This window comes from Pistacia vera, unplaced genomic scaffold (genome assembly GCF_008641045.1).
Source record: "Pistacia vera cultivar Batoury unplaced genomic scaffold, PisVer_v2 Contig80, whole genome shotgun sequence".
In the NCBI taxonomy this organism is placed as follows: domain Eukaryota; kingdom Viridiplantae; phylum Streptophyta; class Magnoliopsida; order Sapindales; family Anacardiaceae; genus Pistacia; species Pistacia vera.
In genome coordinates, this window is record NW_022196668.1 from 210,969 (window position 1) to 276,097 (window position 65,129).

General features: G+C 37.5%; 1 non-coding gene and 1 pseudogene across 1 annotated transcript; both read left to right on the forward strand.

The window, feature by feature from the left end:
- Nucleotides 1–39,068: 39,068 nt before the first annotated feature.
- LOC116117127 lies at nt 39,069–42,405 on the forward strand (annotated as a pseudogene).
- Nucleotides 42,406–55,044: 12,639 nt separating this feature from the next.
- Nucleotides 55,045–55,150, forward strand: LOC116117177. Its single transcript, XR_004125923.1, has one exon. It is a non-coding gene; the product is annotated as a small nucleolar RNA R71 (small nucleolar RNA).
- Nucleotides 55,151–65,129: the final 9,979 nt, after the last annotated feature.

The following is a 65,129-nucleotide window of genomic DNA, read 5'->3' on the forward strand; positions in this document are numbered from 1 at the left end:
ATGAAAATGGGAACAGTCTCAATCTGATGGCGTCATCTGACACTCCGTTTGACTTGAAAGTATCACAAATCTCCAAAAAAATTGGCTATGTGTAGATTTGGATTTTCTTTCAAATCCCCTTTAAACTGTATCGACTGCTAGATCATCTAGATGATTGTCGGTTTTATCTCAAAGTTGTTGGCTTGTACCGCTGGTCTAGTAATGCTCAACCCACTGCCTTTAACTGTGGGAACTGAGAATTCCCTTAGTGTTCTATTTTCTGCCATCTCAACAACTATGGCCTCTCTTTCTCTTCTTTCTCTGTTAAGTCTTCTAGTGGTTCTTTCAATTTCAGGATCAACAGGAACCACTGGCCGACATCTTGCTCTTCGCATAAACTACACAGAAAGAGAAAAAAAGTGAGATTACAAGCCAACCAAAAAGAACAACAACAAAAAAAATTAAACTAAAAACAATTAAACAAAGAAAAATAAAGCTACAATCTAGCTAACGCAAGAAAAATTTAATGTTAACACACAACTCAATCCCCGGCAACGGTGCCGAAAACTTGATGATTTGTAACTACATGCAATGATAACAAGTGCACTAGTCGCACAAAGTAATAAATTGATGAGTGAGTATCGTTCCCACGAGGATTGATTGTTAAGCACTAATTTTCCTAATTGTTTTTCAAGTTGGAGAAACCGAAATTGTTTGGATTAATGGGAGATTAGAAAATAAACTAAAAACAAAACTTACTAAGTATTAAAAACTAATTAATGAGAGCAAGAATTTAAAGCAAGATTAATATCAATTTAACAAAAGGTTAGGGTTTTGACTTTATTCGGACTCTATGGATGAATTTTACGGATTATGCTATTTTCACACTTACATGCACAGATTGTAAATCGAATTCTCTAAGTTGTCAAACATACCTTCTCAGGCTATGAATTCCTACTCTTCCCTATTAAACTTCTGCACCCAACAATTTGAAGAATAATGGATCCAAGTTCATTAAGCTAATGGAATCCTAGATTGATTTCATTGATTCTCAAATCTATCTCTAGCATTCAATACTATAATGGTGAATACCCAAGAAGCTCAACATGATTCATTTCTCAATCTCATCATATTCATCAGATAAAATCAATAAAAACATAATAACCACACAATCTGTGCAATAGAATATGAAAATAAGAATAATCAATTGATTAACCGATAGAAATCTGAGTTACATCAAAACCCTAACCCAAAATGGGTTAGTTCATAACTAAATCAACACAAATAGCAAGAAAAACATTAAACATAGCAGTCAACATATTAAAATAAGAGAAAAGAAAAGATATCTCCCCTAGTTGAAGAATCCACAAGGTGGAATCTCAAATCTTCTCACTTTCTTAACAAAAATGTCAAATCTATTCTAAGGAAAATGAAAACCAGGCGAAACTAGACGACCCCTCTCAAAATGGCAAGGTTTTTCTTATATAGCTCGCCCAAAAGACCTACAACTTTCCTAAAAATAAATTTGTGCGTTTTGGAGAAAACTAAAATTTGTAGACTTCGCCGCGGCGAAGAAAGAATTTCGCCGTGGTGATGAGGTAAAATGGACTCTAGTGCTTAACTTCTTTCGCCGCAGCGAACCTTCATGAAGAATTCTAAAATTACAGAAATGGCCTCCACTTGCTTCTTTGCTTGAATCTTTGATCTTGATGCTCTCCCCTGGGAACAAGCTTCATAGTGTTTCATTATACTTCAGAACTCTCCCAAATTCTGAGATCCGCTTACTTCTGGGTCCAAAAACTCCAATTCGCTCATTATTTGCTCAAAATGTCCATTTTGGCCTGCACCACAAAATGTATAGAATTTAGTAGCAATTCAGGCATAAATGAACTAAGAAGTATCTAAAATCCAGCCAAAAAGCCTAATTAAAATAGTATAATTCTTGGATTATCACTCTCCAAGCTAAGTACTCCTTAGCTCAAAGAGTGAGGGGCTAACTGTATGGGCCAAAAATCATCTTCGGGCCTTATCAAGCCCAAGCAGGTAATTTCTACTATGTAAACCCAAGGCCATGGCCCAATTTTGGTTGGGCCTACGTCAGAATTCATGTCATGGGCCACATACACGGCCTAAACCCAATCTCTCTCTAGTTTAGGCATCACTATTAGCCCACCTAGGGCCAGGCCCATTGGTCCATGACAATTAGGACTCTTCCTATTTGGGTTTATTCTAATTCGCCCGAGATTCTGTATCTTATATGAATTAAGACTCTTAATCCTACTGAGGCAAGTAAATTAGGATCTTTCCTATTCACTAAACCTCTACCATTATTGACTCAAAGTCCTACTAGGATATGAAGACCCATCAACTACTATATAAGTAGAGGCCTGCACTCTCATTATTGATTCAATCTCAATACCACCTACTTGCACCCAAACTCTTACTCCTAAGAGTTATACACCTACGCCGTAGTTCTAGTCTTCGACTAAACTTTCGGTAACCCTTCCTTCCCTTAGCCCTAACTAAATTGCCTCATTCAGTCTTACTGACTTGAGCGTTAGAGTGCATACGGCAGATACCACACCGTTGTTTACATAAGCTTCATGCTTATTTACTTTGTATGCAGGTACAACGGATTGTCAGTGGCCTCAACCTCGTAGGATCAAACCTTCTTTCCGTAACTGTAGATTTTAGCGTCTACAATTAATAAGTTTGCTCAAACTGAGAGATTTGTCTGTATTAGATGTACTCAAACTGTGAGACACTAGTGGACCTTGTAATCACCGAAAGAAAATTTGCTATTGTCAAACGGTGCTAATGGGATTTGTCTGCGAGACCATTTTAATGCTCAAATCAGATATTAAGGCCCAAAAACTAATAATAATGTGGGCTAAATTTTCCTCTCAACATTAATTATTGTCATTTCCAAGTCAATGCTAAACAAAATTTCCAACAAACAAGACTCTTGTAGTGAAAATGATGGTAAAGAAACGCTATGGTACCAACTTCACGAGACAGCATGATAGTTTATATTTCTTGAAAATGAAAGGAAAGACTACGATGCAAGACCTTGAAAACATCCTGACTTCCTATGTTTCTTTTTATGAAGTAATTAATTATTATAGCGTGAAGTAGACTTGAAGTTGGCAATTGAACAGGAAATTACAAAGGTTTTCCAGCTGTTACGCAGTTAGCATTTCATCAGTACAGGGGAGTACCAAGAAAAAATTATATGGGACAGTCTCATCACCTTATTTAACTAACTTGGTGACCATTTAATGATATAATGCCATGTATCATCACATACTATGATTTATGAATAACTATTCATCATCATTCATCAGTCACCACCACAAAAACCTAAATTCAATATTAGGTTTTATCAATCGTGTATTGTGAAGCCACTAGACTGGAAAAGCCTTATCTTTACTCGGTAAAAAGCTACTCAGTAGAATAGGAAAGTGAAACCCCGCCTGCTAACTGGTGAGAATAGTGGGCAAAGGAAATTAGAAGTCAATAGCCGAAAATTATTGGATGGAAACATAAAAAAGGCAAGAAACATCATGAACGAAGTGTTTCAGATCTGAAACCTTTGCAAAGCCACAATTTATTATAGAAAGTTATCCGGTGCTACATGCACGATTATCATATATTCAATAACTCAAAAGAATTGTTTAGAATTTCTAGGAAAAAGTAGTACTTCATGAAGTGCTCTAAGTACTTCTTTAATTTCATAAATGCTTTTTGTCATATCTCGCATCACTTGTGAATGAGAACTTACCGTCAGTTTATATATATGTTTCAAATCTATTAATTTAGTAAATGGGTTTTTACTTGGAGGACTATACAATGTGCGAAGTCTAAAAGTAAATATGTGTACGTTAGATTAATAGAAGGATATCTCCTCAGACCCAATTAGAATTATGATAGATATCACAAAAACTCGCGATTAAATGGTGAGATATAATGAATTCATGATAGCTTCACGCAACTACGTGCAACTTGTTTACTTGGTTAGAATTTGTATTTATCTCATGTCACCAAGTTGTTGCATGATAAGAGTGTAATTTATATATTTTTATTCCTTCTATATTATGTTTTTGTTATGTTTTATGCCTAGTTAAGTTGATTAGAGCTTATTTTGTAAGTTTGGCATATTTGGATAGACTTTGAGAAATAATTGAGAAAAGATTAGGAAATTCCAGATTTTCCAGATTTTTCGTTATTCTGACCAGTGCTATGTTTTTCAGGTTTTTCAGGGAGCTAGATTCCTCAATTACAAAAGTGTTCTTTAGAGAAATTAAAGTAGATGAATCAAGCTTTTCAGGAAGGTATTATGGGCAAGAATCTGAGTTTGTTTGGGTTCTCAGTAGTTGTTGCAAAACCGGACCTGGAATCCTAGTTGCAGAAGGATTCCTTAGCTGAGTATTGAATCTTCGAACGGGCCTAACTGGAGCATCAGACATCGAAAACAGGTGATTCAAAAGCCCAGATTCATCTACACATCTGGTACTACAATTTTTATGAAGTGACTGAGCCCAGAAAAGATCTTTTACATGGCAAGAATCCTGGTGCAACCTGGAGACGAATTCTATTTTCCATATCTGATAAGATTTTGACAAATCTGGAAGTCTATCTTCTAGGAAACGTCTAGGAAATAAATTCCGTGATTCCTGGGAAGAATTAAGGAAAACACATGTTATTTAATTAGAAGTTTTTAGGTTAAACGGGGGAGAGGACAGTAGAGTTTTATTTTTTAGAGTTTTTGCTTTCTAGATCAAGATGTGCGGCTAATTTCCTTCTTCAGTTCAAGGAGATTTTGAAGCCTAATTTCGTATCATTGTGTAACTTAACTTCAGTAACGTTGTTCTCAATCTCGTTTTTATTAGAATTGTTTATGTTGTTCTGATTTAATTGTCTGTGATTCTTGTTTGAGTGATTTAGTTTTGGCCTGCTAAATTGTTTAATCAGAATTTACCTGTTAGAATTAGGAATTGTGATACGTAATCGTCCTTTTTCTATTCAACGAGTGACGCATGATGATAGCTGATTATGGGCAAGTTTTCGATCTATTGTCTTGAATAAGATAACCTAAGTTAAATAATCCGAGCTTGTGTGATTGTTGCTTAGATTGATCTATTTTCCTAATTCTTAAGGCTGCCATTGAATTAAATTTAGAGAGCTTGTTCTAGGTTGTTCAAGGGTTAGTATCTACTCGAAGAGCTTGTTTCAGTAGTGACAAACTAAGGGAGAATTCAGGTAACAGAGCTTGTTGTTTCTTCCATAATGACGAGATAGAACAGTGTTACGGTTACTTTATGTCCAATGCATGTTTAGGTGGATATTGAACCGAGAACTGATTGTTTTTAATTGAATATTTTCTACCATTAGCGATTGATTTGTTTTACTTTAGATTGCATTGAGTACACCCCACTTTCATTATTGTTGTCAAGTTTGCTGTTTAGGTTTTATTTTATTCATCTGTTGTTTTTATTGTTTTAGAATATAGAAATTAATCGAGTCATTCCCTGTGGGATCAACCCTTGCTTACCCTATATACCATTTAGTAGTTAGGTTAGGAAGGTTTTTAATTTGGAGCATTCGGTACACTACCATTGTACCATTATATATTCAATAATACTATACTTACAAAGAAATCTTACAAAGATTTTCATATAAAGTGAGGTGGCAAAAAATGAATGGAAGAGTAAAACAAAAAGTCAAACTCATTAAATTTATTTTTTCATTCATTTTTTGTCACCTTACTTTATATGAAAATTTTTGTAAAATTTCTTTGTATGTGTAGTATTACTCTAATATATTAGTATAGGTTTAAATGTAGTTTAGACAATGTAACCAGCTTTTCAGCCTAATATTTCATGTTTTTGAAATTGAAAGGAAAGACAACGAAGTAAGGACCTTGGAAGAGATCTCGACTTCCTATGTATCTTTCAGGTCGCATGACCCGAAATGCGGAAGTAATTAATTAGATAGCGTGAAGTAGACAATTGAACAGAAAATTAAAAAGGTTTGGCCAATTGCTATGCAACACTGCATGATTAATGGGGAATCCTGCTGCCCCAACAACTGATTGGACCCCTTCCCCTCGTCACTAAACAATTGCTGTCTTGGATTCTACTACTGAGCAAAGGGTTCCGGAATTCCTGGAGAGTAATTTGACTTCGAATCATGAATTATAGAAAAAAATTAGAATATTATCAAATATCACATCATCCATATTACAATAATGAATTTTTACAATTTCATAAATTTTATTTTTCTCTCACTAATCTTTATATTGAATTAATGTTTATTGATAGTTACTAAATAGGATAACTATGTATTACTCATACACTAACTAAATGTGGTACCATATAAACATATAACCGTAATACCAGGGACATAGTTAGGATTTTTAGTGAGTGAGTTCAAAATATCTAAGCTGATAAATTTACAATAAAATATATATTAAAGTACTAAATCTTATAAATTAGGCTTTTCAATATCTAGGAATTTAATTTTCCAATCTCAATATAAACAAAATGAAATCAAAACCCACATCAAAATTTAGGAATTTAATCTTCCAATTTCAAACCCATTTATTAAACTCAACAAAAACCCATAGCTCATGATCTTTCATCAATTAAGAAAGCTAAAAAAAAAAAAAAAAAAAAAAAAAAAAAAAAAAAATGATTTTTAAGCAAAATGAAGAAAAATGAGCATATCTTATCTTGTAACTTCAAGGATAGTCTTTCTGAGAAATCCAATGAAGAGAGAAGAAAGTATGAGAGAGAATGAGAGGAAATGAAAAAGAGAGAAAAGCTAAAAAATGTTAATTAATTCAATTTTTGTGGGGTCAAAATTGTAAATTCCATAATATATAAGGACTATTTTGATTTTTCCAAAAGTTGAGGGGTTCAATTGAACCCATAATGTGTACGAGGCTACGTGCCTACGTTATTGTAGGCTAATTTCTCTAAATTACAATGTCAATATTCGTGCTTCTTCAATGTAATTTCGTGCATAAACCTGTGGCCTGTGGGGTACTTGCCTGAATTTGGGTTGATTTAACACTTCTTAATGTCTTTTTGAGGAGTCTTCGATGTCAAATCACAACAAAGTCGTCATTGTATTAATAATAAAAGATATATATATATGTTCCTTCTACATCAAGTCAAGTGAACTCATGGAAATAGAACGTTTAATCACTCTAACCATATTTAATTATTAGATTTGTTAAAGGAGAACAATTGGCATCATATATACACATAACCATAATACTGTAGGCTTTTTCTAAATTATAATGTTAATGTCTATGCCTTCTTCAATGTAATTTCTAGCACCAACTACGGGGTACTTGCCCTGAATTTGGGTTGATTTCCCACTTTCTTTTATGTCTTTTCTTGAGAGCCGTCGATGTCAAATCAGTAACAAAATCAGTCATCACATTATTAACAAAAGATATATATTTGTTTCCTCTTGCATCAATACAAGTGAACTCATCGAAACAAAATGTTATAATCACTCTAACCAAGATTTGATTATTGTGGAGGTCAAAAATCACTTGGGCCCCTATTAGGCCTAGGCCAACATCTTCTATCGCCAAGGCCCAAGGACATGGTCCAACTCTAGTTGGGCCAGCATCGAACTCTGTGACATGGGCCCAGATCTAGCATCCTTCTAGAATGGACTTCATCAACAGCCCACCAAAGGCCAGGCCTCCGAAACAAGGTAAGTAGGATTCTTCTTACTCGGTTTTATCTTGATCCATCCAAGATTCCGTATCTTGGAATTAAGACTATTTCTGCTAATGAGGCAAGTGAATCAAGGTTTTCCTTATTCACTAGATCTCTTCCTATGTAGATTCCAAATCCTATTGGGATACGAACATCCCATAACTACTATATAAACAGGGGTCATCCCACTGTTTAGGCATTCAACATTACACCTTCTAACCCCATAGTTCTCATCCCCAAGAGCTACACTTCTTTTCCATGGTCCTAGTTCCCTACTAAGCTACTGGTAACATTTCTTTCCCTTAACCCTCACTAAAAGGCCTTCATTATCCTCGCTGACTTGAGTGTCAGAGTGCCAACGGCAAACACAACCTCAATGTTTATCGTTTGCTTCACATTGGTTCCTTTGTGTGTGTGTATGTATGCAGGTGCAATAGATTGCTAATGGCCTTAACCTCACAGGATTCGTCCTTCCTTTCGTAACCATAGATTTTGACATCTACAGTTTGGCGTCCACCGTGAGGCCTCTAGCAATCAACATTCCTTCAACATTCTGCTCCATAGGGGAATCAATCATGATTGAAATAATAAACAATGCTCCTACAGATCTCTCAGCAAAAATTGAGGCTTTAATGGCCATGATGTAGCAAAATTCGGATAAGGTGGCAGCACTAGAGGCCTTGAACGCAAACATCCGTGTTGAAAATTAAACTTTGCTAAAGCAGGTAAACTAGTTCTATTCAATTGACTTCACTCATGACCAGGTGCGTGGGAATTGCTTTCACGTCCCAGTAATCTCTATGCAAAACCTGTCAACCCTTGACCTCAGAAGCTCAAATAGAGATCCATAATCATCCCACATTCAATCCTTCTTAACGGATGGCTCAACATTAAACACAACTGATCCATCCTTACAAACACCTTTTCCAACTGATCCACAACTCATACTCAACCCCATTACTCAGACAATTCCAAACCAGCAATTGTAGACATCAACCACCATAAGTAATCCTACCCAATCTACCATGACCGATAACTTGTATCAGCGAACCCCATTAGGCTTGGCTCTGCCTCATGGGTTGAGCAGACAATACCATGCTCAACAGACCCACCCTGGTATAACTTATCCCCATAGCTCGAGTCATCCTCCAAGTACACCCCTGATCATCCATGCCAGCCAAAACAACCATTGGGTCGCACTAGGACGGACTTAACCTGAAGGGGCGATTGAGTACCCAAGTCAAACTAGCATAGAACACATCTCCAATCCACACACTATGACATGACTCGTTCGAAAGGACCGACTGGATCCCAAGCACATAAATAGAGTGTTGACGCTCAACTATTGGCCACAGGCACCCCTCTCGAGCAGATATTGGCGAAGAAACTGGCTGATATGGAGGCCATGATGAGGCGCATACCAAGAGTGCCCACCTGTTAGTAAATGTTAGTGTATGCCCTAGAAACTATTCGTGTTGTCGGTTTCAAAGCATTTTATCTTGTATCAATATATCATAAATAATAGAAGCAAGAGTTTTTCAATTCATATATATAAATTGCTTCCTTTATTTAGTCATGCAATTAAAATAAAGTATGTATATGAATTGTCCAAATGATTCATTTAATCGGTAAATGAATTTATCAAAAGGTTCCCTACAGAAGCAATATAATTTGGGCAACTATATTGCATAGTAGGCATACTAGATGCTTCTGAAAGATATCATGAGTTGATATAAGTACGGATGACGATGATAGTAATATCACTGGGGCATTAGTATGGATTAGTGGTTGGTGACTGTTTTTCGAATGTGATCGAATAACAAAAAATCACTTGGAAAAGCATGTAGTCAAGGATTTATTGTTTGGTTATATCAGTGCATGATGTAGTCCTTTGACCTGAGACATTGCGGTCAGATCCGATATGGATACGTATAGTTTATATGATGTATAAGTACAAGACCAGTCATGTTTCGTATGATAAAGCCTATTTGGTCATGCGTTGTTCATGTGTGAAAACAAACGATGGTCAAGACGGGATCCACTAACTAGGAAATATAGGATCAGGAGTACTGTTGACTCTATCCGGATCCAGGTTCTTGGACAAGCCGATAAATGTCAGAAATCAAAATCTTTAGCCAGAGTCTATTATTAGTCATACGAAAGTAAGTTTGTGATGACAAGTTCTAGACATATTGATCGGCGATTTGGTAGAAGATTGAGTTTAGGATTTTGACGTTCCATGAATTTGTACTCGATCAGGATATATCAATGGAGGGACTTTACTTGATATGATTTGAAAAGGGTTCAATGAAGTATTTCTTCATCGTGGTTTAGGGACTATGACATATTGCTAGATGTTTACCATAGTCGTTGGGCCTTTGGATAAGTTTTTGAATTCATCCAAAACCGGCTCACGGCTAATCCAGAGTGGACCTATATAGTCATACTAATAGCCTTAAGAAGTTAGAGAAGGATAACAGAGAGAAATGATTATTGATAATCCTAGGATTATACTGTTTTATCTAGGCTTTTTGGCCAGATTTTGGATACTTCTTATTTCGTTTGTGCCTGAATTCCAACTTAATTGCATATATTTTATGTTTTAGGCCAAACCGTGCAGTTAGAGCAAATAATGAGCAGAATTGAGTTTCTAGACCTAAAAGCAAACGAATCTCAAGATTTAGGGGAGTTCTGAAGCAGATTTGAAGCACTATGAAGCTTGTTCCTATTGGAGAACACCAAAGATTGAAGATTCAAGCTAGGAATCAAGCGAATGGCAGTTTCATAATTTCATAATTATGCAGAAAAGTTCGTCGCGGCGAAGTTCTTTCTTTGCCACAGCGATAAACTCTCAGGAAAGACTAAGAATTTTAAGCCAACTCGTTGCCACAGCGAAGAATATTCCTCGCCGTGGCGAAGTCTGTAAGTTTTAGTTTTTCAAAACTGTGCGTTTTAATTTAGCCGAAAGTTTTAGGTTTCTTTTAGACCAACTATATAAGTGAGACTTAGCCATTTTATTAGGAAGTTCAACATTTTAGGGAGAAAGAAGAGAAGATTGGAGATTGAACTCTTTGGATTCATCAAATAGGGAAGATTTGTTCTCTTTTCTTAATTCCAACATGTTGAATGCATTAATATTGTTTACTATTTTTATTTCTATTTGTGTTAATTTTAGTATGAACTAACTCGTTTTGGGTTAGGGTTTTGATGTAATTGGGGTTTTTATGTTTAATCAATAAATTGATGTTGCTTTTACATTCTATTGCATGGGTTGTGCGATTATTCTTGTTCTTATTGAATTTACTTGTTGAGCATGATGAGATTGAGAAGTGAATCATGTTTTAGCTTCTTAGGGTAATTGCCATTGTTGTATTGAACACTAGAGATAGTTTTGAGAACCAATGAAATCAATTTAGGATTCCATTTAGCTTAACGAACTTGGAACTATTAACCTTCAATTTGTTGGGTGCGGAAGCTTAATAGGGAAAAGTAGGAAAACATAGCCTGAGAAGGTATGTTTTACACATTAGGAAATCCGATTTATGATCCGTGCATGTGAGTGTAGAAGTAGAATAATTCGTAGATTAATTCATAAAATCCTAGTGAAGTCAAAACCCTCACTGTTTGTTTTAATTGATATTTCTCTTGAATTAACCTTGCTGTCATTGATTAGTTTTTAAAGTATGTAGTAAATTTTGTTTTTACTTTAGCTTAATTTTCTCCCGCAAATCCAAACATCTTTCGGTTTCTCCAACTTGATAAACAACTAGGAAAATCAGTGCTTAACAAACAATCCTCGTGGGAACGATATTTTACTTATCACTTTATTACTTTTTACGACTAGTGCACTTGCTACACATTGCATGTTGTAAAATCAATGCATCAATTATTCGAAGAGGCCAGCACCTTCCGAGGGTAATGACGAAATTTCTATGGTAATTGTTACATAGAAAATTATTCGTGACATTTTAAAGGTTAAAATGGTCAAGCAATAATTGATTGTATTTAATTATTATATCTTAAAGCGTTGATATAAATGAGATGAACTAAAATAACCTTTTAATAGTTAAAGGGCAAAAGGGTAAACTTATGGGTTGTAAATGTAAACTAGTGTAGTTTACATGGGCCCTTGAATAATATTGATTATTCAAAGGCCAAATTAATAAATGCTTGGGCTGTTTTCAGAATAAGATTTAATTACGGCATACAAGTGAAAAGAAGGAATTACAAAATGACCTATGTATATATAAATGTAAATGGTTGCATTTTAGGTCAAGTTGTTCATTGTTCACTCAAAAAGAAAAATACAAGCTCCCTCTTAGGTTCAACCACCCTCTCTTTCCCTCAAGGTGGTGTTAAAGTGTGAAGGGTTCATAGCTTTGAATTTTGGCTTCATCAAACCTAAGCTTTAAGGAGAAGGCATAATGTTAATTTATGCTTTATTTAAAGTTTTGAATCCTATAATCCATATCTTAGCTTTCATGTCTTGTTTACATGCTTTCCATCATTTTTCCGTTACCTCTTCATAGTTTTTCACCACCCCTACCAAAAAGAGCCTGCCCTATAGCTACGCAGATTCACCCTTTGTGGATTCAATAGCCCTAGCCAAGATGCCACCCAAATTCACCATTCCCCACATTAAATCGTATGATGGGACGACCGACCCAGATGATCACATAGCCTCGTATTAGCAGTGGATGTTCACCACCTCCATACCAAGGGATCTCAGGGAAGCCTGCATGTGCAAGAGCTTTGGTTCCAGCCTCTTGGGACCGGCCTTACAGTGGTATACTAACCTCCCCAACAACATCACAAGTTCTTTTGCCCAACTAGTCGACACCTTTGTCGAACAATTTGCCAATAGCAAGAAGCTAGAGAAGCTGTCTGCTGATTTGTATGGGGTGTACCAAAAGAGGGGTATGCCATTGTAAGAATATGTTAGCCGCTTCAATAAGGAGAAGATCTCAATCCCTTCTTGCAATCCTGAGACTACAGTAGTCGCATTTAGGAAAAGGCTCCTCCCTGACGAAGAACTATACAAGGACCTCATTAAGCTAGGCTATAACACTATGGAAGATGCACTAGCCTAGGCAGTGATCCATATTAGATGGGAAGAAGATGAAGCCAACCGGATGCAGCACAATCGCTATGATGATCGCCACAAGAAGTGCGACGACAAGCTCTTAAAAGCTCGCTCTTATGAGCTGCGCTATCCCACTCAGTCATGCAGTTCCAACTCTTACAACAAGAAACCACATGACAGGCAGCCCCGCCTGCCAGAATGAGCACCCATCCAGTTCCACCCTATTCAAAGTCCCAGAGTACAACCTTAGTGTTGAGCCCACCCAACTGGTAGTAATCCTGAAAGGTATTAGGCTGACTATCAAGTGGCTAGCGAAGTTAGACCTGGACGCCAAGAAAGACACCTCTAAGTGGTGTGAGTTCCACAATCATCATGGACAAAGTATAGCTGATTGTATCGCTCTAAGACTAGAAGTCGCAGCATTGCTGAAGAAAGGGCACCTGAGAGATCTACAAACTAACAAAGGGAAGCAAACCATGAATCAAAGAAACAACAAAGAGCGGTCTCCCTCTCCCAAATATCTAGAACCCAAGGGCTTTTGTAACATCATATCTGGGGGTTCAGTAATTAGAGGGTTAGTTATTCATCAGGAAAGAGACGTGCCCGAGCCAGTCACCACAAAGAAGTTTGTTCGACTTGTCCACCCATCCAAACGTCATCAAAACAAATGATCCAGTTTAAAGATGATGACCCTGTCACCCTGACCACCATGCATCATGATGCCCTAGTGATTATCTTGTAGATCGCCAATATCCTTATCAGGAGAATTTTTATAGATGGAAGATCCTTAGCTAACATACTCTTTCTTGAAGAGGTAAAGGTGATGGGATTAGACGAAGCTGACATAAACAGGTGCCTAACCGTCCTGGTTGGGTTCAGTTTAGAGCAAAAGTACAATATTGGAGAGATTGTTCTACTAGTTTATGCATGCGGTGTGAATCGCCAGATAGTCTTCCTAGTCCTTGATTGTTTTCTCCCCCTACAATGTCATCATGGGCAAAACTTAGATCCATGATATGAGAGTTGTTTCGTCAACATTCCACCAGACAATTAGGTTCCCCACCAAATGGGGAGTGAGTGAAATCAGAGGCAATGCCAAGGCTTCCAAAGATTGCTACAAGAATGGCTTCAAAGGTAAGTCTCAAACTTTATAGCAATTACAGTTAGGTCCAACTTCCCGAGCCGAGCCTAACGAACCATCAATGAAGGAGTTGCACGAGGTACAGATACATCTAGACTATCATGAGAGGAAGACTCAAATTGGGTCTTGACTGAGTCCTGCCATTAAAGAACGACTGATTGAATTCCTACGACAGAACAACGACTGTTTTGTATATTCTCATTCAGATATGATGGGGATCAGTCCTGATGCAATCGTCTAACAATTCTAGGTGGACCCCAATCATCCCCTGGTAAAATAGAAGAGAAGGAAGTTTGCCCCAAAGAGGAACTGAGTCATCAATGAGGAGATTGAGAACCTGTTGGCCAATGGGCTGGTACGAGAGGTCTATTATCCAGAGTGGCTGGCAAATGTAATGGTGGTCAAGAAGAAGAATGGAAAATGGAGGGTCTATATAGACTTCACTGACTTGAATAAAGCATGCCTTAAGGATTCATTCCCATTTTCCCATATAAACATGCTAGTGGATGCTATGGCGGGACATAAACTGCTCAGCTTCATGGATGCCTTCTCGGGCTACAACTAGATCTTGATGCATCCGAATGACCAAAAGAAGATAGCCTTCATCACCAAAAGAGGCACTTACTACTACAAAGTGATGCCTTTCGGACTCAAGAACGTAGGGGCAACTTATCAGTAGCTGGTAAATAAGATGTTCATTGAGCAATTGGGAGACACGGTGGAGGTGTACATAGATGACATGCTCGTCAAACCCTTGATGGCCGAGCAACACCTAAATCACCTGAGCCAAGCATTCTTGATACTCAAGAAGTATAACATGAAGCTAACCTTGCTAAGTTTCATTCGGGGCTCATTCATGAAGTTCTTAGGCTACATGGTAACTCAACGTGGGATAGAAGCGAACCTCGATCAAATCCAAGCCGTGCTAAACATACCTTCTCCCATTAGCATCAAAGACATTCAGCGCCTTACTAGGTGAGTGGCCGCCTTAAGTAGATTCATCTCTCAGTTAGCTGACAAATGTCGCCTATTCCTCGCCACATTAAAGAAGTCCAAGGACTTTGAATGGACCCTAGCCTGCAAAGAAGCCCTGCAACAGCTAAAAAGGTACTTAACTTCACCTCATCTTCTCTCCAAACCCCTCATAAGGGAGACATTTTACACATACTTGGTCATCTCTTAAACAACAATCTTAGCTGTCCTAGTCAGAGAGGACAATGGGAAGCAATTACCTGTGTATTATGTGAGTAAGTCACTCATTGATGTTGAGACCTCGTACAGCTAGTTAGAGAAGTTGGCCTTGCCACTCATCCACACCTCTAGAAAGCTTCACCCATACTTCCAATGTCATTCCACGGTTATCCTTAGCACTTTCCCATTAAAGAAGATCCTTCACAAACCAGAGTTGTTAAGACGACTCACCTAGTGGACGGTTGAGCTAAGCAAATTTGATGTGTCCTACCAACCTCGAACAACTATCAAGTCTGAAACATTGGCTAATTTCATAGTCGACTTCACACCTAACACATCCGTCCAGGTAAAGAAAAAGTTGTTGTGCATGACAGATGTTGGATCCCGTAAATGGACTCTCTTGTCGATGGATCTAGCAATTCGAATGGAAGCGGTCTAGGCAACGTGCTAAGTACACCAGAGGGAGACATCATCCAAAGGGCCATCAGATACGTCTTCAAGTGCACCAACAATGAGGCTGAGTAAGAGGCACTGATAGCTAATAATCCGTGGATTATACAGTTTTCATTAGACTTTTTAATCGGATTTCAGGTACTTTCTAGTGCATTTTGACCTGAATTGTTGCTTAATTCTGTACATTTCTTGTTTCAGGTTAAAATGGACATTTTTAGTAAATAAGGACAAAATTGGAAATTTTTGACTCAGAAGTTAGCGGATCTCAGAAGTTAGGAGAGTTCTGAAGCAGAATAAAGCTTGATGAGGCTTGTTCCAAAGGGAGAGCACCGAGAATCGAAGAATCAAGCTAAGATGCAAGCAGAGTGGCAGTTCTGTAATTTTAGAACCTCTCAAGAAGCTTCGCCGCGGCGAAGTACGCCAGTCACGAGCAAGATCTGTTTCTCTCTTCACTGCGGCGAGATTTCTTCTTCGCCGCGGCGACAGTCGTAAATTTTAGTTTTGTAAAACGCAAAGTTTTACTTTGTGTGTGTTTTTCTGGAGAATTTGGGGCTAGGTATAAAAGAAAACACTTAGCCTTTTTGAAGGGAGGTCGAATAGGGTTTAGAGCAGCTTTTACATTTCTTTGAATTTTATCTTTGAACAATTTTGAGCTGTAGAAGGGTGAAGATTCGATTTCAAACCAGAGGATTCATCATTTGGGGAGATTTCTTATCTTTTCTGTTATTTTCATTATGTTGAATTTTAATATTTCGTTTCTTTCATTTGTGTTGTTGATTTAGCCATGAACTAACCCATTTTGGGTTAGGGTTTTGATTGTAATTCGAATTTTTAATGGGTTAAGTTATTGATTGTGTTATGTTCATATGACTATGCTCTGATTGTGTGTTTGCTCTGAGTTTTAATGATTTATGTGATGAACATGATGAGATTGAGAAATAAATCATGTTATGCTTCTTGGGTAATCACCATTATAGTATTGGATGCTAGAGATAGATTCAAGAATTAATGAAATCATTGTAGGATTCTTATGCTTAATGAGTTTGGAATTGTTAACTTTCAAATTGTTGGGTGCGGAAAGTTAATAAGGAAGAATAGGAAAACATAGCCTGAAAAAGTATATATAACACCTTAGTGAGTTCGATTTACAACTATTGCATACGAATGTGAATGTAGTTTAATTTTTAGGTTTAACCCATAAAATCCGAATGAAGTCAAAACCCTACCCGTTTTACTTGAATTGATTTTTATCCGTGTTTTACATCTCGCATTCTTAGTTAATTCATAGTTTAGAAATTTTGTTTTAGTAATAGGTGAAATTGCTCCCATTTATCCAAAAGATTTCGGTTGCTCCAACTTGAGAATAGTAGAAAACTTAGTGCTTAGCTAACAATCCTCGTGGGAACGATACTCACTCATCATTATATTACTTGAGCAATTAGTATACTTGCTACATATTGCATGTTGTATGAAACACGCATCAATAGCTAGGATCACCCTGGCCAAAGACATAGGAGTGAGTAAACTAGAGGTCAAGTCTGACTTTCAACTAGTGGTTAATCAGCTCCAAGGATCATACCAAGGCCAAGATTCGAAGATGAACACATACCTCAGCATAGTGAAAGAACTCCAATCTTCATTCGAAGAATTTCTAATCACACAAGTACCAAGAACAGAGAATGCCTATGCAGATGCCCTAGCCAACCTCGGATCAGCTCTTCAAAGGTTATCCTCAGTAACTGTCCCACTTCTGTTTCTATAGTGGCCAGCAGACTGGAAAGATCCCCAGCCAGAAGACACTTACATCCCTAGAGAGATGTCAGAAGTGTTAGACATCAGCTCGGTTGACTCATGGATGACACTGATCATCCAATACTTAGTAAATGATAAACCTCCTCTTGACAAGAACGAAGCCCACTGACTCAGAGCCAAGGCTTCCAGATTCATAATCTATGAAGGTCAATTGCTGAAGAAGTCATTTTTTATCCCCTATCTCAAGTGCATCACTCCAGAATAGGCCAAATATGTCCTTGCCGAGATACACGAAGGCAAGTACGAAAACCATGCTAAGGGACGTAGTCTCACCCACCAAGTGATCATAGCCAGTTATTATTGGCCTGCCATGAGAGTTGATTCAGTAGCCTACGTCAAGGGGTGTGATAGTTGCCAAAGGTTTGCCATTGTCTCGCACCTCCCTCCTGAAAAAATTAATTCCATCCCCACTCCCTGGCCATTTATGAAGTGGGGTATGGACATAGTCAGTAAACTCCCAACCACACCAAGACAACGAGTATACATGCTAACATTCATCGACTTCTTCACCAAGTTGATAAAAGCTGAGGCATTCACCCAAGTGCGAGAAAGAGAAGTGTAAGGATTCATCTAGAAGAATGTGATATGTAAGTTCGGCATACCAAAGGAGTTAGTAACTGATAATGGGTCCTAGATCATTAGTTTCGGGTTCAAGGATTTCTGTGATACGTGGGGTATCAAGCTTAACTTCTCAACACCCTATAATCCTCAATCAAATGGACAGGTAGAGTCTTCCAACAAAACAGTGATTCAGACTCTCAAGAAACACCTCTAGAAAGCCAAGAGAGTCTGGACAGATAAACTATCTAGAGTATTATGGTCCTACCGAACCACAACCCACTTATCCACCGAAGAGACACCCTTTTGACTAATATACGGCTCCAAGGCAGTCATCCTAGCCGAGTTGTCCATCCCTTCAAGTAGACTCCAATGGAAAGATTAGCAAACCAACAATGAGAATCTTTGTCACAACCTAGATACCATTGATGAATTGAGGAGCAGGCTTACATCAGGAACGCCATCTATCAGCAACAAGTCACTTGGCACTACAACCAAAATGTCTGAGTGAGAACTTTCAAAGAAGGAGATTGGGTGCTTCGAAAATTTTTTCAAAACACCAAAAAAGTCAACACTGGGAAGCTCAACCCCAACTGGAAAAACCCATACAAGATAACCAAAGCAATGGGCAAAGATGCCTACAGGCTCCAAACTCTAGAGGGTAAAGAAATCAACAACAGTTGGAATGCCATCCATCTCAAACGGTATTACTTTTCTCAATCTACTTTTATATTCCCTTTTTGTTTTATTTGTTAAAAAAAAAAAAAAGGTGAGAGGGCCTTTCCACCTCTTCTCCAGTCAACCAACCTTTAGCCTAGTATCAATAAAAGTACTATTTAGCAAACAAATCTTTTCAACTACAATTAATTGATTTACATCGACTTGATTGCGAGGCCTGAATTACATCGACAATCGATCACACCGACAAGGTCTCAGTATGCAGCATCTACAAAGTTTTTCAAACTTCAACGAATTTAGATCGACAGTCGATCATACCAATAGGGCCTCGGTACTCACCATCTACAAAGTTTTTCAAACTTCAATAGATTTACATCGACTTGGTCGCGAGGCATAAATTACATCAATAGTCGGTTACATCGACAAGGCCTCATTACTTAGCATCTACAAAGTTTTTCAAACTTTAACTAACGTACATCGACTTGGTCATGACGCCCGAATTACATCGACAGTCGGTCACACTGATAGGGCCTCGGTACTCAGCATCTACAAAGTTTTTCAAACTTCAATTGATTTACATCGATTGGGTTGCGAGGCCCGAATTACATCAATAGTCGATCACACCAATAGGGCCTAAGTACTTAGCATCTACAAAGTTTTTCAAAATTCAATTGATTTACATCGACTCGGTTGTGAGACCCGAATTACATCGACAGTTGGTCACACCGACAGGGCCTCGGTGCTTAATATCTAGAACATTTTTCAACTTCAATGGATTTACATTGAGTCGGTCGCGAGGCCTGAATTACATCAACAGTTGATCACACCGACAGGGCCTCAATGCTTAACATCTATAAAATTTTCAACTTCAACGGATTTACTTCGACTCGGTTGCGAGGCCCGAATTACGTTGGTAGTTGGTCACACCGATAGAGTCTCGATACTTAAAATCTTCAAATTATTCAACACTCAATCAACACACAGTCGACCATGCTGACCGAGACTCGCAACCTTAATTCATATCTAAATTACACCTACGGATTTGCAAATGGTTCTCATCGATAGTCAGCCATGTCGACCAAGCCGTAAAACATCTAAATTACATGCGTTCTACAAAGACAGTCAGCCAAATCGACCCAATCCTTGGGAACACACATTAGGGGATTCAATCACCCTAACCAAACGCCTGAGTTCCTAAAGAATGAAAACATTCCAAGTGTGCGAATCGCAAAGAAGATAAAGAAACAAAATAAAGATTTATTAGAAGTTTAAGCCTAAATCAGCAAATAGTCACGAATACAAAACTTAACAAGGCATCACATGCCTGAGAAATCTAAGGCAGAATTGGAAAGAAGATAAAAACTAAGGGTCGATAAGACCCGACTGATTCTCTTGGGTCAACTGATCTCCAGTCAGCTCGACTTCTTTTTCTTGGATGGCCGACCCACTAGCAATGACCACATCTTTTGTAGACTCAATCGAACCCACTAGAGCCTTCTCTTGATCAAAATCCGTCTAATCTTTCGGATCCGGCTCAACTCGCCCACCCTCCATTCAGTCATCGGCACCAGCTGCTTTAGCTTCTATTTCCTCCCAAAGCTCAATGTCGCCATCAGGATCCCAATGCGAAGCCTTCCCAGCCATGTATTCTTTTATCAGCTCAGTACGGGCCTTGATCATAGCATCCCCCGTAATGGATTTACAACACTCTCAAAGTGCGACCGACTTTTCCTCTTTCTTAGCTAGTTCTTTCCTTGCATTGGAAAGCGCTTTCTTAGCTTCGGCTAGCATACTTTTCAAGTCGGCTGACTCTGACTTTTCATGCCACTTCTTGGCTAAACTCTCCTATGCATTCTTCAAAGCTTGAGCCTCCTGAGTTCTCAGACTGATGTTAGACTTGGTTAACTCATGGATCCAGGCATCCTAAGCGACCGCAGCCTTCTTCAAAAAGAGTGTCCCGCTCAACGCCTACGAGAAATCTTGTGAGTTAGTTCCATAACTTGGCAAAAAAAGAATGGAAATTTGAAGGTACTTGAAGTTACTGAGTCACTGCCCACTCGGCTGCAACAATCGCCTCCATTTGGTTTAGTTGGGCCTCGTCAACCGGCAACAAGAATGATTCAATCAGGTTACTTATCCTAGTTGCATTAGAGTAAACTAAGGCTGTATTGGGAAAGGTGATAGTCACATTTTCATCCTCATCAAAAAGAGCTTCCTTAGATGATCCGGCTCCATTCGACAACAGACCGACTGTAGGTCAACTCATAATGCTGAACCTGAGCCTCACTCGGGGACGATTGCCTCTTCCTCTTGGCCTTGCATCGCATGACCACATCACTCGCATTTGGGATATCCACCTTTTGATTCCTCATTAGCCTCTCTGCAACAGTAAACTCCTTAGGTGTTTGTGGATGAAGAAATGAGTGGCTAAATAAAATCTAATTATTGTAGCGAATTAGTAGCATGTGCCATAGCTACTTCGACGAGGGAAATGGGATACCTCTTTGAACAGCCTCCACTTCAGCCTAAAGATGACTCGTCTTTAAGTTGGACTCTTTTAGAATCACTCTCCAATCTCACCGTTCTTTTGGAATCGATTGAAATTACCCTTACACCTTTGGCGTCTAATTTGTGTGGGATTCGTGACAAATTATTAGACACTAAAACTAACATTTTGCAACTAATTGATTAGTCACTATACAATTTTACCAAATTACCCTTCAACTTTTAGCGTCTAAGTTGGGGGACTATTTTGAACAACATTTGCCGACTATTTTGATAGTCGCAAAAAAAAACTTTTTGCGTCTAAACCACAATATAGACGCGCTATGAATCTGCGACCAGCCTACTGCAACTAAGGGGGCGACAACCGAATTTAGACGCTAAAAATGGCTTAGCGTCTAAATGTGACTTTCTGCGTCTAAATGTGACTTTCTGCGTCTAATTTTGCTAGACGCAGAATGCTAGTTTTCTTGTAGTGGTAGTCTCACCTGCCGAGTGATCACAGCCAGTTATTATTGGCTTGCCATGAGAGCTGATTCGGCAGTCCACATCAAGGGGTGTGATAGGTGCCAAAGGTTTGCCATTGTCTCGCACTTCCCTCCTAAAAGACTTAATTCCATCCCCACTCCCTGGCCATTTATGAAGTGGGGTACGGACATAGTCAGTAAACTCTTAACCACACCGGGATAACGAGTATACATGCTAGTGTTCATCGACCACTTCACCAAGTGGATAGAAGCTGAGGCATTTGCCCAAGTGCGAGACAGAGAAGTGTAGGGATTCATCTAGAAGAATAAGTTCGGCATTCCAAACGAGTTAGTCACTGATAATGGGTCCCAGTACATTAGTTTAGGGTTCAGGGACTTCTGTGATATGTAGGGTATCAAGCTTAGCTTCTTAACACGCTACAATCCTCAATCAAATGGGCAGGTAGAGTCTTCCAACAAAACGGTGATTCTGACTCTCAAGAAACACCTCTAGAAAAAAGACACCCTTTTGACTAACATACGACTCCAAGGTAGTCATCCTAGTCGAGGTGTCCATCCCTTCAAGCAAACTCCAATGGACATATTAGCAAACCAACAATGAGAATCTTTGTCACAACTAGATACCATTGACGAATTGAGGGAGCAAGCTTACATTAAGAATGCTATCTGTCAGCAACAAGTTGCTCGGTACTATAACCGAAATGTCTAAGTGAGAACTTTCAAGAAAGGAGATTAGGTGCTTCGAAAAGTTTTTCAAAACACTAGAAAAGTCAACACTAGGAAGCTCGACCCCAACTAGGAAACCCATACAAGATAACCAAAGCAATGGGCAAAGACGCCTACAGGCTTCAAACTCCAGAGGGTAAAGAAATCAACAACAGTTGGAATGCCATCTATCTCAAATGGTACTACTTTTGTCAATCTACTTTTACGTTCTCTTTTTGTTTTATTTGTTTAAAAAAAATGGTGAGAGGGGCTTTCCACCTCCTCTCCAGTCAGCCAGCCTTTTGGCCACTATTAATAAAAGTACTATTTAGCAAACAAATCTTTTCAACTACAATCAATTGATTTACATCGACTCTTTCACAAGGCATGAATTACATCAACAGTCGATCACACCGACAAGACCTCAGTACTCAGCATCTACAAAGTTTTTCAAACTTCAATGGATTTAGATCAACTAGCTCACAAGGCTCGAATTACATCGATAGTCGGTCACACCAACAGGGCCTCGGTACTCAGCATCTACAAATTTTTTCAAACTTCAATATATTTACATCGACTTGTCACGAGGCCCGAATTACATCGATAATCAGTCACATCGACAGGCCCTCAGTACTCATCATCTACAAAGTTTTTCAAACTTTAACTAATGTACATCGACTTGGTCGCAAGGCTTGAAATATAGTGACAGTCGATCATACTAATAGGGCCTCGGTCTCAACATCTACAAAGTTTTCCAAACTTCAACTTATTTACATCAACTCGGTTGCGAGGCCCGAATTACATCGACAATCAGTCACATCGATAAGGCCTCAGTACTTAGCATCTACAAAGTTTTTCAAACTTCAATTGATTTACATCGACTTGGTTGTGAGGCCCGAATTACATCTATAGTCGGTCACATTGACAGGGCCTCGGTGCTTAATATCTACAAAAATTTCCAACTTCAATGGATTTACATCAACTCGATCGCGAGGCCTGAATTACATCAATAGTCAGTCACACCGATAGGGCCTCGGTGCTTAACATCTACAAAATTTTCAACTAATGGATTTACTTCGACTCAATCACGAGGCCTACATTATGTTGGTAGTCGATCACACCGATAGGGCCTTGATACTTAAAATCTTCAAATTATTCAATACTCAATCAACACACAGTTGACTATGCTGACCAAGCCTCGCAACCTTAATTTATATCTAAATTACACCTACGGATTTGCAAATGGATCTCATCGACAGTCAGCCATGTCGACCAAGCCCTAAAACATCTAAATTACATGCGATCTATAAAGACGACTACCAGATTGACTTGATCCTTGGGAACACACATTAGGGGATTCAATCACCCTAACCAAACGCCCGAGTTCCTAAAGAATGAAAACATTCCAAGTATGCAAATCACAAAGTAGATAAAGAAACGAAATAAAGATCTATTAGAAGTTTAAGCCTAAATCAGCAAATAGTCACTAATACAAAAGTTAACAAGGCATCACATGCCTGAGAAATCTAAGCAGAACTGGAAAGAAGATAAATACTAAGGGTCGACAAGACTCGACTCATCCTCCTGGGTTGACTGATCTCCAGTCAGCTTGGCTTCCTTTTCTTGGATGGCCAACCCACCGGCAATGGCCGCATCTTTTGCAGACTCAATCGAACCCGCTAGAGCCTTCTTTTGATCTTCAAAAAAATCCATCTAATCTTTTGAATTTGTCTCGACTCACCCACCCTCCATTTAGTCATTGGCATCGGCTGCTTTAGCTTCTATTTCCTCCCAAAGCTCGATGTCACCATCAGGATCTCAACGCGTAGTCTTCCCGACCATGTATTCTTTCATCAGTTCAGTATAGGCCTTGATCATAGCATCTTCTGCAATAGATTTACAATAGTCTTAGAGTGCGACTGACTCTTCATCCTTCTCAACTAGTTCTTTCCTTGCATCGGAGAGTGCCTTCTCAGGTTCGACTAGCGTACTTTTTAAGTCGGCTGACTCCGATTTTGGATACCTTTTCTTGGTTAAACTCTCTTTTGCATTCTTCAAAGCTTGAGCCTCCCAAGTTCTCAGACCAATGTTGGACTTGGTTACTGGTCCTAAGCGACCGCAACCTTCTTCAAATAGAGTGTCCCGTTCAACGCCTACAAGAAATCTTGAGAGTTAGTTCCATAACTTGGCGAAAAAGAATAGAAATTGGAAGGTATCTGAAGTTCTTGAGTCACTATTGCAGTAGTCGCCCCTATTTGGTTTAGTTGGGCCTCGTCAACTAGCAACAATAATGAATCAGTTAGGTTACCCATCCCATTTACCTTAGAGTAAACTGAGGCTGCATTGGGAAGGGTGATAGTCACCTTTTCATCCTCATCAAAAGGAGATTCCTTAGATGATCCGGCTCCAGTTGACAACAGACCGACTGTAGGAGCCAACAGGTATGCTGAACCTGAGCCTCACTTAGGGATGACTGCCTCTTCCTCTTGGCCTTGTGTCGCACGACCACATCACTCTTATTTGGGATATCTACCTTTTGATTCCTCATCAGCCTCTCTGCAATGGCAAACTCCTCAGGTGTTAGTGGATGAAGAAATGAGTGGTCGAATAAAATCTTATTGTTGTAGCTAATTAGTAGCATGTGCCATAGCTACTTTGACGAGGGAAATGGGATACCTCTTTGAACAGCCTCTACTCTGGCTCAAAGATGACTCGTCTTTAAGTTGGACTCTTTTAGAGTCACTCTCTAGTCTCGCCGTTCTTTTGGAATGGCAAAGAATCTCTCGTCGTCACGTTGAGATCATCTCTGCTCTGTCCAGCTTAGTTGAAGTTAGGATCTGTAATACAAAGGGGGAATAACACTTAGTGATCACAAGTATAAGCAAGAATCAGTCTCTTACCCATGGCTCTTCATGTGTACGGTATCTCTCCCCGACCTCTCTAGCTGAATATAGCCTTGCCCTTCATGAAGAAGAACTGCTCCTTCCAGTTGTTTGGCACTCGACCTCAAGTTTGTCACCAAGTGAAGTTGATCATGCCTGAGGATGATGGAGTATCTACCCTTCTCTCGGTCATGCTCCTTCAGATAGTAGGAGTATAAGAATTCATGCAGACTGAACATGACTTGGTTCTAGATGTACAGCACATCCAAGCACAACAACAGCCTCCAGGAGTTCAACATGATCTATGTTAGTGCGATCATAAAGTGATTCAATACTTCTCGGACGAGTCAAGGTATGGGGAGGCGCAATCCATCATGAAACCATATCTCATACGCACTCACCCATCCCTTAGCTTCCCAGTCGACCCGTTCATAACTCTTTGGGATCCTAATCTCTACTAAACTAGGGATGTAGTATTGCATTCAGATCTGCCACTGATCATTCTCCTTAAGTAAAGGTAGATAGTCGACACCTAGGATTCTGCTACCCAATTAGCTTGGTTTTTCTATCGAACTGCCATTAGTCAAAGCATCGCTTAGAGCTATTAGACTCGTCCTCTATTAGACTCGTCCTCTATCTCTTCCCCACTTATCCCTTACCTCTTCGACTCAGTAGCACCACTCGGGTGGGAGACTACTACATTTAGTCCTTTAAAGACTCCCACTAGTATGTCACCCTTCTCCAACATTACTACCATGGTTGGGGTGCTCTCGTACTCACCCCGCGGGTTTGTTTCCATATGATGTTCCTCCCTCAACTTGGAATTCGACATTAGATGAATCCCTGCGATGCCTCACTCGGCTTGGAGGATCTACTGAATGACTGAGAACAAGAATCTCACTCGCAGGGACTCGGCTCAGAGTAAGATGCCGAGACGAGCTGAATAGGACTATTAAGTAACTCGACTTCTCCTTCCCTCCCACGAAACCTACAAAAAATAAAATCATCAATTAACTAGTCAAATCTTGTAAAAAGCACACTCCTTGCCCAAAATTGTTTTTCCCTCTCTTTGCCGAACTTAAACAACAATTGGACACCACTCACAAACTAGAATCGACCAAAAACTTTATCAAACCAAAGCACCACCAAGTTACCCAAATGATTCTACTCGACCAGACAAGCTGGCCCTATCTTAGAACAAAAAGCAATGAGTATTCCAGATCTGGACTATACCAGTGCTCGATCGTACCAAACAACCGAGTGCTAGCAAAGGTCACTTTGTATCTAATCACTCAGCCTGTTGAGTCGAGTGGATGCGGCCCTAAGATTCACACCTCAAATCCTAACATTCGACTCAATTGATAGGATGAAGTCAACTGGCTAAGAGCGTGAGTACAATCCGTGGAAGAATTTTGCGTCTTGCTGAAACACAACATGTTCACTCAGTCAAGAGAGCACCCGCTTGCCTAGGCAGACTGCCTATTAGCATGATTAATCCTCCCAGGCCAACTACTCTCCAAGCTAAATAGTTTTTAGCTTAGATAGTGGGGGGCTAACTATGTAGGTCAAAAATCACCTGGGCCCCTATCAAGCCCAAGCCTATATCTTCTATCGCCAAGGCCCAAGAACACAATCCAACTCTAGTTGGGCTAGCACCAAACTTTGTGACGTGGGGCTGGATCTAACATCCTTCCAGAATGGACTTCGTCAACAGCCCACCAAAAGTTAGGCCTCCAAAACAAGGTAAGTAGGATTCTTCCTACCTAGTTCTATCCTGATCCATCAAAGATTCCATATCTTGGATGAATTAGGACTCTTGCTGCTAATGAGGTAAGTGAATCAAGGTTTTCCTTATTCACTAGATCTCTTCCTATATGGATTCTGAATCCTACTGGGATACAAACATCCCATAACTACTATATAAACGGGGGTCATCCCACTGTTTAGGCATTCAACATTACACCTTCTAACCCTATAGTTCTCATTCCCAAGAGCTACACTTCTTCTCTGTGGTCTTAGTTCCCTACTAAGCTATTGGTAACTTTTTTTCCCCTTAACCCTCACTAAAAGGCCTTCATTATCCTGACTGACTTGAGCATCAGAGTGCCTACAGCGAACACCACCTCGTTGTTTACTGTTCGCTTCATGTTGGTTCTTTGTGTGTGTGTGTGCAAGTACAGTAGATCGCTAATGGCTTCAACCTCACAGGATTAATCCTTCCTTCCGTAACCATAGATTTTGATGTCTACAATTATTAGAATTTTTAAAAGGGAACAATTGGTATCATATAAACATATAACCATAATACTGTAGGCTTTTTCTAAATTATAATGCCAATGTTCATGCCTTCTTCAGTGTGATTACATAGCACCGACTATGAGGTACTTGCCCTGAATTTGGGTTGATTGTCCACCTCTTTTATGTCTTTTCCTAAGAGTCTTCGATGTCAAATTAGTAACAAAATCAGTCATCGTATTAATAATAAAACATATACTTTATTTCCTGTTGCATCAAGTCAAGAGAACTCATTGAAATAGAACGTTATAATCACTCTAACCAATATTTAATTATTAACATTTTTAAAGGGGAACAATTGGTATCATATAAACATATAACAACAATACTGTACGGTTTCTCTAAATTATAATGTCAATGTTCATGCCTTCTTTAGCATAATTATGTAGCACCAACTATGGGGTACTTGCCCTGAATTTGGGATCATTTCCCACTTCCTTTTATGTCTTTTCTTGAGAGTCTTCGATGTCAAAACAATGACAGAATCAACTGTCGTGTTAATAATAAAAGATATATATCTATTTCCTTTTGCATCAAGTCAAGTGAACTCATCAAAATAGAATGTTATAATCATTCTAACCAATATTTAATTATTAGAACTGTTAAAGGAGAACAATTGGTATCATATAAGCATATAACCATAATACTATAGGTTTTCTCTAAATTATAGTGTCAATGCTTGTGTCTTCTTCAATGTAATTTCGTAACACCAACTATGGGGTGCTTGCCCTGAATTTGGGTTGATTTCCCACTTTCTTTTATGTCTTCTCTTGAGAGTCTTTGATGTCAAATCAGGAACAAAACCAGTCATCATATCAATAATAAAAGATATTTATCTGTTTCCTCTTGCATCAAGTCAAGTGAACTCATCGAAATAGAATATTATAATTACTCTAACCAATATTTAATTATTAGAATTTTTAAGAGAGAACAATTGGTATCATATAAACATATAACCGTAATACTGCAGGCTTTCTCTAAATTATAATGTCAATGTCTGTGCCTTCTTCAGTGTAATTACGTAGCACCAACTATGGGATAATTGCCCTGAATTTGGGTTGATTTCCCACTTTTTTTTATGTATTTTCTTGAGAGTTTTGATGTCAAATCAGTAACAGAATCAGCCATCGTATTAATAATAAAAAATATATATATGTTTCCTCCTACATCAAGTAGACTGAAGTCATCAAAATAGAACGTTATAATCACTCTAACCAATATTTAATTATTAGATTTGTTAAAGGAGAACAATTGCTATCATATAAATATATAACCATAATACTGTAGGGTTTCCCTAAATTATAATGTTAATGTCCGTACCTTCTTTAGTGTAATTATGTAGCACAAACTATGGCATACTTGCCTTGAATTTGGGTTGACTTCTCACTTTCTTTTATGTTTTTTCTTGAGAGTCTTTGATGTCTAAATAGTAACAAAATCAACAATTATATATATTAATAATACAAGATATATATTTGTTTCCTCTTGCATCAAGTCAAGTGAACTCATCGAAATAGAATGTTATAATCACTCTAACCAATATTTAACTACTAGAATTGTTAAAGGAGAACAATTGGTATCATATAAACATATAACCATAATACTATAGGCTTTCTTTAAATTACAATGCTAATGTCCGTGCCTTCTTCAGTGTAATTTCATAGCACAAACTATGGGGTACTTGCCGTGAATTTGGTTTGATTTGCCACTTTCTTTTATGTCTTTTCCTGAAGTCTTCAATGTCAAATCAGTAACAAAGTCAGCCATTGTAATAATAAAAAAAGATATATATCTGTTTCCTCTTGCATCAAGTCAAGTGAACTCATCAAAATAGAACGTTATAATCACTCTGACCAATATTTAATTATTAGAATTTTTAAGGAGGAACAATTGGTATCATGTAAACATATAACCGTAATACTGTAGGCTTTCTCTAAATTATAATGTCAATGTCCATGCCTTCTTCAGTGTAATTTCATAGCACTAACCATGGGGTACTTGCCTTGAATTTGGGTTGATTTCTCACTTTCTTTTATGTATTTTCTTGACAATCTTCGATGTCAAATCAGTAACAAAATTAGCCATTGTATTAATTATAAAAGATATATATATGTGTTTCCGTCTACATCAAGTCAAGCGAACTCATCAAAATAGAACGTTATAATCACTCTAACCAATATTTAATTATTAGAATTGTTAAAGGAGAACAATTAGTATCATATAAACATATAACCATGATACTGTAGGCTTTCTCTAAATTATAATGTCAATGTTCATGCCTTCTTCATTGTAGTTTCGTAGCACCAACTATGGGGTACTTGCCCTAAATTTGGGTTGATTTTCTACTTTCTTTTGTGTATTTTCTTGAGAGTCTTCGATGTGAAATCAGCAACAAAATCAATCACCGTAGTAATAATAAAAGAGATATATATATATATATTTCCTCTTGCATCAAGTCAATTGAACTCATCGAAATAGAATGTTACAATCTAACGCATATTTAATTATTAGAATTTTTAAAGGAGAATGTATGGGCAAAAAATCATCTGGGCCCTTATCGAGCCCAAATATAAAACATCTACTGCATGGTCCGATGCATGGCCTAATTCCATTTGGGCCTGTTCTAAGATTCATGTCCTAGGCCAGCCTATTGCACCAACTAGTCAAGTGGCGAGTTGGATCTCCCAGTCACTATGGCCTTGCCCTAAATTGGGCCTCATAATTAACACATTTAGGCCTAGGCCCATCAACCCATGGTCACTCCAGAGAACCCAGAGTTCTATTTAAAACCTACTTTATCCACTTCCTATATACATCTATATCCTAATTGTTTAAGATACTGAATCTTATATGCATTAGGATTCCTACTCATCCAAAGGCAAGTAAATCAAGAGTTTCTTGTTTACCCAAACTCTACCATCATAGACTCAGAGTTTTACTAGGACTCGAAGATCCTATGTTCACTATATAAATAAAGGTCTGACCTCTCATTAAGTATCCATTATTCAATACCACCTACTAGCTCCTGAATTTCTTGCTCCTAAGAGCTAGCACCTTCGTCGTAGTTCTAATCTCTTATCAGACTCCAGTAACCCTTCCTCCCCTTAGCCTTCACTAAATAGTCTCTATCAGCCCTCCTGACTTGAGCGTCGAAGTGCCTATGGTAGACACGACACCAGTGTTTTACATAAGCTTTACACTTGTTTCTTTGTGTATGCAGGTTTAGCAAATTGTCAGTGGCCTTAACCTCATAAGATCAGTCTATTCTATAACCGGAGATTTTTACCATCTACAAGGAACAATTGGTATCATATAAACATATAACTGACACACTGTAGGCTTTCTCTAAATTATAACGTCAATGTTTGTGCCTTCTTTAGTGTAATTCGTAGCACAAATTATGGGGTACTTGCCCTAAATTTGGGTTGATTTCCCACTTTCTTTTATGTCTTTTCTTGAGAGTATTTGATGTCAAATCAGTAACCAAATCAGTCATCATATTAATAATAGATGATATATATCTATTTCCTTCTGTATCAAGTCAAGTGAACTCATTGAAATAGAACGTTATAATCATTCTAACCAATATTTAATTATTAGAAGTGTTAAAGGGGAACAATTGGTATCATATGAACATATAACCGTAATACTGTAGGCTTCCTCTAAATTATAATGTCAATGTCTGTGCCTTCTTTTGTGTAATTTCGTAGCACCAATTACCTGAATTTGGATTGATTTCCCACTTTCTTTTATGTCTTTTTTTTAGAGTCTTCAATATCAAATCAGTAACAAAATCAGCCGTCGTATTAATAATAAATAAATAAATAAACACACACACACACACACACACACATATAAATATGTTTCCTTCTGCATCAAGTCAAGTGAACTCATTAAAATATAACGTTATAATCACTCTAACCAATATTTAATTGTTAGAATGGTTAAAGGGGAACAAATGTGGGTTAGGTAGGATTCATAAGCAGCTTGTACACAGGGGCGGATCTAGCCCCTTTGAGGGTAGGCCTCATATTTAAAAAAAAAAAAAAAAAAATTACTAATAAATATGTCCACAAAAAATTTCTATTAATATATATACCCAGGCCCACCCTTAGATTTTAAAAAAATAAGAATTATTGTACATATATCCATATATCTAAGCCCACAAAAAACTTGCTATTAATATATATATTTCAAGCCCACATCATATTAAAAGTTTAAAATTCTCTCAACTCTTTTTCACCATGGGTTCACTTGTATTTTATGATTTTATCCTCAAAATTCTTTACACTCTCATTCTCTTTCTCATACTATTCGCTCTTAAAACTTTTAAAGACTAAAGTTGAAGTTTTCACTACTCAAAGTACCAAAATTAACTCTGTTTTCTGTTTTATTATTTTTAGGGGTGTGTACTACTCATTTCAATTCAGTTTATTTTAGGGTCGAATCATGCTTTTTTTTTTTTTTAAATTCTAATTTGAGGGAAAAAGACATGGATCTTGTGAGTTTATTTTGTGTTTTTTGTCTATGAATGAACCTACTTTCTCAAATTAAAACATTAATTATATTTTAAAGGACTTATTCTTCACCCTTCTGCCACCACTTTCCTATATTTTAAACGTCACCATTTAGCTGCTTAAAATTATTAAAGAAATTTGAGTTACTATCTATGCGTATACCAAGAAAATTCCCCATTTTTTTGTTAATTCATATTAAAAGTCAACGTAATGTTGACTTGATTTAAGTCTTAATTAACTTTAGCTTAGGCTATAACTGATCAAAATCATGAAAATTTATATTATAATATTTAGAAGCCAAAAAAAAAAAAAAAAAGTTTTGCTCAAGATCTACTCAAAATTTTGCTTCTCATAGATTTGTTTAAGTATGAAAGTATTGTGTTATTACATTCTTTTCCCTTAAATTTTTGATATTGTATATTTTTTTTGCTTAAGGTTGTGGTATTTTTTAAAGTTTTTATTAGTTGTTTGGCAAACAACAATGGAGCCGCGAAGGCCCCTCTTAAGCAAAAATCCTAGATCCGCCACTACTTGTATAACAAGTTTTCAGAAAAATGTACATTGTTAATAGTAAAGGGAGACACTTTTAGTTAAACAACCCAAGATGATTTGCATTATAAAAAGAACTGGCATTGCTTATTTTGTGGAAATCAAAGTTCAAAGTCTTAACTTGATAGAAAAAGTAAGCAATTAGATCATATATCTGCTTCATGAAGAAGGCAGTCGATTAAGTGGAAATAAAAAATGTGATAGAAAAAAGGAAAAAGAGAAAGTGAACAGCCATAAAGAAGAGAGTAATTAAAGAAATTAAAGACAAGAAAAAAACAAAAGAAGAGAAAACTGAGAGGGGAAGTAAAGTAAAAGAGAATGGACTGGAGAGGAAAAAAGATAAAAGTGACAGGAAATCAGCATCTGGTTACAAAACGAAGGAAATGGATTACTTCAGTTTTGGGAAATCGATTAATTTGATCACACAGTGCGTACTGAATTTTATTCATCTTTTCCGGTAAAAGTTTTCTCTTATAGGAAGAGGACAAACTGGGTAAAATATTTAAAGAGTGGATCGGTATAATAATGTAATCAAATTTTAATTCAGTCCCCAATTTTGGTATAATGTAGTATTTTCCATCTAAAAAATGATGAAGGATCATAATTTCTGAGATGCAGACGTGATAAATTAAAGTGCTTGCTTTATTTTTTCTTCTGAAAATCCTGATTCTTGTTGCTTCATGGTGAGGAAACACGTATATATAAACCGAATCAATGGGAAAGCCTCTTGGAAGTCACGCAAGGGGCATAAGTTTTGGTGTAAGGAGAAGGAAATCCAATAGAAAGTCTGTAAAGAATCTTTGAAATTGAAGGGAGAGGACAATGAAATGTCTTTATATCTTATAATACAATCCTGGAAATCTGGAATTCTAGAAAATGACTAGTGTTTTTCTTTTATTATTAATCCACCTAATGTGAATCAACTGGGTAGTTCAAGTTGGATAGAAATTTGGTATAAAGGTCATAAAGTAGGGATAATAAATTAATAATTAACCCTAAAGGGTTAGCCTAATAGTCAACTCCTTGAGTTCTTTGGTTCAAACCTTGAGACCACTTACCACAATAACATTATGGTTTACTTGGTCGCTTAGGCTTATAGGGTATTCAATGGACCTCGGATTAGTTGAGGTATACGCAAGCTAGCTCGGACACTCCTGTTACCAATAAAATAAAATAAAACAAAATAAATTAATAATTGTTCATCACTAAGGTTTAAGGAAAGTACATATGGGTCCAATAAAATTGGAAAGTGATATCATGCAATCTTTGTTAAAGTGTTGTATAAACCTCAAGGATGTCCATAAAAACCTCCTCAAGTTCCTTAAAACTTCATTTTTATTGTGGTAACTTAATCTCCAATATATTTTCTCAATTACATTAAGAGTACTTTTCGTAAGTTTGTTTAAAATTTAAGTTCTTAATTTTGAATTAAAAATAAATTATTTAATTATCAAGTAATAACGTTATGAGTATTTCAAAATTTCACGTGAGTTTTCAAATAAAAACACAAAAAATCAAAATCAAAATTTGAGTTTTTAAAAATCATAACTGATTTCCATGATACCGTGGTAAATAAAGTACGACAATTTAGGTAATTTTTTGACCCTGGCATTCAATTTACATTTAATAGGAAAGTATATTTATTTTTTTAAATCATTATCCCAATTAAGTGTAATATTATTCTTACAAAGTGTATATACAAATTATAATGGACAAACTGATCATGTGCCACATAATGATTGAGAGAATGAAAATGTAAAATCAACTTATTAGATAAAGATAAAGGATGTGTCAATAAAAAGAAATTACATCATTTTATATACTTAATTTTGTATATAAATTTTGTAATATACTTTTGAGTTATTAAAATCCCATTATTAAAGAAATTTGCTATTACACTGTTCGCGAAGCCACTATACAAGTTCCATAAAAGCTGTAATCCCTGTGATTTTCATCTTCCTATGGTAAAAGTTTACCAAAAATTTCATTTTCTATAGAGAATGACTGACTTGACCAACAAGCTGTTCACATGGCGAATGAGTATTCAACGGTTCACATTATTTCCCATGAATCTGGAGCAGCAAAATAATATAAAAAGAAAATCAGCGATCCTGTGCAACATGCATGATTATCATTTTATTCAATAACACAAAAGAATAATTGTTTGGAATTTCCAGGAAAAAAGTAGGCTCCGTTTGGTAAAACAATTTCAAATACTATTTTGTTTTCCCAATAAATTAAACAGTAAAATTGGTTTATTTTCAAAATATTATTTTATATTATTCAATCTCTTTTAAACCCCCCTAAATTTATTAATTTAACTAAACAATCCCAAATTTTTTTTTAGAAATTGACAAAAACACCCCAACAACCCGCATTTACCAGATTTCGACCACCATTGTCAAAAGCTGACCGAAATCTGATAAAATGATGCACTACCGGCTCTGGCCAGTAGTACACTGATCTAGCCTTTTTCGATCAGATCTACGATGGATCTGGTCAGAAAAGGCCAGATCTACTGCCAAAGATCTGGCCGTCAATGGCCAGATCTCTAGCCGTAGCCAGTCGTTAACGACCGTATCTTTGGCCGTCATTGATGACCAAATGCAACCAAATTTAGCCGTCAATGGCCAAATCTAGCTGTAGATCTGGCATTTTCTAACCAGATCCACCGTGGATCTGGTCGAAAAAGGTCATATCGGCATACGACCAGCTAGATCCAACCTTTCATATGCTGATACGATGACTCCGGCCACCCTCCGGCGGTGGTGGCTGACTGTCCGTATTTAATGGGTGGGTTATGGATGTTTTTATTAACTTTTAATATTTTATTAAAGGGGTGTTTAGTAAATAAACAAACATAGAGGGTATTTTTGTTCATTTCCAAATCCTGCATCGTAATACCCATCCAATTTTAACTTTTTTCAAAATATTATTTTAAAAAGTATCAAAATAATGAACCAAATGACCCGAATACCTTATTGATTTTGGAATAAAAGAAAATATATGCCAGCTATTAACCAGTATTTCAAAGCCAGTTATTAACTTTTCTTCAAACTGTAATTAACATGATTTATTTTGGAATAAAATGACCTGTTATATTTGTTAACAAAATTTAGTAGCAAATATTGATAAGCGTTATCGCAAAAGGAAAATAAAATTTGGAAACTAAAATAAAATAAAATGTATCAGCTGCTTGTCTTCTGCATTGAAGATTTTCAACCACCAGCAACTTTTTCTTCAGTTCTTTGAGCTCTGAATCTACCCCTCCAACAAGGTTCCAGGCATTGTCCCACACCTCATTGGCGATAGAATTGGTAACCACTTCAACAATAAAAGTTTGCCGCCCTCTTAAATTGTTTTGGTAATGATAATACGGAAATTATAAATAGACTCTAGTTTATGAATAGTAAGAAATATTGGAAATATCAAAAAAGAATGCTACATTGATTAATCTCCAAATTCAAAGAGAAAAAATTTGGTGCAAGGATATGTATGCATAGATCATCTAGTCAGCTTCTAATATGAACATGTATGGCACGCACACACTATTGAGCACCAAGCAATTGCTCCATCAATTAGAAGTTATTTGTAAGAGTGCAAGAGCACACAACGGATGAACAATAAATAAATTGAGAATATTCCATCAATTTATATCTTATTTGTAGGTAACTGAGATATTTTAGAATAATAAATCTAATGAACTTACTTTGTAACTGATTATAGATGTGTAGTTGTTTGAATATAATTAATTCAAAGAAAATACTTGATTATTTTCTTAAATTCATTTTTGAAATAGTATAATATATTGATAAAGGCAATGTTGAAATTATTGATAAAGGAAACGTCGTAAAAGATAACACTCTGATAATAGTTTCCATAAATAATTTGGCTCCGTTTGGTGCATATATTGGGAAAACTATTCTAGTTTTCCCAATAAAGTTAACACAAAATTTGTGTTTGGTTCACTATTCTCAAAATATAAATCTAAATATTCAATTTCTTTTAAACCCCCTAAATTTATTAATTTAACTAAACAACCAAAAAAAAATTTTAATTGATAAAAACACCCCAGCAACCCAAATTTACCAGATTCTGGCCACCATTGCCGAAAGCTGGCCGAAATCTAGTGTAATGATGCACGACTGGCTAAATCTGGCCGGTAGTGCATTGATCTAACCTTTTCTGGCCAGATCCACGGTGGATCTGACCGGAAAAAGCCAGATCTACGGCGAAAGATCTGGCAATCAACGGCCAGATCTTTGGCCGTAGACAGTCGTCAACGACGGCCGTATCTTTGGCTATCATTGACAACCGAATGCGGCCAGATCTGGTCATCAATGGCAGATCTAGCCGTAGATCTGGCCGCCAGATCCATGGTGGATCTAGTCGGGAAAGGCCATATCAGCGTACGACTAGCAAGATCTAGCCGGTCATGCGCTGATACGGCGACTCCGGCCACCCTCCGATGGTGGTGGCTGGCTGTCCGTATTTAATGAGTGGGTTGGGGGTGTTTTTGTTAACTTTGAATATTTTATTATAGGGGTGATTAGTAAATAAATAAACATAAATGGTATTTTTATTAATTTTCAAAATTTTACATCGTAATACCCATCCAATTTAACTTTTTTCAAAATATTATTCTAAAAACTATCGAATAATGAATCAAACGGAGCCGTAATACTTCACCAAGTACCCCAAGTGCTTCTTTACTTTCATAAATACTTTTTTGTTATATATCGCATTATTAATGAATGAGAACTTGCGTCAACTTATATTCTTCAAATCCATTAACTCAGTAAATGGACTTCGGCTGGAGGATGATATATTGTCTGAAGTCTAAAACTGAATATGTTTAGACTGGATTCAATTGGAGAATATCTACACAGTTAGGCCCAATCAGTTATGATGAGTTTCACAACAGACTTGAGATTAGATGGTGAGATGTGATGAATTCGTGAGCTTCATGCAGCAACGTGTCTACTTTGTCAGAATTCGTATTTGTCTCACGTTACCAAGTCGCTGTGTCATTACGGGTGTAGGTTTATTCGTGGGTTTTAGACATTTTAGTCTTGAGCTAGCTTTTGAGCGTAAGCTTTACTCTCTAAATATCAGCCTAATATTTTATGTTTTATTTTATTTTTTTGGAAAACGAAAGGAAAGACAGTGCTGTAAGGACCTTCGGAGAGATCTCGACATGAAGTTTTGCAGAAGTAATGAATTATTATAACGTAAAGTAGACATGAAGTTGGCAATTGAACAAGAATTTAAGAAGTTAAAGTTTCGACAATTGCTATGCACCTCTCCATGAGTACGTAAATGGGGCCGGAGTACTGCTGAGCCAACAACTGAACTGATTGGACCCCTTCCTCTCATCACTAACATTTCCTCTGTCTTGGATTTTACTAGCAACGGGTTCCACAATTCCTGGGGTATAATATGACTCTGCATCATAAATTATGATGTCAATGTCAGTGCTTTCTTCAGTGTAATTTCGTAGCACAAATTACGGGTAACTTGCTACAAAGAAGAGAACAAAGAATCAAAGTAAAAGGAAGAGGAAACCGAGGGAAGAAGCAAAGAAAAAGAGAAGAGTAGAGAGGAAAAAGGAAATTGACCGGAAACAGTCAGCATTTGTTTACAAACGAAGCAAATGAATTGCTTTAATTTTAGGGAAATCTTAGTTAATTTTATTCATCTTTTCGAAAATGGAAAATTGTGTTGGAGTTTAAGAGATTTCTTTTATAGAAAGAGAACAAACTGGTGAGAAATGTAAACAGTGAGTCGGTCAGAAATGTAGATTATCCATCCACAAAATGATGAAGGATGATAAGGCATAGCCCATGTCTGCATTATCACACTTCATTTCTGAGATGTAGACTTGACAAGTTATAGTACATGGTTTATTTATTTATTCTTATGAAAATCCTGGTTTCTTCCCGGAGGTGAAACACTCTATATAAACAGATCAATGGGGAAGCCCCTTGGAAAAAAACGCATGAGGACATAACTTTGGTGTAAAGAGAAGGAAACCCATGCACAAAGTCTATAAAATAATTCAATCGACATCTCTGTTACCTGGAGTCCGAGAAAATGGCTAGTGTTTTTCTTTTATTATTAATGCACTTAAAGTGGATCAACTGGGTATTTCAGGTTGGATATAGATTTGGTGTAATTATCGGTCATAAAGTAGGGGTAATAATTATTCATCCCTACGGTTTAGGAAAAGTACATAAATTGGAAAGTTAATGCAATCTGTACAAATTCTTAATTTTGTATAAAAAACAATTGTTAATTATTTAATTATCAAGTAACTAAAATTTTTGTTTACAAAAATCATTTCAATAAAGTTTCCAATAACTTAAGTTAAAAGTTATGTAACTACTATAAATAAATAAACTCAGAATACGTTATTCTCACCTAAGACATTTCTACTCAACTAAAATTGTCCATATATTTCTGTTATCTTATTACTTTTTTGCATTGATTTGTTGTTACCATCTCAATCCATTATTTTGTTCAACCAATTTATTTTTGTTCATCCAATTTACACCATTCTGGAAATTTTCAACCCTCCATTGCCATGTCTTTGAGACTTCGAAAACCCAGCGAACCAGAAATATGTGACAAAGAAGATAGTCTCTTGGCCCTGGCAAAACTCCATCAAAGAAGGTGGCGATTGGCTTTTGATGTCATTCGCTTCACCAGGGCTCTTGCTTCTTTGTCAAAGATAGCTCTAGACAGCAACAAACAAATCTTGCGGTCCCTCTCTTATGTTGCCATTGATATCGGTAAAGCATTGCCACACGATGACGCTGTAGTTAATTTTCTCGACATTGATCAGAAAATACTCACTACCATGGTGAAAGAGAAGAACTTCGAATCTTTGAGTAATCTTGGAGGAGTGAAGCAAGTTGCTGCAATTCTTGGAACCGACGAAAAGAATGGTGTCCCAGTTAATGATGCCCAACTTCTGCAGAGAACGAATGCTTTTGGTAAAAACTGTTACAAAAAGCCAGATGCAAAAAGCTTTTTTAGTTTTGTTTATGAAGCATTCAAAGATACTACCATTATCATACTTCTAGTCTGTGCAATACTATCTCTAGCCTTCGGAATTAAAGAAGATGGCTTGAAAGAAGGGTGGTATGATGGCAGCAGTGTTATATTTGCTGTGTTTTTGGTTGTAATTGTCTCTGCCGTGAGTAACTTTAAGCAAAATAGACAATTTGAAAAGCTTTCTGATGAGAGTGACGACATAAAAGTTGAAGTAGTGAGAGATGGCAGGCGCCAGACCGTGTCAATCTTTGAAGTTGTAGTAGGTGATGTTGTGTGTTTGAAGATCGGCGATCAAATTCCGGCTGATGGGCTGTTCTTGAATGGTCACTCCTTGAAGGTGGATGAATCTAGCATGACTGGTGAAAGTGACCATGTTGAGATCAATGGCAGCAAGAATCCTTTCTTGCTTTCTGGCACAAAGGTCACAGATGGTTATGGTTCTATGCTCATCACTGCTGTCGGTATGAAAACGGCATGGGGAGAGATGATGAGTTCTATTAGCCGTGACCTGGATGAGCAGACTCCACTGCAAGTTCGCCTCAACAAGCTGACTTCCTATATCGGAAAGATTGGATTGGCAGTAGCTATGCTGGTCCTTCTTGTTATGTTGATTCGTTACTTCACAGGCAACACCACAGATGAAAGAGGAAACAGAGAATTCAACCGCGGCAAGTCAAAGTTTGACGAGGTAATGAATGCAGTTCTAAGAATTATTGCTGCAGCAGTCACAATAGTGGTGGTTGCAATTCCTGAAGGTTTGCCTCTGGCTGTTACTCTCACTCTGGCATACTCTATGAAGCGTATGATGGCAGATAATGCATTGGTTAGAAAACTCTCTGCTTGCGAAACGATGGGATCCGCCACAACAATCTGCACAGACAAAACAGGCACGCTCACTTTGAATGAAATGAAAGTGACAGAGTTTTGGCTTGGAAAAGAAGCAATGACGGATACGGATATAGCTGCTAACGTTTATGAGTTGCTACAAGAAGGGGTTGGTCTAAACACAATTGGTACTGTTTATCAGTCAAACTCTGGATCACCGCCTGAGATATCTGGTAGTCCAACTGAGAAAGCAATACTTTCCTGGGCTGTGTTAAGCTTTGAAATGAACCTGGATGTGTCAAAATTAAATTGTGACATAATCCATGTAGAGGCCTTCAATTCAGAGAAAAAGAGAAGTGGTATCTTGATGAGGAGGATCAACGAAAATGTTGTTCATACACACTGGAAGGGAGCTGCCGAGATGATACTGGCCATGTGTTCGCATTATTATGACAGAAGTGGTACGATGAAAGTAATTGATGGTGAAGAAAGAAAGCAGATTGGGAAAATTATTAAGAGTATGGCAGCTCAGAGCCTGCGATGCATTGCCTTTGCTCACACAAAAGTTGCAGAAGAAAATGGGAAAACTCATGAGAAGCTTGAAGAATCTGGATTGACCTTGCTGGGACTCGTTGGTTTGAAGGATCCTTGTCGGCCAGGTGTGGGCAAAGCTGTAGAATCCTGAAAGAAAGCTGGAGTGAATGTCAAAATGATCACTGGAGACAACATCCACACAGCAAGAGCTATAGCTATTGAATGTGGAATACTCAGTCCTAGTGAAGATTTGAATACCAAAGCCGTAGTAGAAGGTGTTCAATTCAGGAATTACTCAGATGAAGAGAGGATGGCGAAGATCGATAAAATCAGTGTAATGGCAAGATCGTCCCCTTTTGACAAGCTTTTGATGGTACAGTGCTTGAAGCGAAAAGGTCATGTGGTAGCTGTTACAGGAGATGGGACAAATGATGCACCTGCTCTAAAGGAAGCTGACATTGGGCTCTCCATGGGGATCCAAGGCACTGAAGTTGCAAAGGAAAGCTCAGACATAATCATCTTGGATGATAACTTTTCCTCTGTGGTGACTGTTTTGAGGTGGGGAAGGTGTGTATACAACAACATTCAAAAGTTCATCCAGTTTCAGCTCACAGTGAATGTTGCAGCCCTTGTCATCAATTTTATTGCAGCAGTTTCTTCTGGTGATGTTCCGTTGACTGCTGTCCAGCTGTTGTGGGTAAATCTAATCATGGACACCTTGGGAGCTTTAGCATTGGCTACCGAACGACCCACCAACCAACTTATGACCAAACTACCTGTGGGCCGATCTGCGCCTCTCATAACCAAGGTCATGTGGAGGAACCTTGTTGCTCAGGCTTTGTATCAAGTAATTGTGCTATTAATTCTGCAGTTCAGGGAAAGATCCATCTTCAGCGTGGACGAGAAGATAAAGAACACAATGATATTCAACACATTTGTCTTCTGCCAGATCTTCAATGAGTTTAATGCAAGGAACCTGGAGGAGAAGAATATATTCAAAGGACTGCACAAGAACAAACTCTTTATTGGGATTGTTGGGACTACACTAATTCTTCAAGTCTTGATGGTGGAGTTTCTGAACAAGTTTGCCAACACTAAGAGGCTGAATTTGGAGCAATGGGGTGCCTGTGTTTGCATTGCTGCTATGTCCTGGTTGATTGGTTGGCTCGTGAAGTGGATTCCAGTTTCTGGAAAACAGTTTCTCTTCTTTTCCAAGCAAGGAGCATCCGCAAATTGAACAATTTATCATTGTCAGAGTCTGAATTTTTTTTATTACAGGACAGATTTATTCAGTCCAAAAAATACAGATTTCCCTGGACTTTCAATGTTAAATTGAATACTATTTCAATCATAGACAGGCATCCAATATGTATATCAGGATCACCAATACACGAATGCATTATAAGTTCTTCCAGACTAGCATATTTCATGTGGTGGGTGCTTTTCACATACATAATCTGCTCAATGACTAATTTCACACTCAATTTATTGAAACATATGATTAACCAAATAAAGTTTTACTCAGGCCGAAAGAAAGACAGAGACACAGATGGCAGAGTGGTGCTTTTGACTGAGCTTTTCTTTTCCAGCAAAAACTTTTGATTAATGACTCAACCTTGGAAAGTTTTTGGTACCAAAAAGCAAACAACAGAAAAAAAAGAAAAAAAAAAAAAAAGAAGAAGGGAGAAGCTCATTCGTGTTGAAGGTTGATGCTGTGCTGGAAGTTTGGTTTGCCGAATGTATGAAAGCCTGGAAAAGTTTTGCTCTGCATGGACGTGCATGGGAGTGCTTCACGGTTCAGTGGTTTAAGTTCTACTGTAATTTAATGTTAATCCTTGTATTTATTGGCTCAACTTTTTTTGTAATGAAGTTGTTAGCTTTTTGAGTGGTTTAGCTGAGATTAAGGAAAAGTCTCTGATGGTTGTTGAAACAGTAAGTGGAAGTATGTTATATGCAGATTTTTGTCTAATGAAAATATGTCCAGTTTTTAAGTTTTATCTTTCTTCTTCTTTGCACAACCAGCATCATAAAAACGAACATGGTATCAGAGCTTAACCAACCAACCATCGTCTAACAAGATCACTCAAAAAACTCATCCCAAATCACCATCAAACTTCAGCCTTACGCAAGAACCAAATGTTTTCAAAAAACTGCAACCAGTTTTACGCATGGCTTCTCAATCTGCGTCTCTCTCACCTCCAGTGTTCAATGGGGACCAGTATCACATTTGGGCTGTTAGAATGAGAGCCTACCTAAGAGGACAAGGGCTGTGGCAATATGTGGAAGAGGAGAAACAGCCACCTCAACTCGGTCCAAACCCAACTTTGAATCAAATGAGAATGTATGAAGAGGAAATGTCCAAAGCTCCAAGAGCTCTTTCTCACATACATTCGGCAGTAACAGACCTTGTATTTATAAGGATAATGGCGTGTGAAACTGCAAAGGAAGCTTGGGATAGACTAAGAGAAGAGTTCATGGGAAGTGATACAACCCATAACATGCAAGTCATGAACCTGCGCAGGGAGTTTGAAATGCTGAGAATGTAGGAGGTAGAGAAGGTTAAGGAGTATGTAGACAGACTCATGAGTGTGGTGAACAAAATCAGATTGTTGGGAGTTGAGATGAGTGACAAGATGATAGTTGAAAAAGTGTTAGTCAGCCTTCCGGAAAGGTTTGAGTCCAAGATATCTTCCTTAGAAGATTCAAAAGATCTCTCCCAAATCAGCCTCACTGAATTGGTTCATGCCCTGCAGGCCCAAGAACAAAGAAGGTTGATGAGGCAGGAGGACTCAAATGAAGGTGCTATGTTGGTTGCTCAAAAGGGAGTGAATATGCAGGGAAGTAATAGAAAATATGCTGGGGATAAGAGAGGAAAAGAGAGAGCTGGTGGACAGTGGGGAAAACAGAGTGGAGGAAGAAATTATCCACCATGTTCCCACTGCAAAAAGAAGGGACATCCGGATAGCAAGTGCTGGTTCAGGCCTGGGATTCAATGCAGGGGATGCAAGCAGTTTAGCCACATTGAAAAGGTGTGCAGGAACAAGACTGCACAGCCACCACAGCAAGCACAAAGTGCAGATGACCAGCAGCAAACCAGTGAACCAGAGCAGCTATTTGTAGCCTCATGCTACTCAATGCAAACCAGCAGAGATGTGTGGCTGATAGACAGCAGATGCACTAACCACATGGCAGCAAATGTGGAGAATTTTGTTAGGCTGGACAGGACCTATAGCTCTAAGGTTAAGATTGGAAATGGTGACTATGTAGAAGCAAGAGGGATTGGAGATGTGGCAGTCCAAACTAAGGCAGGAACGAAGGTTATTTCTAATGTTCTGTTTGTACCTGAAATTGCACAAAATTTGTTAAGTGTAGGTCAAATGTTAGAGAGAAATTATACCTTGCATTTCCAAAACCATTCTTGCATTATAAAGGATAGTGAAGGAAATGAGTTGTTGAGTGTGAGGATGCTTGGTAAAAGCTTTCCTCTAGACTGGAAAAAACCAGAAAACTCAGCATTAATCACCAAGGTTGAAGAGTCTGAGTTATGGCATAGAAGACTTGGACATTTTCATTACCTTGGAATTAAAGAACTCAAGTCAAGGGACACGGTATTAGACCTGCCCGAGATAGAAGAGAAAAGGACTTTGTGCACAGCCTGCCAACTTGGCAAACTTAGCAGGCCATCATTTCCTTTGGATCAAGCCTGGAGAGCAAGTCACAAGCTGCAACTGATCCACTCAGATGTGTGTGGCCCAATGAAGATAGAATCCTTAAATGGCAGCAGGTACTTTGTACTCTTCATTAATGATTTCTCAAGGGTGGCTTGGGTTTATTTCTTGAAGCAGAAAAATGAAGTGGCTGCTGTGTTCAAACAATTTAAGTTGCTGGTGGAGAATGAAGCTGGAACCTTGATCAAAGCAGTAAGGACAGACAATGGAACAGAGTACACTTCAAATGAGTTCAAGACAGTCTGCAGCCTAGCTGGAATAAAGCAGCAGTTCACAGCACCATACACCCCTCAATAGAATAGTGTTTGTGAAAGAAGAAACCGAACCATTATGGAAATGGCCAGGTGTATGATGACTGGAAAAAACCTCCCTAAAGTGTTCTGGGCAGAAGCTGTTAATACAGCAGTTTTCCTATTGAATAGGCTGCCCACCAGGGCAGTCAAACATCAAACACCAATTGAGGCATGGACTGGAGTCAAGCCAATAGTAGGGAACCTAAAGGAATTTGGAAGCATAGCCTATGTAATGATCCCAGCCAGCAAAAGGTCCAAGTTGGATGACAAGGCTGAAATTGGGATATTTATAGGCTACAGCAGCAACTCTAAAGCTTATAGAGTTTATGTTCCTGAGTCCAAAAGGATTGTAATCACAAGGGACATAAAGGTTGATGAATGTGGAGTCTGGAATTAGGAAGAAAAAATGGTTGATGTGCAGGCTGAATCAAGTCAGAATGAGAGAAGAGAGGGACTGATTCAAGAGGCAGATTCAGATGAGGAAGAAGATCATGCTGTGAGAGGAACTAGAACCTTGGCTGATGTGTATGAAAGGTGCAATACGGCAGTGGTGGAGCCAAGATGCTATTTTGATGCAGCAAAATCTGAATTGTGGAGGGCTGCAATGCAGGAAGAATTGAGCATGATCAATAAAAATCAAACCTGGAAATTGGTACCAAGACCTGAAAAAAGAAAAGTCATTAAGGTTAAATGGATTTTCAAACTGAAAATCAATCCTGATGGCTCAATTTACAAGCATAAAGCAAGGCTAGTGGTGAAGGGTTTTGCACAGCAACCAGGCATGGATTTTTCAGAAACTTTTGCCCCGGTTGCTAGGCAAGACACAATCAGGCTGTTGTTGGCTCTTGCAGCTCAGTTCAACTGGAAAATTTTCCAGTTGGATGTCAAGTCAGCATTCCTGAATGGATGGATTTCAGAAGAGCTGTATGTTGAGCAACCCGAAGGCTACAAGGTTGAGGGAAAGGAGGACTATGTGTACCTATTGAGGAAGGCATTGTATGGCTTGAAACAGGCCCCTAAAGCCTGGTACAGCCGAATAAATGACCATTTATGCAGCCTTGGATATACTAGAAGTCCTAATGAACACACTCTCTACATTAGGAAAACTGAGAAAGGAGTGGCTGTGGTTTCTCTATATGTTGATGACTTGTTGGTGACAGGGAGTAATCCTGATGAATTGGACCAATTCAAGTTGGATAAGCAAACTGAATTTGAAATGACAGATTTGGGATTGATGAAGTACTTTCTTGGCATGGAGATAACTCAAGCTATTGGGGAGATTTTTGTGTGTCAACAAAGGTATGTAACCGAGCTTCTCTCAAGGTTTGGAATGGAAAATTGCAAACCAGTGAATACCCCTCTGGTTCCCAACCTGAAATTAAGCAAAACAGATGGTGCAGAGAGGATTGATGAAGGGAAATACAGAAGCTTAGTGGGAAGTCTACTGTATTATACAGCCACCAGACCTGACCTTATGTTTACAGCAAGTTACCTCTCAAGGTTTATGAGCAATCCAAGTGAATTGCATTTTAAAGCTGCCAAACGTGTGTTGAGGTATGTGAAAGGAACCAGCATGTTAGGCATCTGGTTCAGGAAATCCGGAAGTCTGAAGCTGATGGGGTACACTGACAGTGATTGGGGTGGATCCCTGGATGATGCAAGAAGCACCTCTGATTATGTGTTCTACCTGAATGAGGGTGCAATCAGTTGGCTGTCAAGGAAGCAGGAAACTGTGGCACAGTCTACTGCTGAAGCTGAATATGTATCTGCCGCAGCAGCTGTGAACCAGGCTGTGTGGCTTAGGAAGATGTTGAATGACTTACAGCAAATGCAAGAGGATCCTACTTTGATTCTATGTGATAACCAGTCGGCTGTAGCAATGGCAAAGAATCCTATACTTCAAGGAAAAACAAAGCATATTAAGATTAAGTATCATGCTGTTAGGGAAGCTGAACAGTGTAGAGAAGTGAACTTAGTTCACTGCAGAGGGGAAGACCAAGTTGCAGACATCATGACAAAGGCATTATGCAAATCCAAGTTTGAAGCCTTGAGGCTAAAACTTGGTGTTTCCAGCCAAAGCACCAAGGTGGAGTGTTGAAGGTTGATGATGTGCTGGAAGTTTGGTTTGCCGAATGTATGAAAGCCTGGAAAAGTTTTGCTCTGCATGGACGTGCATGGGAGTGCTTCACGGTTCAGTGGTTTAAGTTCTACTGTAATTTAATGTTAATCCTTGTATTTATTGGCTCAACTTTTTTTTGTAATGAAGTTGTTAGCTATTTGAGTGGTTTAGCTGAGATTAAGGAAAAGTCTCTGATGGTTGTTGAAACAGTAAGTGGAAGTATGTTATATGCAGATTTTTGTCTAATGAAAATATGTCCAGTTTTTAAGTTTTATCTTTCTTCTTCTTTGCACAACCAGCATCATAAAAACGAACAATTCACACAGCTGTCATATTTCCTCCCCGTCAATTATCAATCATCAAGTTTTTCTTTCATATTGTCCTTTTGTTTAACTCAAAAAGATTGTTCTCGTAAGTACTCTCTTTTATATTCATTTTACTGTTTCAATTCAAAGAAAGAAATAGAGAATATGGAAGAAAATACCTTCGGAATGAAGAACCCAGAGAACACAATAACTTTCTAATAAAAAATATTGATCCAACAATCATTACATCATTCAAGTTGTTTCCTTTTTTCTCGGAGGCTTTTTGCATTCTCTTATTAAAAAGACTTTCTGGACACATTCAACTTTTAGTTACCACCCATGGATGTCTAACAAGAAGATAGCCCAATGGCAAAATGCCAATAAGTTATGTGCGGTATATGACGGTGGAAGCATACTTTTGCTGTCTTTCTATCTAGTCGTACTGCTCTTTTTGTGAGTAACTTTAAGCAAAATACACTATTTGAAATGGTTTTAAACTACCCAGGATGATTTTTTGGTGTTTAATTATAAGAACTTGTTGGAGTTGTCGACCACTTCAACAATAAGGGGTCAAACAGATGTATTCAGGGGGTTTTTTTTTCCATGAAGAGCTGCTAAAAGATTTCTCTAAGTTATTAATTCATTATTGGGTTTAGGTTTAGGAATGTTAGCAAGAGTTAGAAAATGGTTAGTTAAGTAACCTATAGACTGAGCTAGTTAGCTACTGTTATGTGTTAGTCAGCTACTGTTATGAGCACTATAAAAGTGCATTTACTGTACAAACTTAAGTAAGTAAAAAACGTGAGAATTTTTAGAACCTTCTGTTTACTTTTCTCTATATTTTTTTCTCTCTGTTTTCTCTCAAAACTCTCATGGTATCAGAGCTGTCGACTAATGTCAAAGATGACTGATCTTACTCAATTCTCCTTCAATCAAAATAAATTAGATATCAAATCTATCATTGAGCTCGTTAATTCTACAAACACTTCATCAATGTCTTCTTCTTCTCTTCCTGTAATTTCCCCCAAATTAACTAGGGATAATTACATATTCTAGAAATCACAAGTTCTATTTGTTGTGGGCTCCCATGACTTAGAGGAGCACCTTATTGGACTGGTTTCATGTCCAGCACCGTTCGTTAAAGTTCCAATTGAAGGCATTGAGTGGTCGACAGAGAAGAAGTCTAATCCAGCGTATAATCAATGGAAGAAGACAGACAAGCTATTAGTAAGTTGGATTCTTGGATCTATATCAGAATCTATGTTCTTAGTAGTGTCTAAGTGTCAATTTTCTGCTGATATGTGGATTGCACTGGAAAAAGAGTTTCTTACGGAATCTAGAACTAAAACTGTGCACATTAAGAGTTTGCTGCAAAACACTAAGAAAGATAATCTTAGCATTAATGAATATTTATAAAAATGAAAGGATTTGCTGAAACATTGTCAGCTAGTGGAATTTTAATTTCTGATGAAGAACTAATGAACTACATTCTTGATGGTTTAAGTTCTGAGTATGACGCCGCTGTAGTAAATATTGCTACAAGATTGGAAGGATAGATCCTATTTCTGTTCAGGAAGCACAGATTATTTTGCAAAAATATGAGCTCAGGTTAGAAAGAGCAAATCTAGTTGCAAATTCTATTGTCAGCACTGAGTTTCATGGAGGCTCAATCCACCTTGCTAATCTCACTACTGGTACAACTCAAACAAAATATCAGAGTGAACAGTCCTTGCCTAATACTGGATAACACCAGTTTTCACGTATACAGAACCCTAATCTCTCCTCCCACAATTTTGCTTCTCATCAACCTGGTATTAGTTTCAATCAGTCTATGAACTCAACACCATAGAATCACTTTTATCCCTCACAATTCACTGGTGTTATGGGAAGAGGCAAAGTTATATGCCAAGTTTGTGGAAAAAGTGGACACCTTGCACTGAATTGTTATCATCGGTTTGACACAAGCTACACTGGAAGAAATAGCTCACTAGTCAGACCACCACCAAATTTTGATAATAGTTACTCCAGAGCTCAAGTTGGGTTTTAGAACTTACCATATTTCACTCAGAGTTCACCTCAACCTTCGTATCACCCCAACATAAGTCACCAACCTTATCACCCCAACATAAGTCACCAACCAATTGGATTTTCACCATTGTCCTATCCCAGCTCAGGAACATAAAACCTTAGTGCTAGCTTTCCATCAAGACTTAACCAAAGCTCAGGCCAATCACACACAAATTTTGGCCCTCAATCAGCCACAACTACTACTCCTAATCAAGTATCTCTGTCCCAGACTCAGCCATCAAATTACTCTGATCCTGCTGCCAACTACATTCTGCACCTTCTACTGTCCAGGATGCCGCGTGATACATGGATTCTGGAGCCACAGATCATGTGATCTCAGACCTGTCTCAACTTGCAGTAAACTCAAGCTACACTGGCAATGAGCAAATTCAGGTTGGAAATGGTGAGTTACTCTCTATATCACATACTGGTTTTACTTCATTACCATGTCAATCTAGGTCTCTTTACCTTAAGCATGTTTTATGTGTTCCTCAAATTAGAAAAAATCTCTTAAGTATATCCAAATTTACTAAAGATAATGGAGTTATTGTTGAGTTTTCTACTGATCACTGTGTTGTTAAGGAAAAACAGTCCCAAGCTGTTCTTCTTCAAGGAAAGCTTAAAGATGGTCTTTACCAACTCCAAATTCCAGCCATTCCCTTTGTCTCCAAGTCCAATCTGCCTGCAGATCATTTAACCTTTCCAATTTCAATTCTTAACTCATCAATTGGAGCTCCTGCTCAATCTCAGTCTTCACAAACTTTGTTTTCTACATTTCCTGTTGTTCATACTACTAGCAATGCTAATAAATATTGTGAAATTACAAATTCTAATAATGTTGTTGTTAATAATTGTTCTCCTGCATTTGTACCTATTTGTGATAACAATGCTAAGTCTGTACATGTATCATCCTCTAATAATGATACTGAAACCAATTAAGCTATGATTCAGTCTTTTTCTGCTGCAAAAACTAATGGTTTGTTATGGCACAAACGTTTAGGTCATCCAAATGCCACAATTCTTGCAAAAATATTGCACTTTTTGAACTTAAAACATACAGTCACAAGCACGTTTGATTTCTGCACAGCTTGCCAATTTGGCAAACTTCACCAATCTAACTTCCCTAGGTCTAATTCTAGAGTGTCTAAGCCTTTAGAACTAGTACACTTTGACTTGTGGGGACCATCACCTGTACCTTCACCTGAAGGCTTTAAATATTATATCCAATTTTTAGATGACTATAGTAGGTTCACTTGGATTTTTCCTTTGAAAGTTAAGTCTGAAACACAATCTTTGTTTATTCACAAACTAGCTGAAAGACAATTTAGTACAACTCTGAAATGTGTTCAAACTAACTGGGGAGGTGAATATAGAAGTTTAGTTTCCTATTTTGTTGATCATGGCATTACCTTTAGGCATCCGTGTCGCTATACTCATAAAAAAAAGGTTGTGTGGAAAGAAAACATCGACAAATTGTAGAACAAGGCCTCACACCCCTTGCTCAAGCTAGTATGCCCCTAAAATATTAGTGGTGTGCTTTCCAAACTGCTGTCTATCTTACAAATAGGCTACCTACTCCTGTTTTGTCTAATCTGTCACCTTTTCAGGTTAAATTTGATCACCCTCCAGACTACTTAGGGATTTATCCATTTATTAGACCTTATAACTCTCATAAGTTTGCATTAATTGTTCCTGGGGATACATTGTCCCTGAATCCTCAACTCTCCAAATCAGTAACTCTTGAAGATCTTACTAATTCCACTGTTTCTATAGGAAAAAAAGATTTGCATCTTCATTAGTCTACTCGGTTCAATATCTGCCTAGGAACTATGAGAGGTTTAGCATATCTTCACGAGAGTTCAAGGCCAAAGATTGCACATTGAGATGTCAAAGCAAGTAATATTTTACTCAATGCAAACTCTGCCCTGAGATATCAGATTTTGGATTGGCAAAGCTGTATGATGACGCAAAACTCACATCAGCACAAGAGTTGCAAGGACCATCTAAGCTTCTTCAATCATTTCTTGACTGCCATTCTTCCTTAATACTTGTAATGTGCTACAGAGTATTATAGGATGTAATCTATACATGCTATCTTGGAAGTTACCAACAATACCTAGTAGATTTTGTTGTAAGGTATTTCAGAAACTCAGCATACATGTATTGATGAAAATGACTGAGAGCAATACATGTATGTTGAGAGAACTATATGTGTCATCTTTGATTGTCACATAGTGATTGATGCTAGAATCTTTGGAGGGGACTAGATTTGTGACTGTATTGCTTTATTATTATTCAAGATTTGCTAAATGTTAAAGGTTTTCACATTGTAAAGGCGAGTGGGCACATGGGATGTGGTTGATCATTAAATTCAGTTTGATAGCAATATCCAAACTTGACTTTTGGATTTTTACCATGAGAAACACTTAATTATCTTGCAATGGTTATCTGGCACCAGAGTATGCAATGCATGGACACCTGACAAAAAAGGTTGATGTATTCAATTTTGGTGTTGTTGCTTTAGAGTTATCAGTGGAAGAGCAAACTCTGGTACTAACTTGGATAGTGAAAAGATTTATCTTCTTGAATGGGCAATTATATAAATTTGAATTTTGATTTGTTTTGTTTGCTTGCTTCTATGATCCCTAGTTAAGAAAAACACATTTCTTTTGAATTGCCTATGTACTATTTCCAAGCCTAGAGTCGTCATGAAAGTAACCAAAGTTTGGGGTCGATAGATCACAAATTAATAGAGTTCAATGAAATCAAAGCTCTTCGAGTAATAGCAGTGACTAATGTTTTAAACAAGAATCAAATGAGTTACCGAACACTGAAAAATTGTCCATGAATATTTCAATGGACTTTTCCACCATATTCGAGAAGATAGACATCATGCATCTTTGAAGGTGGTTGGAGCGTTGCACAATCCAAATGGTATCCTCCGATAGACAAATGTTCCATAAGGAGATGTGAATGTGATCTTCTCTTCATTTTTCGGTGCTATTGCGATTTGATTGTACCCCGAGTATCCATCAAGGAAACAATAAAACGCGTCACCTGCTAATCTCTCCAACATTTGGTCAATTAAAGGTAGTGGAAAGTGATACTTGTATGTTGTGGAGTTTAGCTTTCGGTAATTTATACACACTCGCCATCCCGTAACTGTTCTTATTGGAATGAGATCATTGTTGTCATTTTGCTCAATGGTTATACCTCCTTTCTTTGGCACAACTTGGACCGAACTCAACCATGTACTATCGAAAAGTGGATATATAATTCCTATGTCTAACAACTTAAGTACTTCTTTCTTCACCACTTCTTGCTTTGATGGATTCTATATCATTTGTGGCTGCACTGTAGGTTTGTAGCTTTCTTCCATCAAAATTTTGTGTGTGCAAATAGAGGGACTTATACTCTTTATGTCCGCAATTGTCTATCCAATAGCCTTGTTGTACTTCCTCAATACTCTCAATAGTTTCTCTTCCTCTACATCATTCAAAGAAGCATTAATAATAACAGGAAAAAAGTTAGACCCTTCTAAGAATGCGTACCTCAAGTGAGATGGAAGTTGCTTGAGTTCAAGTTCAGGTGGCTGCTTTGCTGGTGACTTCGAATGACTTCCCACTACTCTAATTCCACTAAATTTGTGGCCACTTGGACTTTCTAGAGATGGTAAGTCATTTGAAAAATTATCACACTCTCTTAGTTCTTCTCTAAGTACTTCTTCATCCAAAGTTCTAGAGTTGACTAAACAATTCTTTAAAAGGGAAATAGGGAAATTTTCTTTTAGGGTTTCAGCTACGACATTATCAATTACACTAATTTCAAAACATATATCTACATTGGAAGGATATTTCCTAGCGTCAAATACATTAAATTCTAATTGCTCATCTTCTACCCTTAAAATTAATTTTCTTTTGTGAACGTCTATCAAAGTACTACCCATTGCTAGAAAAAGTTTTCCTAAAATTAGAGGAACTTCCCAATCTTCTTCCATGTCTAACACTATAAAATCTAACGGAAAAATTAAGTTCTTTACCTTTATTAAGACATCTTCTCCCACTTACCTATGGTATTTTATATATCTATCTACTAACTGAAGATGAACCATGCTTTGTTTTACTTCTCCCAAGCCAAGCTTCTTGTACATAGAAAAAGGCATCAAATTAACACTAGCTCCTAGATCACATAAAACTTCAAATGCAACTGCCAATTGTACAAGGGATAGTAAAACTCTTTGGATCTCATAGTTTCAATGGTAGTTTCTTTAGTATAGCGCACTATATTCCTTGGTAAACATGACTATCTCATGTTCTCCAAACTTCCTTTTGTGTGTTAGGATCTCCTTTAAGAACTTTGCATACTTTAGCATTTGCTCCAACATATCTACAAAAGGAATGCTAATATGTAAACTTCAGAACATGTCTATGAAATACAAATTGCTTGTCTACCTATTGCTTCTTCAACCTGTGCAGGTATGGTATTGTAGTATCCACTTTCCTCTCATCTTCAGCCTTTTTCTCCTCTTCCTAGGCTGTGTCACGACATTGTTGATCTGCGCCATGGCATGCATCATTTTTTTTCGCTGTGTTGCAACATGAGCCATGTTGTGTCAGGTCATGCATGCTTTTGCCCAGTTTCATGTCGTCTTTTTTCTGTTGTGGCACAGCATGAGTCATGTTGTGCCATGGCATGCGTGCTTCTACCCAATTTCACATTTTCAACAATTTCTTGTTTTCAACAATTTCTTTACTTTCAACTCCTCTTTTTGGTTCCTTCAGCTCCTTAACACTTCTTAACAAGATGGCATTGGTTGCTCCTTTTGATTTTTCTCTGTATCACTTGGTAAAGATCCTTGAACTCTCCTTGACAAAATATTGTGAATTTGGGTCATTTGTGTTTCAAGATTTTTTATCGAGGCAGACTGATTTTGCAAGAGTACTTCATATTTCTGGAGCTGATTTTCATTCTTCTCAAATCTCTTTCTCGACTCCTCCATAAATTTTGTAAGCACATTCTCCATATTAGATTTCTTCTCTTGAGTTTAAAAACTAAGAGGTGGTTTATTGTCAACATTGTTACTCTAGGAGAAATTCAAGTGATTTTGCCATGCTGGATTGTAAGTGTTGGAGTATGGATTTCCCTGCCCTCGCTGAAAGTTGTTCACATAATTCGCTTGTTCCGATTGGGCAAATGGATTCCCTACTTGACAATCTCCAGATAAATGATTTCCTGCACCAAATTCACATGTTAGAGAAGGAGTTTGAGTGGCATTCACTTTTAGAGCAACACCACCTAATTGTTTTTGGATGGCTATATGTTGAGCAGCCAATCCAACATAACTGTCAACTTCATGCACTCCTGTTGCTCTCCTTGTTGTACTTCTCTCTTAGGACTTCATGTAGTTATTACTAGCCATCAATCAATTAAATTGTAGGTATTCTCTAGTGATTTATTGTGCAATGCTCATCCACTTGCAGCATCAATCAACACTTGTGTATTTGGTAACAACTCATTGTAAAACGTCTGCACTTGCAACCATATTAGCAAACCATGGTGAGGACACTTCGATAAGAGATCCTTATAATTTTCCCATGCTTCATAAAGTGACTCAATTTCTTGTTGGGAAAAATTAATAATGTCATTTGTCATTTAGGCCGACTTGACAAGAGGAAAGTATTTTATAAGGAACGCTTGAACTAACTCATTCCAAGTAGTGATACTCCTAGGTGGCAGTGCAATCAACCAAGCCTTAGCTTTATCCCAAAGAGAGAATGAAAAAAGCCTAAGCCTAATTGCTTTAGCAAATACCCCATTGTGTTTGAATGTTCGCAGAGCTCCAGAAAATTTGCTATATGCAAATTAGGATCATCACTTGGCAATCCTCCAAATTGTAATGTTGTATCATCTAAATGATGGCTAGTTTTATTTCAAAATTATTTGCTTGAATTGGTGGTCTCCTGATGTAGATGAACACCCTTCAATAGTAGGACTTGAGTAGTCCTTCAATGCTCTTTAAATAATTATAGCTCCACTAGCCACATTACCCCCTTCTGCATCGTCCCCATGGACTTCCTCATTGTTTCTTAGATTATTTCATGTCATCAAATCAACCATTGAATTGGATTCTTGTGTACTAGCTTGTATCCTTACTTTTCTCAACTTTCTAATCGTTCTCTCAATCTCATAATCGAAAAGATCAAGATCTGCACCTCTAGAACATAAGCTCTCAAAGATCTAAAAACACAAAAAATTTAGAACTAAAAATTAAAATGCTAAAAACAAAAAATAAAATAAAATTTATACGAACCAAATTAGCAACTAAAAAACTTGTATTGATATTGATAATATAAAAGCAATTCCCCAGCGACGGCGCCAAAAACTTGACAGGATTATTCGCAAGCATGAAATCGCACAAGTAATAATGGATAAGTATCTAGATATCAAACCCTAAGGAATCACTATTATCGATTACCAAAGTTGACTATCTTATTACTATTTGATTAACAGAAATTTTGTGAAGGATTCTAACCTAAATTAAACAATTAAAACAAATTAAAAATCTGGAAAATAAAGATTTAAACAAAAACTCTTATTGTAATGCAAGATGACTAAACTTAGGGCATAGATTTCACATCAACTCTATTCCTATGCATTGATGATTATTGCTAAACTTATTAAGCTTCTTCTATAGGCTAAATTCCTTAACATTCTAATAATTTCTCTTGAACAATTATCAAATTAACCTTCAATTACTAATCCAAAATATCTCTAAATCAGATTTAAGTATTAGAAAGATCATTAGTTCTATGGAATTTACCAAAGCTTCATAGATCGTGGTAAACTATCTCTAGCGTTCGCTCAACCTAGGGTTTTATTATCCTAGACCAACTAGATATCATCTCTCAATCTCAATCTAGTTCATGATTCATTCAACTCTCAGGCCCTTGAGAATTAAAAGCATAACGCACAATAATAGAACTTAGAATAATTGCTTAATAAAATTTAACAACATAAATCACTGCATATTCATAAAGATTGGGTTACATCCTAGCCCTAGAAAACTAATTAATGAGTTCATAGTCATCATGAATAAAAAAGTCATTATTGTTGAAAGAATAAACATGAGTTCAAAATACATAATAAAGAAGAATCAAAGCTCTAAACTTTGTTTGCCTTAATCTCCAAGTTGCGAATCCTCTTTCTCCTTCTTTCTCACTCCCTTAGTATGACTTAAAGACACCTATTTATATTACTAGGGTATCAAGACTTCATTTAAAATAATCCTATTCAGACTAGACTTCATAACATTTTAAAAGTAAACGTATAAAGTCATGCAGAAGTAGGAATCGTTGTCATGTCATGGCATGGGTAGACTTGTGCAGCAATATGTGCACCAACCGTCAATTTCATCTTTGTCCAGAACCAGCCTGGTCGCAACATGAGTAAACTTGTGTCGCGACACACAAATATGCATTTTTTTCTTGTATAAAGCTTTTTGAATTTGACAAAGTCTTCAATATACGAAGTGTAGGTGTTTCTATTAGCTCTCCAGTGCTTCAAGAATCAACAACAAATGAGGTCTACGGCTCCAGAATTCATCAAAATACTGAAGTATGCCTGAGACTTTAATGAATTTCTAATTTTTGCCCTTTATCTTCAAACTTTTTAACCCTCTCATATCAACTCCAATTCCTGAACCATTCGTTCGCTCACATTGCTCTTCACATAAATGTCTTTTTAACGTCATTGACCTAAAAACACTCAAAATATACTCATGATCCCATAAAAGATAATAATGCAACAATTAAGTAAAATAAGTCTAATTCAAACAATTATCCCCATAAATCACCAAATAAAAGTGTGTTTCCAAGCTTTTATCACATTTCCACAATGGTATTTTGGTACTTTAGTTTAAAATCAAAGAGATTGAACAACTTCAAGGTGTCTATTCTTTCTTTCAGCAACGTTGTTTTATTGAGGTGTATCAATGCAAGTTGATTGATGTAAAAGGCCCTCATCTGATCGGTATGTGTCATGAGTTCCTGGTTGAAGTATTCTCACTATCTGATGGGTGTATCAATACAAGTTGATTGATGTAAAAATGACATTGCATTAATTAGAATGGAAGTGGTTTCGTCCTTTTTCAACCAGCTAGACACCAAAAATTAAACTATATAATATAATGTTAATGATAATAATTTTATTCTTCAAAAAATGTTTCCAAATATCTTAACAGAAAGTACATATAATAATTAGATATGGGAAGATGGCAAGTTGGTGGCATTGAGAAAATAGAGGAAGACAGAAAGTGACTGATCAGGCATGAATAACGGGGACTTGGTGGCCTGTGCCACGCATGGTGGCCAAAGTCAGACCCTTCTCATACCTCTCCACCCATCTAGCTACTTCTTTTTTGTGAAACCATGCCCTCCATTCTTCCTCTATTATTTATTAAATTATATATATATGTGTATGTGTGGACATAAATTTTAATACCTGTAGATCCAGATACGCATTCGGAATCCAAGAGCTTCTTAATGATGGGCAAGACACTGTCGGGAGAGTCACTCCAGTTCCTAATAACGCCACTATACAAACACGTTGCAACACAATTACAAATTAATTATATATAATTAGGTTATGATATATATTCTGTGACATTTTAATTGCTCAATTTAATAGAGTTTTATGTTAAATTACTGATCTAATCATACATGCAACATGTACATGATGACATACTCATATATATATACAACGAGCTGTGGAAAATGGATGGAATTGAAAACTTGGAGATTGGTGGATGTGTAGAAAAAGTTAGTGAAAATGAGAGGTCAAGAATAATATGAAGAACTAAATGTAAGGTTCTGATGTTTGAGATTTTGTCAATTCTTTAAGAACGTCTCATTGGCTATGATTTTTTGTCTACCTAAACACAGTGAAAAGCTTGAAAATATTTTAGACATACTGGCCATGTGACTAGTAGCACCTGAATCAATGATCCAGGTGTAGGAATCAAGTTTTTAGAGCGTTCATGAGACATCTATACATAAGAAAACCATGGAACAAGAACATGTAAAGGTGGATTCAAAGCTAGTACTAGACTCCTCTATTTGGTTTAACAATTGTTGGAGCTTTCCAATGTCCTTTCAATTAAACCCTTCTGGTCAATATCCATTACTTCCATGCACAATTGTGGTTTGATTTGCTCGGCCTATCCGGTTAGGTTAAAACCTTCCATGGTTGCCAAGTTGCTTCAGATTTTATGGCTTCCCATGTAGCTTCCAAGATGTGGCTAGTGTGTGCCTTTGCTTATTACAAGAGTCACACCAAAGCTTCTCTTTTTCTTGGAATTTTCTATCATTATAGGTTTTGTCATAACAAGAGTCAAATTTTCCGTGGTTCCGTCTATACCCTCCATGATTTTAGCACCCACTAGTTCTTTCGTTGCTTTTCTCCCCTCTAATGATAGCAAATGCTTCATCAAGATCTAGTAGATATGATCTCTCTCGAGGACTCAATCTCTTGCATGATCATACTCTAAATTAAGTCCCAACAGAAATTGTCTAAAATGTTCCCCTTCCATAAGATCTCTTATCGTCTTTGTATCTTCAAGGGATCGTAACTCCATATATAAGTGCAAATCCAATTTGGCCAGCAGTCCTTTGACTATATTGTCGTAGTCCGTGACATTCATGGATCCATACTTTGTGTTAAAAATCTCTCTCTTAATTTGGAATATTTGTGTAGCAAAACTAACTTTGGAATATGTTTTGTTCACAACATCCCATATCTTTTTTACTGTGGGAAGTAACATTTAGGTTATTGTTGAAGTGAAGGCTTGAAATGCCACCGCATTGGAGAGTTAATGGAACACTGTCGTTTTAGGGGTTTAGTTGAGTTGGATCCTAACAGCTGATCCAACACTTATCCAATGGCTGAAATCCTTCCTACAAGTCAACAGTATAAAAGGAGAAAAAAAAAATCAGATTCACCTAATTTTTCTCTTTCAGAGCTTTCTCTTATTGTATCAGTTGCTCTCTGCTAGGGCTTGTGATTATGTTCTGAAATTTGGTTGTAACTTAGGCATTAGTCATTCAGTAAAGGGTAATTGCTCTTATTCTAGGGATTTCGGGTTTGAGACTCTCTAAAGGTCAAGTTACGAGTAGTTTCAGGTTGAATGGGAAAGATTCTTATGTGACTTCTTGTAAGATTTGTAATCTTTGATACACTCTTAATAATAGTGCAGCAGGCTCTCCCATTTTCGGAGCTAGACGTGGATGTAGCTTGCTCAAATCTTGAGTAAGTGAACCATGATAAATCTTGGTGTTCTTGTGTGTGTGATCTGTTGATTTGTGTATGTTTGTGAGTTGTTTTATTCTAGATTGTAGTATAACACTGGTATTAGAGCGATTGGTGACTAGATTTGGGTTATCAAAATCTCAAATCAGATCTGGAAGATTTCTAGGGTCCTAGGGTTGTCAAAATTTGGGGCTTTCTCAATTTTGGTAGTCCTCGATCTAATTAGGAGTTCATATATCAGAAATCTGAGTGAATTGTTGTCAATTAGACAAATTAGGGAAAAATCTAAGGTTTACCGAATCTTAGAAAGTCAAGAATAGTTCTTTGTTCTTACGCCTGTCAATCCATCAATCAAACCTAAAAACACCTCACCATGACAAACAGTACTACCCAAATGGAGATCACCCAATATGATGGGAAGATTGACTTCGGTAGTTGGAAGAAGAAGATGAAGGCACTTCTCTCTCACAACAAGGTTGGTCTTGCACTGGAAAATGATCCCAAGAAGTGGTCTGAAGAGAAATTAAAGAAGAAGGAGGAGATTGACAAGGAGGCATACGACCTAATCATGATGAATCTCTTAGATAGCATACTGAGGAAGGTTGATGGAATCGAAACTCCTCTTGCATTGTGGGGTAAGCTCGAATCCTTATATGCTCTGTAATCTACACCGATTTAGCTTTCCTTAAAGGTGCTTTATTTTCATAGATGGATAGCTCTAAGACCATAGAGGACAACTTAGATGAATTTCTAAAAATGACCTTGATTCTAAAAGGCACAGATCAAGAATTAGGAGAGATCGGTCTTGCTATGATATTATTGAACTCATTGACTGATGACTACCAAGTAGTCAAGAATGCACTTCAGTACTGTGGTACTATACCTAGCTTGGACTTAATAGTAGCAAGACTTAAAGCTAAGAAGTTAGAACTAAAGTTCCAAAAACGAAATGGTAGCAACCTGTATGTGAGGGGTAAGCCTGAACTTAGCCAATTTGGAAAGAGAAATCAATACAGTCAGGGGTCTAGAAACAAGAAAAGGAGTAAAGGGAATAATAAACAAAAGGCAGAAACACAAAAGTGTTTTTTCTGTAATAAACCTGGTCACCTAAAAAAGAACTGTTTTGAATGGATTAAGAAACAAAAATAGGGCAACACAAAGAGTAACCTAGTCTCCACAAAAATCCTAGTAGAAGAACCTAAGGTACTTACAGTGTCCACATCAGACTATGCTAAGGAGTGGGTATTAGACTCGGGGTGCTCTTTCCACATGAGCCTAAATAGAGACTGGTTTTCGGAGTTTGAAAACTATGAAAATGAAATTGTTTTTATGGGGAACAACCATGCTTGCAAGGTGAAGAGCATAGGCAATATAACTCTAAGGCTTACTAGGGGGAAACTGATAAAATTGACTAAGGTTAGGTTTATCCCTGAACTAAAAAGGAATCTTATCTCATTAGGAACCTTAGATGAAGCTAGTTGCTACTTCAGGGTTGAGAATGGGTGGCTGAATGTGTATAGAAACCAAAACTTAGTTCTAAAAGAAGAAAAAAGGAATGGTCTTTATATCCTATGTGGTGATTTTTGCTCTGAATGTTTTAACACAGCTTTATTCTCTACTAACCTGTTTGTAATTGAAAAATGGCACCTCAGAATGGGCCACATGAGTCAAAAAGGGATGAACTTCCTTAGTAACTAGGGAATGTTTGCTAAGGATTCAGTTTCCACCTTAGAATTCTGTGAGAATTGTGTCTTAGGTAAGCAACATAAGGTGAATTTCTCCAAGGGAACTCACTTAGCCACTAGCTACCTAGAGTCTCTTCATTCTGACCTGGGGGGCTAAGAAAATCAGGTCCCATGATGGTAACAGCTATTTCCTGTCTTTTGTGGATGATTACAGTAGGAAAATGTGGGTCTATTTTCTAAAAACTAAAGACCAAGCCCTGCCTAGGTTTAGAGAATGGAAACTGCTTGTAGAGAACCAGTTAGACAAGAGAGTAAAAGCCCTAAGGACTGACAATGGGTTAGAGTTTTGCAATGCTGAATTTGAAAAATATTGTAGTGAGCAAGGTATCCTAAGGCATAGAACAGTAAGGAAAACTCCTCAGCAAAATGGAGTTGTTGAGAGGATGAATATGACCTTGTTGGAAAAGGTAAGATGCATGTTATTCACCTCAGAACCGTCAAACACTTTCTGGGGGAGGCCTTGGCTATGACAGCCTACTTAATAAATAGAAGCCCATCCACTGCCATAGACTTAAATGCCCAAAAGAGATATGGTCTGGTAAGAGGCCTAAACTTAGCCACCCAAGGATTTTTAGGTGTGCAGCTTATGCACACACAGTAGGAGGGAAACTAGAACTAGGTCCACTAAATGTGTATTTTGGGGGTACCAAGAAAGGACCAAAAGCTATAGACTATAGGATAGAGAATTACTAGGGGTTAAAATCACTGTAAGTAAGGATGTTGTACTTAATGAAGGGGTTTTCTCCTGTAAAGCTACTAACCATGGTGCAAGCAGCCCCAATATCTTTGAAAATCCCATTAACTCCACTGAAATTACACAAATTGAGGTGGAGCCTATGGCACGACAGGCTGATCCACCTCAATTAGAAGCTGATCAGCCTCCAAAAGTTGAACTAAGACCAAATGGTCTTGAGCAAGAAGATGAAAAAGTTGCAAAAGACACACCAGAACCCCAACATGATGAATTGGAGCATTACCAACTTGCAAGGGATATAACCAGGAGAGAGGTAAAGCTCCCTACTAGTTTTTTATACGTTGAACTAATTTACACTGCTTTGCTTACAGGTACAGAGGTGCAGAGAATAGAACCAAACTCGTATGAAGAAGCTATGAGGTCCAAGGAGAAGGACAAGTAGAGGGGAGCAATAGAAGAGGAAATGAGGTCATTGAGGTAAACAGGACCTAGTCCTTGGTTCCCAAACCAAAGAACCAGAAATTGATCCAATATAAGTGGTTGTTTAAGGTAAAAGAAGGTATTTTATCCATTGACCCCCCAAAGGTACAAAGCTAGGCTAGTTGCTAAGCAGTTTGCCCAAAGAGAGGGAATAAATTTCAATAAAGTCTTTTCCCTAGTAGTAAAATATAATACCATTAGACTAATGCTTTCTATTATTGCCCACCACAATCTAGAACTAGAACTAGAACAATTGGATGTGACAACTGCTTTCTTACACATAAACTTAGAAGAAAAGATTTACATGTGCCAGCCAATTGGTTTTGTAGATTATGGGGTGCCTAACCATGTTTGCCTCTTGCATAAATCCTTATATCGGCTGAAACAGTCATCTAGGCAATGGTACAAGAGGTTTGACACCTTTATTTTCAGCATAGGGTTTACTAGAAGTATATATGATAGCTTCTTTTATTTTGCCTTGAATGAGAACATGTCTATATATCTATTACTATATGTGGATGATATGTTGCTGATTAGTAAGTCTAAATCTAGAATACATGAACTGAGGAACAAACTCAGGTCTGAATTTGATATGAAAGACTTAGGAAATGCTAAGAAAATCCTAGGAATTGTTATAACCAAAGATAGGAAAACATGTGAGCTAAAAATCAATCAACATTCATATGTTAAGAAATTGGTAACAAAGTTTGGAAGGACTAATTCCAAACTGGTTTCTATGCCTCTGGCCAACCATTTTGTGCTGAGTAAAACCCAATGCCCCAAAACTGAAGTTGAATTAATAAGAATGGAATATGTTCCATATATTAATGTAGTTAGATCTGTGATGTATGTTATGATAAGCACTAGGACAGATTTATCATTTGCCATTTCTATGCTGAGATGATTTATGGCTAACCCTAGTAGTGAGCATTGGGCAACTCTAAAGTGGGTTTTAAGGTATATTAATAGTTCACTTGATGTTGGGTTAGAATTTTGTACAAGACATGTTTCACTTGATTTGGTTGGTTTTGTAGATTCAGATATTACAGGTGATAAAGACTCAAGGAAAACAACTACATCCTTTTATTTCACCCTCAGTGGAAATTGCATAAGCTGGAAGTCTCAAGTACAGCCAGTGGTAGCCCCCTCATCGATTGAATCAGAGTACATTGCCATTGCCGATGTGTTCAAAGAGAAGGTAGTCATCTACTCTGACAGCCACAGCACAATTCATTTAAGTGAGAATCCAGTTTATCACAAAAGGACAAAGCATGTAGATGTCCACTTTCACTTTCTGAGGGATCTAGTAACGCGATTTGAAGAAGGTTGCCACCGAAGACAATCCTGCAGGCATGGGCACAAAGATTGTCACTCCTGCCAAGTTCAAGCACTGCTTGGACTTATTGTGTGTGAAGTAGGCAGGGGTGGCAAAAGCTATAAGGGACTTGGCTATGAGCTTGCTGCATTAAAGGAGTTTCAAGCCTTCAAGGTGGAAATTGTTGAAGTGAAAGCTTAAAACGCCACCACATTGGAGAGTTAGTGGAAGCTATCGTTTCAAGGGTTTAGTTGAGTTGGATCCTAACTGTTGATCCAACACTTATCCAATGGCTAAAATTCTTCCTACAAGTGAACAGTATGAAAGGAGACAAAAAAATCAGATTCACCTCATTTTTCTCTTTCGGAGCTTTTCTCTCATTGTATCAGTTGCTCTCTGCTAGGGTTTGCGATTGTGTTCTGAAATTTGGTTGTAACTTGTGAGGATCTTGAGTGATTAGGCATTAGTCATTCAATAAGTGTAATTGCTCTTATTCTAGGAATTTCGAGTTTGAGTCTCTCTAGAGGTTAAGTTACGAGTAGTTTCAGGTTGAAAGGGAAAGATTCTTGTGTGAGTTCTTGTAAAATTTGTAATCATTGATACACTCTTAATAATAGTGCAGTGGACTCTTCCATTTCTGGAGCTCAACGTGGACGTAGCTTGCTCAAATCTTGAGTAAGTGAATCACGGTAAATCTTGGTGTTCTTGTGTGTGTGATCTATTGATTTGTGTGTGTTTGTGAGTTGTTTGATTCTAGATTATGGTATAACAGTCATCTTTAGTCGAGGCTCCATGACGTTGAGTAACCAAGACATCACCATGTAATTCTCAGCATCCCACGTTTCTTACTTCGGATCTTTCTCATATGGTGGTTTTCCAGCTTTACTCAAATATATTTAAACTTATTTTTTTCTCTTCAAGGAAATATTCACGAACTAAGACCATTCCATGTAGTTCCTCCCATCAAGTTTGGAGGTAGTAATCTGAAGGGTTGGGTTTTCAGTATTGACAAGGTTGAAGGAGGTCTGTTTAGTTGGTTTTGACATTATTTTGAGCAGAAAATGTTGGCGATAAAGGTCAAGGATAAAACGACAATG